Raw genomic sequence first — 72,089 nt, 5'->3', positions numbered from 1 at the left:
CCAAGCTTTCCTCCAGCGATAGCATTTAATAAAGACTATCCGCATTCGATGAACGTGGCTTCTTAAGTTTTTCCAAATTCTTAATGACAATATCATGTAATGAAGAATAACGATTTCTCACTTCGCACACTACCAACCATAAACTCAAGTATTCCTTTTCATCCAGTTCGACGACGGCACGCCGATAGTCATCGATGTGCGGATACTTTGCTACTTTTGATACAACTTTCGCACGCGACAAGAAATAACGGGATATCTGATCAAAGAATGCAGCAGCCTCCGATTCAACAGCTTGTATTTCAGCTAAAGTATCCTCTTGCACCGACACACCAAAATTATTTCCATCCTCAATTTTCGGTATCATAAATGAAATCCACATTTTCAGCAAATTGGCTATTAATAAATATATAGTTTAATTTTATGAATTAATTTAATAATAATAAATATATTTACTTACAATCTTCAACGAGTTTACGAATTATTGGTTTAACAATTCTAATCATATCGCAAAGTGGCTCGTTGCATGCAACTGATCCAGTTGCTAAGAACATTACCTTAACGCCGGTTGTAGAAATATCGTTGCGTGGTCTCTTTGCTGAAGGTTGTTGATCCACACCATCAAGATGCGTATCGTCATGATTATTCACAGTTATAGGATCAGGTATTGGAATGTTTAAGTCCTGATGCACTTCATTGAAATTCCGCTCGCTGAACATGGGAGTAGACAGTAATTCATTTAATTCTACGATTTTTTCTGGGAAACCCTGTATGATTAAGTGTTCCGCTTTTTGTATGAGAGAATCTTTATATTCTTGTACCTGTTGTGAAATTAAAAATTAGTAATACTGAAGAAATTCGGCTTTATATTTATAAATGATATTTACCTTAGCTACCGTATCGTTTGACATGATGAATCTTTTTTCAACTGACAGAGTGCTTCGTGTGACAAATAATCAAAGATAGTCGCGTGTTTGTTGCTCTTAGTATTATTAAAATGTTTTTGCAATCGAAGAAATTATATTCAATTTATATAACTTTAAATAAAGAACTTGTCTACAAACATAAATACTTTAACAAACGCGAGCCAATATTTCTACAATATTATACTACCAAACCACACTACGCTTGGTTTTGTTCTTATTCCATTCGCAATGTGTGCGGCACACAATGGTGCCAAATCATACAAAATAATTGTTTGACATTTTAAAGTTCATTCATTGCAAAATGTCAGGGTTGTTATTTATAAAAATTATTCTCTTACACCTGTTATATCGTTTTTATTATATATAATATGAATCGATATTAATTAAAACGAATACCATATTTATTTAATCTTTGATTACAGAAATTAATAGCGTTCGATATAGTTTTAAAATAGTAAAACATATTTTTGACTTTTGTTTTAGTTTTGCTCAAACTTCATAAATTTTTTTAATATATGTTCTTATTAGGTCTTTTCCACGAGCTGCTCGTAGTAACTTCAAGTAACACTGTGTAAACACAAGTGCGTTCCACCATCAAATTTACGAATAAATGAGAGCATCTGAGAGCGTTACGTCCCTGTCAAAATTTGAAAATGCTACATAGACTTTATTTTATTTCAAGTAAAATTTGTGTTGATGTGTGAATCAGCTGTTTTGGTTTAAATTAAAATTTTTGTATTGTTTATTGGCGCGACACTGGTGTTCTCACCAGACTTTACACAAAGCTGTTCCATGAAAATCTGTGTAAAGAGCGTAATTTGGCACTTTATTTGTGTTACGCTCTTAGTTTGCACTTAACTTGAGTTTTACAACGAGTAGCTCGAGGAACAGATTTATTTATTCATATATATATACTTATATATATTACAATATATTTATAATTAAATATATTTAATATACGCTATTTAAAAAATCATCGAATGCAAATTTATTCCCATAGCCAAGGTTTCCCAGAGTTTCAATCATTTTAAAGACGAGAGTGAGATATACTCAACAAATAATAAATATTATTTAATTGTTTAATGCATTAACTACATTTCGTAAAATAGTTCAAAGTTAAAAAAATTGTTTTTAAATCATAAAAACAAATAAAGTAGGTGAAAACGTATAAAGTCAAATCGATTTATTTTATAAATCGGAATTTCCGTTTCAGAACACATTACATATAGAAAATGTTTTTATTAACCTAAAATGTCTCATTTAGAAAAACTATTGCAAATAATTTGCTGCATCTTTAGTTCTGCAGAACATTAATAAACTTAGAAATTCAAATTATTTTTTTTTTATAAAATTTTGAAAATAAAATAAAATGTGCGACCTTAAGCAATAATAATAGTGCTGCCAAGTTCGTTAGTAAAGATTATGTTAAATAAGATCAAAATTGAAGAAAGTAAAGTTTTAAAGTTATTGAAATCAATACCGTAATATTATAAACAAAGACCGTAAGATAGGGTTTATGTCAATGATTATTTAAAACATAAACCGTACATTTTAATATGAACAATAATATAAAACAGGGTTGTTCAAAATTCACTTACAGAAAACAAAAAATTTTTACTATACTTTTATAATGCAATAGCTAATGATTTAGTTCGTATTAATTATATGATAAAATTATATTATTAAAAAAATATAAAATTATCACCTACGAAAAAAAGTAATATAATAATATTAATTAGATTCTATAATCTTGTAAAAAAAGTTTTAATTTCATCTTTTTAGGTAAATAATATCTAAAAAGATATAAAAAAAAAGATATAAAAGTTTTTGTGACACATTTAAAAAGAAATAACACTAAATTATTCACATTCCATTATTTTGTATAATCGAATATAAAATAAAGTTCAACTTCGTTAAAACTAATAAGTGTATATTTGATTCTGAAGTCACAAGGGGAAAATAATTAACTTGACGAAGACCAAGGAAAAACTTGCTTATTCTCAAGCAAAACCCTGAATGGAAGAAAGTTTAAATTAATTTGCTTTTTGAAAAGATTTACTTTTTTACTCTAAATTAAATTTTATGTTTTCTCCACTAAATAAGGAAGTTATTATTGAGTTTGTTTTCATCAAAGTTAATGCCCTAACATTTATATATATTCAAAAAATTATTCAAAATGATTTAGAAAATATATAATTGCACTGGAATATTAATTATAGGTTATTTTCTGAATTGTAATTAATTAATTAGTGAAATAAAATAAGAAGAGATTTTCATTAATTTAGAGAATAAGGGTTTTTGCATTACAATCACAAAAACGAACAAAGACTTTCTGCTAAGAAAATTCGACATTCGTTCCTCAGTCTACTCAAGGATGTGTTCCCACAGATGGAAAATTAAAAACGGTAGCATATTTCTGTTATAAATAAATTGATGCGGTAAGAACTAATATAAGACTATTTGGGGTCATGTTTGGGAACTGATTGTGAAAAATCATGAAGAAACTTTTTAACCATTGAAACTTTCATTGCGCTTTTAAGATCCAGTTGGGAAAAAGTAATAATGCATTTCTGGTACAGATGGATTGATGTGGAGAGAACTATTTGACATTCATAATTGAAAAACAATTATGAAAAATCTTGAGGAGTGGGGAAGTGATGTAAGCATATGTTGATATAATAAATTCTAGGATCGCACATCGTGGTTTAAAAAACCAGATGAAAAAATAAACTTGAAGCATACCTGATGCGGATGGATTGATGAGGTGAGAACTAATTTGAAACGAATTGGCATCTATGATTGGTAAAGAGTTTATTGGTACCGGTTGAAAAATGTTTTAAGAAGCTGTTGACATAACAAAATCTAGAATCAAATGAGAAGAAGAAGCTGCAGTTAATTTCTAATAAAGATAAGGAATTTAATAATCTTTTTTTAAGCCCTTAAAGCATTTTGTTCAATTTTTATAGAATTTCTTATGAACCAATTTTTTTGTGTACATATGTACCATATATATTACGTTTCCATGGTTTTATATAAAATTTCCTTATATTCAGAAGTTCTTTAAAGATACAAAAACCATTTAAGATTTCCTCTTTCGTATTACAAAGTATTTTGCATTTTAAATGCGCCTAATTTTCCGGTGCTTTCAACTCCATAATCCTTCTAATTTCTTGCCTTACTCACTTGGAGTTCGTTTTGAAGGATTTTTCGCAACATTTTCAATTAAATTAAATTAAATTATTCTGAACTCAGCTGTCAAGTTTTATATACACGTGTATATTTTGCATTATCCTGCCGGTTCGAAAGGCATTAACACAAATTCACTAAAGTTCCTGCTGCCGTAGTAAATTTGCCTCCGTCAAAGGAATTACACATTCGCATGTGAGGCTTAACAAATATCAGTGCTTGTATCTTTTTAATTCCTTAATGCACAGCCATTAATTCAAAATGGATTTAATGCAGCAAAATTTTAAGATTTATAACTTAGCATTTCAAGGAAGTTCAGCGGCATTATTTGCCGTCGCTTTTAGTTTCCTTTCGAAAGTGCAAATGACATTTTCATATTTGCTTAAATCGTGCAATTTCATTTTCCACATTTTTATTGTTGTTTTAAAATTTAAATTGAAAAGGGAAATTAAAACTTAAAAGCTCAAGGGTTATCCTTTGTAAGTTACTTTTACGTGTCTTAGGTTATGTCCTGTGATTTATCGCTTTCCGTTTGTGTGTACTTGGCATGCGTGTGCTAACATGTCTATTCCTTCCGAATCATTTAATTAAATTCGTTAATTATTTATGTTTGTCATTCCTTTGAACTCTCACAAGTGTTAAGATATTTTCCTTACATTGTCAGCCTTACTGAAGTCAACAATCATCGTTCAATACTTTTTCACCAATCAAATATAACTGCTGGCAAATATTATTGACTTTCTTCAATGATTTTGTGGTCTATGTGGCAGGAATCGATTTTTTGGTTTTCCAATTGAATTATTTTTATATTTAATTATCTTCGCAGTAAACTCTATTTTATTATCCTTGCAAACACAATTGTGAAATATTCTTGCTTTGTCCTTCGTAGACACTCGCTTTGGAATTGGTTTAGGTTTGTGCTCAGTTGAAATTTTTATTGTGGTTCCAAACTATTTTCATTTGTAGTTTGTGCCATTGTTATTTCCCACAATCCAAATTCTCCATAGAACTTTATTTACGTAGCGTTTCGTTGACAAAATAAATATATAAAAAATAACTTAAAGTTCATGTTGTTTGTTTCAAAAAAATCAAAAAAAAAAAAAAACTCCCAGTACTAAAATTCCAGAAAGAACATAGGTGCCTTTGAGAATATTTCTTAAAATTTCACTTTAGTTACTAAAAAACTGCTATAAATAGTAACGAATGCAGGAAATGCAAGGGAGTAATTGTTGAACAATTCTGTTCGGTTTCCTCAAAACTTGGACTAAAATCTGTCAGTTTTAAAAGACGAGACTTTATCCCTGATATCACTTCTCTTAAATTTCGATAATGACATCTACATCTTACATTGCACTATCAACACTGATGATTGCAGGATGTGCAAGGGACCTGATGTTAAACAGATAATGAAACATTTGCTCTATTTCTGTTTGGCTTCTTTAAAATTTTGACTAAACCTCTATGAGTTTTAAAGGCCTAAAATTCATCCCTGATATTGAAATTTCACTTCTCACTTCAACACTGATGATTGCAGGATGTGCAAGGGACCTGATGTTAAACAGATAATGAAACATTTGCTCTATTTCTGTTCGGTTTCCTTAAAATCTAGACTAAAACTATCCGTTTTAAAAGACTACACTTTGTCCCTGATATTGAAATTTCATTTTCCTTGAATTGCGATAATGGCATATACATCTTATACTGCGCTTACAATAGCTAGATTTTGGCAAGATTTTTTATATATACATGAACGACCTGAAAATGCTGTATAAAGCAGAGAGAAACGTGTTCGCTCATTTCATCTGTATACAGTCCTAACTTGCGGTTGTTTGAATGGAAGACAGTACTTTCATCTGGCTTTCATTCAATCAATTCTGTGACACATCAGATTAAAATATTTATTCACATTATCTGCTCATGTTCTATAAAATTTAGTAAAACGAATCTAGTATATCCTAATGACTTTCATTAAATTAAATAAGGAATAAGGTTTGAAGTCAAACAAAGAAATACTGTAAGATTTTGCCTCACTTATGTTTCTTGCTGAAATATGAAATATTTATTTTATATTGCAATTAATGACAAAAACAAAAATTATTTATTATTTTTAATTAATTGATTTAATTTTGGCTGACCATACAGCTGTTTCGCGATACCTGTCAAATACCTGTCAACAGTGATTTGGGAATTATTTCTTATATTTAAGTATTCGTAAATTATTTTTATTAATAATAATTAATCGTATTCATTCTAATTATGTACAATTTTTATTATAAAAATGTTGTTTTTTTCTAACTAACTTAACTGTCCTTTAAGCACCAATTTAGGGGTTTATTAAATGTATACAAATGTCCTTTATTTAAAATAAATCTTCCACATAATTTGTTGGTACAATGCAAGATTCCAAAAAACTGAAAAAGCTATTAATATACCTTACCCTCTTCAAAACCCTAATAAAAACAGAGCTAGCATTATAATATTTTAGTTAAATCTATTTTGTGTGCATTAATATTTAAAAGAATATTATCCTTAAATTTACTTTGTTACAAAATAAGAGTATCTGTGAAATGAAGACAATTAGGTTAAGGGTATTTTTTTCATGGTTTTCTCTGTGCTGTCACTTAAAGTTACCATTTGTTATTGGAAACTAAAATTCTTGCTTTTTCCGAGATAAGTGCAACATTTCCAACCAAAACATTAGAATTAAGGGATTCATTGATAAATGGCAGCAAGCATTATTTTTACTATTTTTATTATTTTTACTATTTTTACTATTTGATAAAAACAATCCTCATTTCTGTTCTAATTCTGTTCTGTTCAAAGAATTTCTACTTAACTTATATCTTTAATTTTACTTAGCAATGCCAAGTTGTGAAAATGTTTCACTTTTTTTTCTTAAGTCATAAGATAAAAGCATTCTACGTCCTTCAGCACATGTAAGCTTTCGTTACATTTTGGGTATCCTTCTTCCTTCCTTAGACCATAATGCTTTCCAGCAGAACAAACATCTGCGCAATTTTCGTGAATTCGTTTCAATTCGTCGTCATTATGTGCAACCATAAACATTGATGACAGTTGCTGATGAGAAAATTGCAAAAAATCATATCTTACCAAAAATAAATTTATAGAAAAAATGACACCAAAAGGACAACTCAACCCTAAGCACTGTTGTCCTTACATTATCCTTACACCCCCTGTCAACCAAACACATCAATGACAACAACAAGCCGCAGCAAATCAAGCAAAAACCAAAGTGACAATGAAGAAAAAATGTCTAAATTTATGCTACCAGCTTATTATCTTAATATGGACTATCTCAGCTAACATTCTCTGCTACACTATGGTAAGAATTATCTGACAAACAATATGCTTTTGGATATCATTTCATGTAATGTGCACAGTTTGCACAGTTTCCACTGTGCACATCCATTTTAACCACAATGTGACCACCATTAATCAAATCAACTGCAAAAGGATCAAAATCATAAAAATAATATGCTTGCGATTTAAAGTTAGCTTCACTGTTTCGGTGTTGTTAGCTGTTATCCTTCCTATGGGAGTATTCGTCTGTTTGCCACACCCACTGAGGTCACATCGAATATGCATGAAGTTGTCACTGATTTGCACAAGGTCAATTACCAAGGCTTTCTTGACCAAAGATAAATTATTTGCAAATATTTTAGCTAAGATACGTCAGGCAGAAAAAAGGACAATTACAAGCGACACAGAGGCAGACGATTTTTTATTGTTGAAAAGTGCAAAGTGTGTGTTTCGTACGACACGTTAAAGAATGTCTATGTCTCTTGGAGAAATATATTGTATCTGCAGAATATGTCAATTGTGCGTTAAGTAGCACAATTGGCACTTAACACAGACAATGTCCTGCGCAAAGTCTCGTTTCGTCCTCAATTTTCACATTATTTTCCTTTTCTTAGACAATTGCGCATTTGACATTCACTGAAGGCTGACGACTGTCACCGTTTGTTTCTCTCAATGATGAGGTATGTTGATTTAAGGATGATTTATGCGTTTGACAATGATTGACTTGTGAAATAATAAATCGATTAAGGATTGAAATTTGTTTGTTAATGAATACACAAGAGAGTACATTTCATTTACATTTCAGTTTTCATCATAATTAAATGGATTAATCTCTATTAAAAATGTTGACAGAGTTTTCACAAATGGATTGTAAACTTTGAAATTATGATTTCGTTATATATAACAAAAAAGTTTTTGATTTATTTCACATTTATTAAAATAACATTTTCTTACTACATTTACTAAAAAGTTTCCATAACATAAACATGTTAGATTAAATTAGATTATACCGACGATCCAAAGAGAATCCACTTAGGCATATGTGTTATCATTGTGTTACCGTATAATGGAAAAACTCACGGTTTAGAACCACCTGGAAGCTTGGATGAAGCTTAAAATGCTATATAGTGAAGGATCCTGTACTTGATCAAGATCTTTAAAGAAGGGAGCCCTAAAGTAGTAGATCGCCACCTTGCATAAGCTGGTCAAAGACCAGCTTAAACATGCTACAAATTAACTTTTAAATCCGAAAACATCATCCTTGTAGAAAATATTGTACAAGTTTTAGGTTTGAAGAAGCTCTGCACATGTTGGTTGCCAAATTTATTAACCTTTAAACAAAAATATAATCACGAAGCCTTTAAAGTCACCAGGAATGTATGAACTAGATTAGACAGGAGCTTTTTGCGTTTCAGTAAATATGCACTTCATGTACTTACTGGAATACTAAGGATGCACTGTACCATTGCACGGTGGCGTAGTCCAACAAGTGGTTTGTAACCTTAGCGAATCTTCCTAATTATTATCCTTTTATCTAAATTTTTATAAAAATGGTTAAAAAAAAACAAAATGGACTTTTAGCAAAGATTTGAAACTCTTGATGAAATCTGTGTACATCACTCCATTCCCTAACACAAAGACCGATTAAAATACTGAATTCCAAAAGTTTAAAGATCATCAAAGAAAGCTAAGGTAAAATCTATGATGAAATAAATCGAGGCCAGCATCTTAGGATGCTAAGTACATATTTACGATTGATTACGTACAAAATTGTCACGGAATATCTGTAGTATACTACTATACAACGTAATTGAATAAATTAAATATCGCAACGAATAAGAAAATTGTTTCTATATTCAAAGGAAAATGTTTCGTCTTACCAAAGAAAACCTTTGGAGTCTCTTTAGCATATGCCATGGCTTGTAAGATGTGATATTTTACCACAATTCTCTATTTCATCGTTCTGGATTCGTATACTTTTACTGTAAAGATAATAATTTCAAAGAAGGGTTTGCAATAACTTATATTAGTCTAGCAACTTTATCAATTGCGTTTATTCCGGTCTAAAAGATACTGCAAGTACAAAAAAAAATTGGTATTTTTCTACGTTTCTCTTGAATAGATACCAACTACTCTTCTACTCTAAATGTCAAGAATTTAAGTTTTGTCTGACTAAAGCTGGACAGACAAGGAGAAAAAGTGTTTAACTATTTCTATTTTGAGCCAGTGCACTTGAGCACTTTCTGTCTTTTTTCTTCTCATCATCTTCATCATCTATCTTTTATGTTGAAGCTATTTGAGTCAGTGCACTTGAGCACTTTTACTCTTTCTTAACTCGAGGTATTTTCAAAACCCCTCTTTACGCCTTGAGTGGATTATTGTTTATCACTTCATCAGACTAAGCAATAATTGACCTCAGATCTGTATACCTCCTCGAGGAGACTGTAACCATTCTGAGATTTGATAACACGGTGTTGATAAATCTATCAGTTTTCGCAAATAACTTCAGGGTTCTATCCTTTATGTATTTTTTGATGGGATCAATCTTGAGGTCCCTGAGGATGTCATTCGTCCTAATGTACCATGGTACTTTGAAAAGTTTTCTCAGAGTCTGGCTTTATGCAATTTCTAGCTGGCGAATAGTAGTATTTGAACCTTTGCTAAACGCTACTCATCCATATAGAAGTGACAGACCAATTATTTGGTTATATATCAGTTTCCTGTTCTTAGCATTGAGATTTTCATTTCTGAATAGCGGTTGGAGGTGATAAAGAATTTTGACACAGCTAAGTCTTTTCAGTTGAACATGTTTAAGCCATGTGAATCCTTTGTCCAACGTGATGCCGAGATACCATATCACCCACTCTTACTCTCGACGGGTTCTGTCTTCTGTTACGAGTAATAAACAGAGTCTTAGTTTAAGTTTTACAATATTCATAAGAGATAACACCCAGCCTTAGAGTGTGTCTACTAAATTACCATTGACCGGTTATATGGCCTCTCGAGGTAGACTGAGTGGATTCGTTGACCTTTTATTGTTATTGACTTTTTAGCTGTAATGACTTCATTATATATACACAAAATAACAAATCCTTTGCATAATTAAAAGTCTAAGCGCCACATATGTATATTAAACAAAAAGATAAATACATCCACAATTAATTTTATGCATCTTTAACAAAGTCCTTCAATTTGTGTTATAAAAACAGTTCAACATCACAATTATCAACTATAAAAACGAAATTATTCTACTAGTTTTATTAGTAAAATCCTTTGTTTTTCTTTGCAGTTCACAACAAAATTGCAGATAAAACTTAGGCAAAGCACAATGAATCTGCATACCAGTCCACAATCCTTGGCGTCATCAAGATTTCCAATTACAATTAAATGCTTTGTATGCGTAAAGCAATTCATTTCCTCGGTTACTTAAAACATTATCCTTTACAGTAAAAACATGCAAACTATTTCCTATTCACATCCCGCTTCTAATTGGGTTTGAGGTTTTTAATCTTGGCGCTGAAGCACTGCGCCGTTCCATACCCAGTTTTACTATTGCAAATTAATGTCACTTTGGCTCTTTGTTAGTCATTTATAATCATTTATGCCGCCATTTGATAAATTTCTTTTCTTTGTAAGTTGATTTTAATTCAATTTGTACTAAGGAAAGCCACTAAGTTCGTCCTTAAAAGACACTTCCAATTACTGTAATGAGAAGAAGACGCACTTAAGCTGAAGTTTATTACAGTGATTCTGCACAGAATTATTTGCCTTGTTTGCTTAATTTGAGATATTTAATCAAAAACGTAAGAACATAGCATTGGCAACAATTATTGACAATAATTTTTCATCATTTCTCTTCAAAGATAAATATCTAATCCATCAAAGTAATGGAGTTTCGTTAATGGTTATGGTATTGAGATATATTGGTTTTAGTAGATGATTCCCATTTATTAGGCTTCTGGTGTTTTTATAAATTATTGTACATTAATTTATTGAAGATATGTATTATTTATTTGTATAATAAATAATATTTGCGTGTAGTTTGAAATTAAGTGAGTAAGTAGGTATTTTATATCAGATTTAAAAAAATTAATGCTTACCCTTATTACATTAAATATATAAAGTAATATTAGTCAGTAATTTTAAAAAGAAATGTATTTACTTTAAAAAATCAGTACATACTTCAAATAATAGAAAAGGCAATAATGGATATCGATTCGCACAGTATCAGAAATCATCACAAAAATAGAGAGCACGTCTGTGAAAGATTACCCAACAGAATTTGTAAAAAGTCTAGGTACTTCATTAAATAACAAAGACCGAGAATAATAATTATGTAAATAATTTTTAAGAAGAAAACAGTAACAAAAAGTTGTCTAAATTCTTATTTAAGGATATAGTTATCATTCTAACAACTAACATCCTTAATATAACAAAAACTTCATAAATATAAGCGTTTTAAAATAAAACTCAAAAAATAATAATTAAATTTGCTTTTTATTATATTTTTCAGAAATAATTATTATTATGTGCCTTTAAATTTTCCACACACAAATAACTCATATAGGAACAGGAATACATGAGATAATAGCTCCCAACGGAGCGAAGCACTGCGACCATGATTAATATTTTATGCTGCAACAGACTCTAACCGAACAGTAGACACTCCGCCTTTCGAACAAAAGCCAAAATGTTGGCCGTTGAGAACCTTCTAATTTCAAAAAGGGAGTGTAGTTATCGACCAAGTGACTTTCTCCTGACCCAGATCAAGGGTGGGGATTCACAAAGAATGTGACTGGAAGTCTCGTCTGCAGAGTGGACAATCTATTTCTTCGAACAGACCCATTTTGTTAAGATGATAAGGCAGTCCCACCAGCAACCTCAACTCTGCTGAAGAAGTATACCTCACCATAACTATAGGGATGAACCAACTGTTTAGCCTGACGGTTATCTGTTATTTTGTGCCAGTAGCGACTTCTCTCGGCTGAAAACCATTTATTAATCAGACACCTAGTTGTAGTCTAACTTAATCCACAATATGGCTACGCTCCACAGATTTGAATGGCAGTTCCAGATCTCGCAAAACTATCAGTAGACTCATTACCATTAATTGACCAGGCATCCAGAAAAGCATCATATTGTTTTAGCTTGGCAGCTGCTGCAGCATATCATAGCAATCTAACAGAAACTTTGAGAAAAACTTCCAGAAGGATAATGCTTTGATTGCTGCTTGACTATTTGAGTAAATACAGATACGGGCGCCTTTCAACCCATTAATCATATACTTTGCTTTTTATTTTGAAACGCACAAATAATTATTATTTTTAGAAGGTGTCGAATAGAAAAGAATAGACAATAACAAAAATTATAATTAATTTATTGAAGTTTATTCATATTACTCATATTTCCTAACAGCATGAGTGGTGTTAGGAAATATATGAATTTTTTAATTAGTTTATAGTTCGTATATAATTTATTTGAACTGCAAGTGCCAGGCTCTTAGAATAACAAACATTAATGAAAATACTATTGCCTTAGTAAACGGATGGGCCTTTTAAGCAAATTGTATACGGTCTATAAACAAATTAAAAAGAATTGACTGTAAATTTTTACCAAATTTAATTGAATTCCGATATTTACTAGAGCAGAGAAATTGAAATATACTTTTAAAGCTTTTTCATTTATATAATGAATAAAATAATATAGATCTTGTCGACATAATTTAATTTTATGTTTTCAATTTTTATGTAAATTTGAAAATTATTTATTTTAATTATTAAAGTTTATCCTTTTGTTTGTCCATCCTTCTGACAGAAAATCGCTGGAAGCCTTAGTTTCATGACAAATAAAATTTGAACTTTTTTTCTACATACAAACGTATTTTGTATTTCATTATTTGTTAACAGCCCCGCAAGGACGAATTTCAAAAATTTCTACTTTTAATTTTTTCTCATTCTACATTTCAAACTAGAAACCATTCAAACCATTATAAAGATAAAAGCATTTATTTCCGGGTGTTGGAGTGGCAACATATAACAAAAGGGAAGGGAAGTTTATTAAAAATCAGCAAAACTGTGAAATGACATGTGAACTGAAATATTTGTTTAAAAATTTCTATTATATTGCTATGCTTTCTCCTCACATATTCTACTATACTTCAGTTCCTTTGTTGAAATATGCCCCTCAGGAGAAATCAATGTTAAAACTAAACATTTTGTACTTATTTTTCACTCGTCGTATGAGACATTTTTTTTTGTGACTATTTTTCACAGTTTTTCATTATAGTTCGCTTGATATGAGATACAATTGTATGTCTTTACACATACAATATTCACATATAGTGAATATCTATATATACGAGTATATCTTTACATGCATAAATATACTATTTAAAACCGTACGTAAATAAATTTCTACACTGATGTCCTTTAATTTCTGTTTACTAAGAAGAAATTTGTTTAAGGTTCTTTTACTTTCCTAATAGTGAAAAGTAATATTTATGTGCTCAAAAACTATAAATCAAAGTTTTAATATATGTATATGTAATTAATTTTAGATAAATTAAAATTTGCAAAAGCTAAAATTTAAACATCACAATTTGCTTCCTAAAATATACAAAAGTTTTGTAAAATGCATTCGGAATACATTGGGGTTCTAATGGTTGCTTTTTGCTTAAAATGTTTGCAGAGTGCAAAAATTAATTACTTTAGAAAATAATACATAAATATACACATTATTATATACATGTATTTATGTAGTAATATTTACGAGTGTAAAATTTATTTCAAAATCTTTATGAAAACACTAATTGCTTCAGTGTTCAGTGCTCAGTGTTAATATTAATTGTTACTCATACGCACTGTGTAACTTTTACGAGAGCAATTATCCTTAATTGTTTATTTTAAGAATTTATAATAACTTACTGTGCAGGTTAAATTTAAATAATCGTACCTTTGGTATTTGACATTTGTATCAAAGGACAATTTTAGTATGTTATTCCTTAAAACAAAATAAAATAACATGCTCTTAATACATAATTTCTCAAATTTAATTAATATTTACTAGTTAAAGAAGATACTTTTTGGTTAAAGATATAAAAAACCATGTGGAAACGTAGACGTTATCGATATTAATTGAAATTTAGAACATTATATTACTAAGAATGAAGTACAAAACTAAATTAACAATTTTTGTTCAAATGATTGACTTCTGTTTCGGGTGTAATATTGAATACCCATTATTTCTCCTATTAGTCTCGAATATAAACATGTTACTTGTAAGAATATCAGGCTTAAGGTAAAAAGCTGTTCAGTAAAACAAACTTACGACGTAATTGAATTCGTGAATCAGTTCCAAATTATGTGTACAGGATTTCATCAAACTATCTAATCCCATATTTGTGCTTTCAAAACGTACTTTTTGATAACATTCCTATCAAAAAATTATGTCCCAAAAAAAAGTATGGCTCAAAAATCGGTTGCTGTGTAAGTACAGTAATATTTTTCCCATTTGAAGATATGAATTACTCTCAGTGGCAGACTATGGAAGCTACAATTTTACAGGTTGAAGTCTTAGTGATAATGACAAATTATATCAAGAATAAATGTAAAGTTGCCATTTTCATGACAGACAAGCGGCAATTAAAACACTTTAATCTATCACCAATCAAATCAAAATTGGTAAGGAAATGTAGGGAACTCGCAAACATCTCTCCCATATGAGTTTCCGGTCACAGGAAGAGAATAAAAAAGCAAGCAGTTTAACTCACCTTGGCGTTTTTATAAGCGTTTTCCTAACAGTACCATTATATGTTTCTCTAGAGACAGTTAAAAGAAACGCCTATTATCACTTTCTGCAGCTAGGTACTAGTACATGAAAATTTCTCACAACTTGTAAAACACTCTAATAATCCCGCTTCATATAATAAGATCTCGTTCAAGAAATTAATTAACAAGGGCCTAATTTATATTACTAGCCTAATAGCAGTTCCTTCAAGTTATTGATGTATAGAACCTTTGCGGAAGACTGCACCTTCCAGTCAACAGTTATTGTAGCTAATTTGATTATTTTAGTTTAAATGCAAAATATAAATTTTTCTGTATTATTCTCAAATGTCTATAACTTTCTATAATTTCGAAGTATAATTCCATTGAATATTAAAAAATTAAATTAAGTCATTTTAATTTAAATTTAAAATTAAATTTTCTCGAATTCGAAAAAAAAATGTCATAACATATTTTCCCTCATGTTCTCTCACAGTAAATTCATTCTAAATACCCTCATTAATTTTAAGTATTCCTTTAGAAAAAGCCCGCCAAATTTATTTTCCATCCATTAAAAGAAAATCCGCTGTAATAACTGGCATTTAAAAAATCATTTTCCTTACGCATTTCTAAAGGAAAAAAGAATAAAAGAAAAAACTTAATTATTTGCGGCAATTTGGATTTCCAGACACGTCTTGCCTTGCCCGCCTAATAATCTTACTCGACAATCTTAGTATGTCTCTCGCGATGTGCCCTTTAAAATAAATGACGTCTCCTACTTTTAAATCACTTTATTAAAAAATTAAAACGATTTCATGCCCTAATTTAAGACAATGCGCCCGTCCGACCAGTGCTTACATTTAAGCAAGTAATATGATGGAAATTATTGGGAGAGTATGTACGAGTGACATATTCATGGAAACTGCATGGGGCAATAAAAATTCCAAAATAAATATGCTAGGGACAATTAGGAATCCAATGAAGTACACACAAGGAAAAAGTTTCTATGGATGTAACTTTTTATTTACTTTTATGAGCAAATTTACGATTCTATGGGTTTGTGGGCTGTGGAAAAATATTTTCGGAAGACAAATGTTTGGCGGATTTAATGAAGCCTATTAGGGCAAGAAATTGCTATAATAATTTTATTACCTAAAAAAATTTGCATATTTAAAAGTTGTCATCGTAAAATTAATTTCATGAAGTTTACAGAAAAAAAAGAAGAAATTTTTAAAAAAATTTAAGGGAGAATGATTTATTACATTTTTATTGAGTATAGATAAAACGATAGCTTACTAGCTACCAAATCGAATGATGAGAGGTTAAGTATATCTTGACGTGAGAAAATTTATTGATTTAATGCTTTTTAATCAAGAAATAGATTAACTTTAATCGTAGATTGGAAATTAATAAATTTTGGTAATATAAATTCATGAACTTCCAGATCTGAGAAATTTTGTAATAACTTCCACACTCAAGAGCATAAAGTAATTTGTTATTTTAATGATTTATTTTTAGTGCTTATATAAAATAATCATCTAAAAGTGTTTAAGAGTCACTTGTGTAATATATATATAGAACAATAATTATTGAAATCAATTGGATTTAATAATAAAAGAAGATTTATTAGATACACTATACCCAGTGTGTCAATTCTTCAAAATAGAAGTCTCCCATAAAAAATCTTTGTCCAGAGATAGTTGGAAATTAACATGATAAATATAAAACAGTTTTCTATATACTTTTATCATGTCAAAAACAACAGTAGCCTCTATATGATATAATTGCGAATATATTCCCATTCAATCTACAAAGCGTATTAAACTTGATAGAACTTCTCTTCTGTTGTTTTGTTACGTACTGGTATCTAAAATTGTTATGATGTTATGGTAATGCGCATATCTTATTATAAATGTATATGCTATATTAGCTTTATACTATAGCTATAATAATCTGATATATATATATAACAAAATTCACGTCTGAAAGAAATTTTGAGAAATAGTACTATATGGGGTCGAATCATCAGCGACTCATAAATTCTGCTAAACTAAAAGAACTCGGAATCGATCTTACAACCACGTTGGTTATTTCCCAAATTTCTTCAAGGCTTTTTTTTCCTATTTAAATAAATAGAACCTGAATAATGTATTTGCACGTGTCAAATAAATACTTAAGTAACACTTAAAATATTGAATAAAATTTTACTTTCGTATTTACAGTAATATTTTATTATCAGAGCTGTTAAATATTCGCAAATGTGAGTACGTTTATTGCTCCAACCAACTGTGAAAGTGTATACGACTTATAAAATATTGACACAGAATATTTTCACTGAACCGTGAGCCTATAAAGTATGGGAAAGTCTTTCGTTTTTTTTCATAAAATTGCAGGAAAACACATCACAATAAAAAATATCAAAAGAGCAAGTCACTTTAATGCGTCGAAAACTATTTGAGCAAAAGTATTAAAGCCATTTACAGCACAAAAAAAAAGGTTATGGAAAGTTAAAAGGACATGAAGGATAACTTATGGAAAAAATTCGAAATTAAATGGACCGTTCTACCAAATAGAACACCACCAACAAATGCGCCTTTATGCATTTGTGCGAATATATTTCAATATGCATGTGAACATGCCGGATGTGGTCCGATGACCTTCTGTACTCTTTTATACTTACAAATAAAATTGGAAAAATAAACTTATTATAAAAGTTTAGTTATTTTGTACTGATTTTCTGCTTTATAGTGGATATTGTTTTTTTATTGCTTTAAACACACTTTTAAAGTTTTTTTTTTATTTTTTCTTAATAAAAACTCTGGCAACATTCATAAAAGCAGATATGAGACTATGTGTTCACACCAGTTAACGTTTCTGTGCTATAGTATAAGTATCGAGTTTGAATTTGTTAGTACTGCATTACATATTTCATATCCTTTTAATACACCACAAAACTTTATAATGCAATGCTCAGCAAGTTTCATTCGCGCAATATTACAACATAAAAATATTTAATAAATTTAGTTTGCAAAGCTATTTAGTTATCAACTGAAATATGAGTTGAAAAATATAGTTAGGTGGTTTAAAATAATTTTCACAATATATTATAATGCATATCCTCGGAACTCATCAAATGAGACCGTGTGAACACTGCAAGGCATACTGCAGTTCTTACTAGTCATTGCTGTGTAGGAACTCACGCAGAAAAACTGTGCATTCTCCATAACCCTCACTTCAAAAGTTGTGAAAACCCGCAGGAGAAAGAAATCATAATACATTTACCCTCTGTAAATGCCCGACTTTAACTTCCAGATGATATAGGTTCTTAGGAAATCACATCTTTGATAGTTTATCAGACTATTCATTGGTGAAGTTGAAAGACCTATTCAATTACTTGAATTCGGCGGGATGGGTTTAGTCTCTACTCTTCTATACTAGGGTTCTTGCGAGGAATGTGGTAGCAAAACGTTGAAAAATCGCTAATTGAGGTACATGGAAGTTATCTAATGGCCTGCCACTGCAACCAACCAACCAACTCCATCGCTTTTCGAGGTGAGCCTTTTTTACATATGGTGCAGGTAATCACCAATTTATTCTACCGGTATATAGAAGAATATTTTTTCTTAAGTATCAATTTCAAATATTATCAATGAAATTAAAATAATAAGTACTATTAAATGTTGAAATTGCATTAATAATAATAAAAGCATATGAATTTATTGCATTTTTAGAAAAGCGACATTAACACAAGTAATATATTTATATTATTGAAATTCAATATATAGCTTCAAGGCCCATTTAATCCAATATACGTGTCGTTCCATAACTGAACAAGCAATTGAACAGCAAAATATCAAGAATATTATGCATCATTGAACAAAATTATCGGAGTATGGGAAAAGTCTGCAAATGACACAAATGCTGCAAATATTCCAAACAATTTAAGTGGTCAATTTTGCTTCAGTAATTTACACAATTCGAAGTGCCGTGAAAAGCAAGAGCTTAAGTTACCAAATACAAAAAATAATATCAAAAAAAAAAAAATAGAAGAAACTTAAAGTTAATATTTGCCCAAGAAAAAACAAACACTTAAGTTTTAAAGTTGGTAACATTGTTACAAGTCTTCTGTTTAACCACACATCCCGTAGATACATTAGATGGCAGATATATAAAAAATAAATGCGAAGCAATGTGAAAATTTAAGCTTAATAAAAAATTCATTAAAATTAAATAATAAAAATATCAGAAAAAATTACTTTCAAGAAGAATATGGAATAATTTTTAAAATTAAATATTCCATCAAGTTATATTAAATTAGAAACATTTTTAAAGTAAAAAATTAAATAATCTAAAATTCAAATGGCATGTGAAAACCATAAATTTTTAATTTGAATATATGGGAAAGTATTAGAAAAATATTAAAAAAAATTTTATTGTCATACCATTGGGAAAATCTGTTACTTAAAACTACAACAAAAAAAGGAAAAAATTAAATGTTTGAAAGCAGAAAATCGGAAAAATCGGAAATGTATCATATCTACAGTCACGTGCGTATCTGCTATACTGACAAAGGATACAGAATACAAAAAACACATGAACCTTTTAATCACCCTACATAAAAAACAAATAATATTAGTTTAAGATATATGACACATATAAACAAAATTTTTTATGTATTAAAGTAAGTAAAATATATAAGCAACTTAAAAATATATATAATCAAAAAGAATTATTATATTCTTAAAAACACAAAATAATATTAATAATTACAAGATATGTTTAGTTAAACTCTGAGGTTCAGACGACCGACTACTTCCACATATGTTATTGATGTATAGAAAGTTTATATAAAAAACTAATATGCAATGCAAAGTGAGTGCAAAGTTCTAGTAACTTCTTTGACTGAACGTACCTGAGGGATGATATAGATTTATGATTTCAATCATAAAGTTCCTTTTTTCTTCAAAACAATAAAAAAAACGTTTGTCTTTGAAAAGTTTTTTTTTTGGATATTGCGACTGAAGTTAAAAATTGTGGTTTAAATTTTAAACTTTTTTAAGTTTTAATTCTTTGAATTATTCAACGTCATTTAGGCTTGATTTTTTAAAGAATATATTTTCAAAATCTACTTAAATTGTTAAGGAATAAAAAAAAATATCAATACAATAAAACAATTTATGTAAATTTTGAATTTCATTAAAATATTATTAAGTAATGATATGTAAGTAAGTGTTTTTACTGATTTTTTTTTGTTAATTTTACACTCAGAAAAATATACTCTAACCACTTACAAGTTAAATTGAAGTGATCATTTTGTTAGATAAATTTTAGTTCATGTGATAAAGAAGATATGAGAAACGAGTAAGAAAATTTTGACCTGAGATTTAATTAAAATCTGGTTTAAATCAACCAAATTATTTTTCTAAGTATGGTATAGTCATATTGATTACTAATTTATTACTATCTATTTATTACTAATATGACTTTACTAGCTTTATTTCTGTTTTCATTTTAAGTATCTATCCAAGAAGTAGTAGAGTGAACTCTAGTAGTATAAATTCGTTTACTCTAACTTCTCCATTTGTCAATAAATTTTGTTAACTTTTAATATTCGGAATAACTTCTTTCACTAAGTTATGAGCGAATATATCTCAGTTTTTAAAATAACGAACTTGAAAATTACAAAGCTAGTATTTCAATGAAAAATACTTACCATAATTAGTGTTTCTGTAATCAAAAATTACATTTACTAATTGGCTCTAGATGGCGTATGTAGTTTTTTGTTAATCCTAATATCTCAAAAATGAAACTGTATCGGCATATAGTGCAGTGGAAGAAAAATTGCTTAGAATATTGAAATGCAGCAAAATTCGTTGTCATATCAATTTAAATCAAAATCTTCCTTTTTAGTCTTCCACATTTCGCAAATGCTGCTTAACCATAACATAATTTGCTATTATTAGGAGTAACAAAACATGAAAGAATGTAATTAAATGAATATTTAGATAAAAAAATAATTGAACAATGAATTCTATTGTCACAAAAAATTTATATAATTATATAAATCCTGATTATAATTTTAATCTTTAAAGTAACACATAATCTTAAACAACTATGGTCTCAGTGCTCTGCTCTCGTGGGAGCACTGTTAATATCTATTCCATTTCATAGTTCCTAATTAACAATTGACCATTGACCTTTCATACGTTATATTATTTATATGTTTATATTTTTTTTTTCACTTTGACTTTACTATTTACTGACTTTATATTTACTATACAATTATTGTCAATTATCCTTGTTTGATACCAGAGTAGCACGCAATGAACCCACAACAATGAGAAAAATATCTTTGACCGTTCATATTTTTACAATATTTTACAATATTTCGTCAGTTATTAGGACAATAAACAATGCTAAAAGGAAATTTCAAGCAGTTGCACTGCTAAAAATATTTGTTCTACATTTTATGGATATTTTTCTGTCTTTGCTCATTGCCATTCACAAAAACAAAAAAACAGGATTGTTTTCCTCACACAAACACATTTCGCACAACTCATAATAAAAATGGAGATTTATGATCAAATGCATGCTATATTGAAAATAAATATTGAATATAAAGAGCGATAAAAATGAAATACATAAATAAATAATAAGCGATAATAAAGGAGGACATAAAATCCTGCAAGTTATATACAACATTTGTTTTGAAATTGCATGACTTAAAAATATATGAAATAAATTGAAATGAAGATATTTTGAATGTTATTAGCAGATGTTGAAGAAATAAGATTTGTAAAATTTTCTTTTCATTATCTTGTGATATCACAAGGATTTTAAAGGAATAAAATTTATATGATAAAAAAAGTTAAAATAAGGTTAAATAAAAAATTATGACAATAATAAAAATATATGTAAATAAAATTTAAAATAAACGACAAAATCAAGTTAAATTCTATTTGAGTGGAATATGTGATAAACTATCCTATCAGATAACCTTAATTCATACTGTACACTTATTAGTGTATAGTACATTTTACTGATATTATCGCACGTAGAGTATTTGTACTCTATACATCTAATAGAGTACAAATACTCTTATAATAATTATTTAATCTACTTGTATTAAATTCTAAATTTATAATTTCATTAAGTATCTACTTATCGTATTTATTTCTAATTTGCTAGTATTCCGGTCTCTCCTAAGCTGAATAACTCATTAAATATTATTATATCAAGAGTGGCTGTTAATTTATTATGAAAAATTAACATAATTTTATCTAATGATATTTTAAGAGTTTAAGTACTATTACATGTTGAGTGCTATTAAATGATAACACTTGTAAAAAATTTTAAAAATATATTTTACTACACAACACAATTTTATAAACAGTAAAAAAGAGATGAAGTTGTAAGACCCTACACACAAGTTTAGTGCTCGTAAAAGCTTAAGTAGGACTTTGAAAAAGTAAATATAAATAATTTTACCCTCAAGTTTATAAACACGATACACTTACATATATAATAAGTTTCAATAAAAATGCTTTTATAAATTCCTATGTCATCCTGCGGAAAAAGGATACATTTTATTGTGGGTCTGCATTTTTGAAAATTTGTTGGGTTACAAATTTATTTTTATCAAATTATGTTATAAGCCCCAATGGCAAACCAATGAACCCACGTTAAAAATTTATCTATCGACAAATGAAAAGTTCAAATGTGCACAACTACAAGTATTTCACTATTGGCTTGGCATTAAAGAGTACAAGTATTCCTAATGACACTCAATAAAAACATAAATTTGAATTTGAATTATGTGCACAAGTCAACAGTCTTGTTACTTGGCAATAATTTTCAATATTTTTAAGGCGCTTATAAAGCAATAAAGCGCACAAAATTAAACAAAAACGCAAAAGAGGTCACTTGCCTGTGGAACTGCTTGAAAATAATAAAAATAATAAAAATGAAAATAAATATAAAATATAATTGCTAAGCTATTTATTACACACAAAGACAAAGAAAACCTCCACAAATATTTAAAATGGCGGTTTAGAGCTTTGACAACAGACTGTAACTTTAGCTCAGATAATTTTAAGATAATGTCAAACTGAGCACGAAAGTTGAACGAGCGTTTTCATGCTTTAAGAATTTAACAGAAAACGAAAAGTGCTTTGAAGGATATTGGCATTCGAAAGATAAAATGTTGGGTTGCGTTAAAAAACAATGGCAATTAAAAAAGAAAATAAAAGCTATAAATCGGGCAAATAAATTCACTCTACTTTGCTATTGCGTGGCGGTGTCCTTTGTGCGCTTTTATTTTGTTGCAGTTCGTATGGATACGAAAGGAAAATGGCGAGTTGCCATTATCTTCATATAATTTTATTTTTGGCACCCAAATTGAAATAGCAGCGCATCATTTTCGTTTATTACTGCTTGGGGCTGAAGTGTTGGAACTCCCTACATAGTCATAAACTGTTACATGCATATAAAAAATAAATTATTTCCCGTTTTAATGTTGTGAATGTTTTAAAAATGTAGCTTAATTTAAATAAATCATTTTTTTTAAAGAAACAATTGTTTATGTTTACAAATTTAAAAAAAAAATGTTTTTAGAAATCTTCATACTCTGTGTACACAATAATTTTTTTATCTAACTTAATTATTTTGCTTAATATTATATCTGCTTATTTATTTTACATTTAAAGATCATTTAAAATTTATGTAATAATTATTTGAGTATATTTTTAAATTATGTAAAATATATAATATATAAATAATATATATGATATAAAAATATATAAATTTCATTATAAAATATGTAAAAGTAGGACTTATCCTTGCGTTGCCAACTCTTTTTTTTAATATCACTTCAATGAATTTTTTATGGTCTTAATAATTATATCGTTGATACTCACAAAAATATTCAATAAAATAAACTTTTACTCACTTTATGCTGATCGGTAAGAAACTGTACTTGTTGTTGTTGAAGTCCACGTCATTAAGCATATTAATGAATTCCTTTCTTACATTACAATAAACTCAACTAGTGGGTATGCACTTTTAACATTGATAACACAAACAACTGATAACAGCAAGTAGGTGTAACAAATTGTGAGAAATCTTACCGAAATTATTAATGAATATATGTAGAAGTGCTATAAGTCACAATAAATACGCTTCGGACAAGCATTGATTTTGAAATATGATTACATTTAGAATATAAATTTTAAAATTTCAATTATGTATGTTGTCTTATAGTTTCATATAAAATATGTACGTATTATACCAGTTGAACATTTACCACTTGTTATATCGAATTTTCTATGTGTAAAATGATCGTTATTAAGAAAAAAAGTAAGCTTTTTAAAAGTTTATTGTGAGTGAAATTTATTTTGGTTGGAAGCAAGAATTGAAACTGAAAATCAATTGTTTCGCCAAGTGAAACTGAACCAAAAAAAATATATCGTTTTTTTTTCGTTTCAGCATCGTACAGCTGAGTATCTATTTATTTATGAGCTGTCCTAATGGGCCTATATCACTATCATGATCGTGAGATGAACTTGACTCGTCTGCCCTACAATTGCCTAAGATATCACTATGACCAGGAACCCAAAAGAGTTGAACTTTAACTCACCAAGCTAGGTTATTGAGGGAATGACGGTAGTTTTGAGTTCTGATTGAAATGGCTGCTTAGCTATCCGAAAAAATGTTACTGTGAAAACTGCTTTCCACTTCGTATGCCAGTGTACATCATGGTATCACAGTAAATCACAAACCTTTTTGATACAACAATGGATAAGATAAGATTTTTCTATTGTTTAATCGATAGTTTTTATTTCAATTCGAGCTTTCAGTCTACTTTTACTTTACTTTTAAAATTTATATATAATGTAATTAAAATATAATGGTTTTTATATATTTTTTTTAATTGGCTAAAGGTCACTTTTTGTTAAAACTATATCTACGTCATTCTCTTTATTTTATTGTCTATTTATTTTATTGCACTCACAATGGAATAAAGAGGATGACGTAGATATAGTTTTATTAATTTATGTTAGATCGTGATCCTGATGATGATTCTCAAGGAGAGTCGAAATATAGAATAAATTAAAAAATATATTGCACTCACAATAGAATAAATAGGATGACGTAGATATAGTTTTATTAATATTAATTTATGTTAGATCGTGATCCTGATGATGATTCTCAAGGAGAGTCGAAATATAGAATGTATTAAAAAATATATTGCAGAATATATTGCACTCACAATAGAATAAATAGAATGACGTAGAAATAGTTTTATTAATATTAATTTATGTTAGAACGTGATCCTGATGATGATTCTCAAGGAGAGTCAAAATATAGAATATATTAAAAAATATATTGCAGAATATATTGCACTCACAATAGAATAAATAGGATGACGTAGAAATAGTTTTATTAATATTAATTTATGTTATATCGTGATCCCGATGATGATACTCAAAGAGAGTCGAAATATAGAATATATTAAAAAATATTAACCAAACATTGAAAAGTGACCTATGGCCGGATAAAAAAATATATAACAACCATTATAAAAAAACAGGTCGATAAATAAATTCAAAATTTTATAATTTATAAAATATTTTTAACGTTTTGTCCTTATATTTGGACTACACAGTGATACCTTAAATGAAATAACAGTGATATTATTCGCAATGCTCAGCATTTTTCACGGTTTGCTGCTTTCAACCGAAAAAAAGTTCAATGTCAGGATGATGCGACTTAACGTTAGCAAAGCGATTAAGTTAAATACCCTCATTTGTAGTCTGTGTGCCGTATAAGATTGAAGTAGGAAAATTAAGTAACTGAAATAACTTTTGAGCATTCTTGTTTTATGCACAGCAAAATTTTATTAAAGTGTCATAAACAAAATTAAAGAAAAAGGCAAATATTTCGCGTCAGACACACACAATATTCTCGTATAAAGAGATAGTAAGTAGTACATTTTATAAGTACATCCTTAAGAGGAGAATAGGAATCCTGCTTCACTGCACTAGCACTGAAGCATGCGGCGGCACTAATTCGGCAACATTTTGCGACCACAAAATTCGCAGGCAACTTGAGTGCTATCATGAAGCACAACAGCGTAAGGATGCAGAGTTGGCTTTCCTCGGTGGCAAGTCAATGACAAATCGCTTCCAGGTGTTTACGAACTTTCACTTTGGAGCAGACCATCAAATGATTTACACTTTTTTAGTGTAGCATAAATCGCTAGTTCCTTTTTTTATTTTATTCTGTTTTATTTATTTGTGCCTTGACTTTCATTACAAACGACATAAAAATAGTGACGTTAAATATTCACAAAATGTCGTAAAATGGTTAAGGAAATCATAAAAAAACAGTAAAAACAGTAAAAACGTAAATAATTTATACTTAAAATGTTTGTAAACGTTAATTTAGTATAGTTACTTTATTGCTGAGACAGTAACCTTTTTAGTTAACATAAGTAGCAGCCAAATTCATGATTTAATACTACATAAGTCCTTCTGGACTCCTCCTATTTTTTTACTAAAATGGCTACTATTTTGTACCTCATTTTGCTGTTTGATTTATTTATTTGCTAATTTATCATTTTTTATATGAGCGCAAAATTGTTTATTGACCATCAAAATAATCCTGATTTTATATTTTTGATACCTTCAGGGCGTGATGGAATTTTCATTTGATTTTTGAGTCCTTTTATATATTGTTTTTTTGCTTCTTATTACTTGTTTCGTGTGCTAGAATAAAGTTTTAAAGCATTTATTTGGCAGAGTTTTGAGTTATGATACCATTCACTTTTTTAAAGGACTAAGTGGGATTTTGTCATCATGAGTTTTTGCCAAAAATGTCATTTTGATATGCTCTAGTCAGCAATTTTTTTCATTTATTCATAAAAACACAATAAATCCATTTTAAGTTTATTGCTTTGGCCGTGATGTTTTTATTGCTTGCGGCAGCCTGGTATTAAAGTCCATCAGGTGCGTCCCTTGTTTAGACTGATAATAAGTGTGTTCATTCTTTAATAAAATATTTTGATAAAAATGAAACAGTGAACTTGAGACTATCATTTCTATTGCTATATATCCTTTGTGTTGCTGTGTTTGTTCGTTTTTGGCTATACATTGTATTTTCTTGAGGACATGTTAAACATGATTCATAAATATTATTGTAATATTTTTATGACCCATAAAATTATTTTTGAATTTTATTATTCAATAAAAGGAGTTCAAAGACCAATTTTGTTCAAAAAACCGAAAAAAATAATTGTTGGTAAAGAATATTTTTAATTTTATGTAAAAGCTCAAGTTTAAATATTATTTAATTTAGACGTCTAAAAATTTCAATGAGTTTTATAATATATTCTTAACATTCGTAAATGAAATTTTTAAACATCTGTAAATATATAAAAACACCGTAAATAACCTAGAACTGATAACCTACTCCGAATATCTTAAAACAGATCCAGTCTTTCTCAAGAGAAAAGAAGCACATCAGTATCAAAATATATTAAATTTGTTAACAAAATTATTAAAAAAATATGTGGAACTGATAACATAACGTCGAATATCTCAAAGCATATCCAAAAGCTGTTGTCAACATCCTGCTTCTGATTTTCTAGGAGGTATGGGTGGAAGGGAGAAGAACGAAGAGCAGTGGAATGAATGTATTTTCGTGAAGGTTTCCAAACACATCGTACAAGGACACCATAAACTATAACAATTGCAATGTTTTACTACCCATTCCAAACAGAGTCTTCGCTATGATTATGTTATCTAAAATCTCGGCGGCTAAAGAGAAACCATGCGCGGAAATGAGTTAGACTTCAGATCGTGTATGAACTTAATTCATGTAGGTTGATTAATAAAAGGTGAGTAATGTTGTGAAGACAATACATCTGTCTATTTATTTTTCATCAATTTTAAACAAACATTTCAAAGTCTAGACAGAAATTGGCTATAAAAAATACTACAAAGACGTGGTCTGCCCTCTAACTACTCAATGTTATAAAGGCTATATACGCTACATTCATAAAATATGGTAATCGAGAAAATTTTCAATGAGGACTTGCAGAAGCAAACCAACCAACTGTAAACGATTAGAAGATATGTGTACAACACAGCTAGACAACATTGAGGTAAGAAACGCAGAACAACAGTTGATCGATAGTAGAGGTCCTATGCTGCAGCAAGAGTTAAGGAGATATTAAGTAAATAAAATAAATGTAGTATTAAAGTAAGTATCGAAGTATCAAATTTTTACATTATCTTTCTATTTTCGATTAAAACTTAAATAATTAATGCAATAGCATATTTTGTGAAGTAAAACTAAAAATACTTTTGTTTAATAGCTTATTTTATATGATAATTATTAGCAATTATTATGATAGATATATTAACTGTCTTGGTGGTCACGCGAATACCCCTTGGTGGATTTAAATTGCCTCAGGCAATTTTGAATTCATTTAAGATAAGCTCACAAATAATGTTTTCGATAAATACTATGAAATTATAGGACTTATCAATGCTTTATATATATAGAGATATAGTGCTTACTGCTTTCACTCCGGTAAATAAATACTAATTTAATGAAATATATTATCCAAATAAAGGAAAATTTTTAAAAATATTACAATTTATTCTCTTAATAGTAGCATTCCATTATCATTTTATTTTTAAATTAATTGGCATAAGAATTGCTTTTTAATTATTCAATTTAAATGAAGTTCCAATAATTGCACACATTCACGCTTTTAATTTATTCTCAATGTAAATACCATCCTTATCAATCAGTATCTCAGATTAATTAAAAATTGGTTTATTGAATTACCACTTTCACTCTTTCATTAATTTCATTTATATTTGATCAATCGTGCCATATTATTGAAGTTTGGAATGTGATTTAATGTGATCAAAAAATAAATGGTATTTCCGCTGAGTTAATAAAAAAAACATGAAGATTGATGAAAGTTGAGATTCTATTTTATTATATTCATATACAAACCTTTTATGCATCATTTAATTAAAAATTATATATATTTAAGTGAATAATTATTAAAATTTTTATTAATTTTCATTTATCCTATGCTTTTTTCATTATATGAGAACTGTCATCAAAAAAATACTTACTATTAAAACTGCCTCTTGATATAAGGCATTACTATATCATTATAACGTTAATCAACTAATTACGAGATAATTTCTAATATTTGAGGTTTAATATACACAGTTTGACTAAAAGTTTTATTTGCGCATATAATAAATCAATTATACTTATAATTGGGTATTGAGACTATATTCCTATGGAGTATACTATTAATGTAGAATTATTTCAGGGCACAATCGAACAACTTTCTTCCAAAATTCAAGCTGTAGTTTCTTATGCTGACATCCATTAAAGCATTATTTTGTTATGAGTTATTGGTTGAGTATTAAAGTTTCTGATATCTAATCGATACTTATTCTGTAAACTAAAATATGTATCTTAATAAGTTAAGAACTCACAAAAAAAAGAAATAAAAAAACAATATTAAATTCAATTAAGTTTTACTTTATTAATAAATAAATACAATTACAATGAATGTAAAATATTTAACAGGTTTTGTCAAATAACTATGACTAGAATAGTATTTAGTTTTTCAATAGCTTAAAAAACAGTTAAAACAGATTATATATATATATATATTGTATATATATTTATTGTATAAATATTAAAACCACTTTTCAATCTACGCACACGCTTATCGAAGTTTTATATTATTTAATATTATTATTAATTAATAATACACAGTAATTATAACTCAACTCATCACTCTCAACTCATTTCTATTCTTCATTCATATAAAGCTTTTATGCCATCGCTCCTGCCTTGATGTAAATATCAAAACAGTTTATTTAATTTATGAAAATTAATTTGAAAGGTACATAAATTATATAAATGTATATACATATATACTTCAAATAACTTCTAATATTAATTACATACTACATATGTAAATATAAATATTTTTCTTCTATATGGAGTAAAAAATATAAGAGTAAAGAGGATATTTTTCAATTGTTCCACAAATGTTACTTTTGTTCATCTTTCATTAAAAAGGTTTTTATATTGGTTTTTTCTTAAAATCTTAAGAATTAGTTTATACAAAATTATTAATTTCTTTCAATAAGCATATATAAAAACTGATATTTATTTAGTATATTTTTATGAAAATATTTTTAGAAATAGTTAAATATTATATGTTTATATTTTAAATATTTACTCATTTTATAGATAATAGAAGATAAAATTACTATTTATTTTATTTTTTTTTGATATAAAGCTTATACATTATATATATAAAAAATAATACATGTAATTAAGTAGACATTGTTAACTTTAAGTACATAATTTATTTAATTTTTTTTTTTTTGTTTTTTTGCTTTATTAAATAATTTTAGAAATTTTATTCTATAAGTTTTAAAAGCTTGAATCGTTGCAAATAATAACTGTTTAAAATAAAAGTTGTTCTAACATATTTTTTGCTTTTAAAACTTTTAGAACTGGCCTCAAGTAAGTTCAATTTTTTTTATAAAGTTATTTTGTATTGTAAATTCTTGATTTTCATTAATTTGATTTATATTTCAATTAGACTTTTAATAACAAAGTCAGTCAATATTAAGAACATGAACGCAATTACAATAAACAACATATTTCTACTTGTACATATAATTTAGAGATAGTTTAGAGTTAGCCTAACATATGAGGAGAATTTGATATATTTATATAGTTATTAACTTTTAGAGAATGTTAAATTCGAAAAAAAGATAAACTTTTACATAGAGAATAGTTAATTAAACAAGTCATATATAGTAAAATACTTAGATTAAGAATTAAGTGAGCAAAGAGTTTATGTAAATAGTTAACAAGATACAAACATTTTTGACACCTTCTAGTTCCACTTCTTAAACATTCGTTATCTGCTCCGCGGATTCATCCAGTGCACACATTGAATGTAAGTCAATGGCAGAACGTGTTTTTCTTGGTTTACTCGTCATTACGAATTGACTTGGACTTGGTCCAACAAATACAGAATTTTGTCGAGGTCTGCTATGCGGTGCTAAGCCTACGAAAAAATAGAGTATTTAATAATATTTAATAAAATTTTATAAAGTAATTATAGAAATATGTATAAAAATAATTAAAATAGTATTAAAAGTTAATGAATTGGCCGTACATTTCTTGAACATCTAAATGAGATCGCCTAATTGGCATCGGTATATAATCCTCCAGGTATCAGAAGAAGTCGCCACAATAAATGTCAAAATTATCAGAAATTTAATATATGAGAATGAAACTACCAACTGCTAAAATCGGTAACAGTATTTGAGTATCAGGTTATCAGATAATCAGGAAAAATTATATTGATGAAGTCGCTTACGTAGCTTTACAGTACAATTATCAAGGTACAAGAAAAAGAAGTCATCGTAATACAATATGAAAATGACATACGTTGAACGATATAACTTAAACGAAAAAGTACCAACAGAGAGAAACAGTATCAGAAGTATTAAAGAGCTATAGGGACGCTACAAAGTAGATTATTGTGCAAAGATATTTTTACAACATTTAATTAACGATATTTGATTAGATCGGAAATAGAGAAAGAAAACAAAACCATTCAGCTTGAGGGTAAGATATATAGGAAACAAGTTTTTTTTGGCATTTTCTATTTAAATTTGATACGAATCCGTTACGTTACCAATGTGAAAAAGACCTTTAGGAAACCATTTGGTTTCCATTAATAGCCTTATATAATTGTTAATAGGTCGAGTATATACAGAGTTGTCAACACTTGAAAATTCCATTTCGAAAGAAGTTGTGAAAGAATTATCTCTTTTTCTAGAGAGATTCGGAAAGTGACATAACAAGTACTCAATCATTTCTTATCTGGGCTGTTTCTACTGAAATCTAACCTACTATGTTCACGAGCGCGTCTATAAACAGTAACTAGTAAGAATGAACGAGAGCAGAGTGAGCAGATTCTCAAACTAAGGATAGTGTTTGTGATCTAATATCATAGGTTTTCCGTGAATATGGAAGAATTTCTGTGCTTTCATTATATATTTTCGACCCATGTTGCCTTTGTTTGTGGCATATTAATTTCATCTGTCAAACATTTCTGCTTTTACAGTTTTTTTTTGTCTAACAAAATTCTTAATTTAATTTTGTTAGACATTAATTAACTAATTAACTAAAATTAGTTAATTAACTAATTTAAAAAATTTATTTAAATGACCAATTATTTAATTTGTTTATTTTATTTCAATTAATTAAAAATTTTAAACTTTTAAACTTTTTATTATTTTGTAAGTCATTTTAATACTTTAAAGAAATTTTAATTTTGGATTTAAGATTTAATTTTGTTGAATTTTGTGATCCACCATAAACCATATACTTACTAAATTTGTTAATCATATAAAAACAGTTTTGTTTTCGTTTTAATTTGCAAAGTTCAAAAAAATGAAATTATTTAATTAAAATCACATAAAAACCAAATTTCACAACATGAAGCTATTATATTTTCACAGAGTTATAAAATATGTTATAAAAACGTTAAGGCACTGGCAGGGATAAAAATGAATTATGTTTGGGTCTCATAAGAACAATAAGGATTAAGTAAACAATTTTTGTTAAAGAAAGTAAAAATATCAAAAAAAAAATGCTTTTAAATTATATTTTGAATGCCATTTCATTAACACTAAATGTAAACAATTTTAATTCCACAGCGCCACATGTGCTTGCATTTTTGCAAATTATTAACCATGGAACTGAGGTCCGTGAGAAAGGCGAACGCAGGACTCTACTAGTTGCAGTCGCAGTCGCTGTTTTCACATTAGCATTAAAGTTCAAAGCGTGTAAGTCAACATCATTTTCCTGTGCTAATATCAAAATAATTCTAAATATGCAAACTCATTAGGAAAGAATACGGCAAAAGAACTTTGTGGGTCTGCGAAGGGATGTAGCAGTACAAATGAAAAGTTTAGTGTAATTAGAATTTTATGTTCTAGAAGCTAAAGACAAGCCAGCTGTGCGTGAGTTGTAGTGTTGCTGCCATAGGAATAAAGCAAATGGTAATGACGAAGAATAAAATTAAAATATTATATTTCATTTTTATTATATCTTTCCTGTTGTTAATTGAAGGCTGCAGTAAAACCTGCAAACAAGAGCTAAAAATTGCATTGGTTAAACTTGAAGCGATGAATAGGATTACTAATGCAAAAGTTTTAATTAAATATTTTCATTGTAAGGTAGAAATAAATAAAAACACTTTATTTGAAAGTGTATATTTTACTAATCACAGAATTCAAAAGAAAAAATAAAATTGACGTGTGAGTAATATTTGCTCCTCGGAAACTATATTCTTACGGAAAAGGTAATAAAACTGTGTAAAATAAGCTCTATACTACTTTCTATTGGCGCAATAAGGCTTGGAGACCTACTCTAAAGCCAGATGGGGGCTTAAAAGTCCCGACGGTCGCAGAGCCACATCCCCTAAGAATAATAATAATAATAATAATGAGTAATATTTCTTCTCTTTTGTATAGATAAAATTTTTTCTTCAGGTTAGTGACGTAGGCTCTAACAGATAGTCAAAAAAACTGGAAAAGATATGTTAAATCTTTTCCGAAAAAGTAGGAAAATCATATTCTCACATAAGCAAAATTAAAACAATATTGACCTTTTTTTCCACAGAACATATATAAATTATAGTGGTTTCATCGTTGAAAATCTGCGGTGAAAATAGTATATTACCCAGGACTTTCACAAAGATTATGAACTAAAATGAAATAGATTCGTTGAGAAAATGGAAAACTAGATAGTTGGTTTATGTTGCACAATAATACACAATCGCATAGGGCAATTATAGTACTTGCATTTTTAAAACAAGAGACGTCATTCTAATTGATCAGATACTATTGCTATATCCGAAAATGAAATTGCCGTTTCAATGTTATACCGGTTATCTGAAAAGTTTCGACCGACTTACTAAAACTAATGAGTACAAAAACTGCTTAAAAATATTGGTTAAAAATTTTGGCGCCTATGTTTACTTTTTTTGAGATAATTTTAAATAAACAAAAATAGAAAGTCACAGTAATGAAATAAAAGGACAGACTACATATTTGTGGTGTTATATTCTTTTATTCTTTTTATTATAATTAGACTTTAGTTTCAAAAAATAATATTAAAATAATTGTTGTAATTAAAATTAAAACTAAAATAAATTTGGAATTAAAATTAAAATTAAATTATAATTAAAATTAAAAGTGAACTAAAAATTAAAATTAAAATTACATTAATACACAATTAAAAATAAGCTAGAAAGTAATTAATAATAAAATTAAATTATAATTAAAATTAAACTAAAAATTAAAATTAAAATTAAAATTGAAATTATAATTATAATTACATTAAAAAAATATGTAATTAAAATTAAAATTAAAACTAAAATTATATTAAGATACAATTAAAAGTATGCTAGAAAGTTGTACAGAATATATTTGAATGTAAATGATTTAGAATATGTTTCTCTTAAAGAATGCTTTAATTTCAAATATATGTGTATATTTATTCGTATATAAAGAAACTATTTTTAATATCACATTTATTTTAAGGAAAATAATTGATTAGATACTAATACTGTGTGTATATTTATTCGTATATAAAGAAACTATGTTTAATATCAAATTTATTTTAACGAAAATAATTGATTAGATACTAATACTGAATCTAGAAACTAATCTGAATACCAATTTACTTGTGTAACTATATCGAAAAAGATAAAATAATATTTTTCTCAGATTGACTTAACAGCAAGAAAATGTTTTTAAATGATTTTGTATGCATTAAAAAGCGATATTTCTCCAAATATTTTTTTTCGTGAATTTATTGCTCAGTGCCCTCCAAAAAAGACAGTGCAGAATAAGTCCGAACTTTACATATTGAACCGAAGTATTATGGCAACGACATGAAATTTTAATTTTACTATTTAAATGTGCATTTTTTTCATTAATTAAAAAACATTTATTATTCGAAGTTGCGTGCAGAAAACAGATATATTATGTCCTTCTGTCTGTTTGGCACAATAAGTGCATGTATTCAAATTAATTACAATCTAATGTGACAGCCAACTGGCATAAAACAAAATGCATACAAATATAAATGATTCTACAAAATATCATAAATAATACTTCATTATGTGTTTACATATTATTCAATTTCAATTTCAATTTTATTAAAAAATATTAGTAGGAATGAAATAAATTTTAAAATTTATATACAAATGACCAAAATACTAATAATCTTCCATCTGTCTTAATCAAGAAAAATTGCATTTAAACTTTTTTCAAATATTGACAGCAAATTTTTATAAATAAATTTTTTTGTTTATTAATTAAAACATATATATTAAATTACAATTAAATTACATATTATCAATGTATCTTCACTACTCTGCAAAGCATTTTCACTTGCATTCAGAACAAAGTCATTGACATATCACTTAACATGTTTCGCATAGCTTAAGCAGTGATGATGTATTACATGACCAAATCATTTGAACGTGATGAAGTGGTCCAGCACTTGAGGATTTTCTGTGTTTTGACAAACGCTTCCAAATGTAATGAAAAATAATGTTTTAGATTAATGTGTACTCTCAATATATTCTTGGAAGTAAAATGACTAAAAGTGCAGTAAAATAAATTTTTATAATACATAAAACTAACGTTTATTGTCTAACGTTAAACGATGTCTTTTAAAACCAATGCATTTGTTGCGAATGATGTATTTACTAAAAGAATACCATATACTTGCGCCAAGTTAACTTGAATAGGAAGTTTATTTAGTGATACATCATTAAGTTTAACGGTAAACTTATTAAACGATTTATTTTATCACATAAGTTCAATTGAGTTGAGCATTAAATTCAATATCAAAAAAGGTTGAGGATATATAATTATTATTGACTAGATGACAATGATAATAGATAACTAAATAGAATTAAAATTCCTCTTAAGTCTAAAAAATATTCAAGTTAGGTTTTTACGTATTTTGAAGAAATAAGTTTATATCCCACCCATTTAGTGATGTGTAATTAGTACTGAGTATTGAAATCAGTTGTATAAAGTAGTTAAGATGCTTACTGAAAAGGTTGAAAAAGGATGTAGCAACAACTTATATTAAAAAAGTTGATCATTTTTTATTTATAAAACTATTGAAATTATACAATAATGAAGATGAAGTTATAATGAATTTATATATTTATTGATTATTTTCAGTTACGAGTTTGTATTATCTTATTTATTTAATAAAAAAAAATGAATTTTCTTATCTTTGTTAGAGAACAGCGTGAATACATTTATTAATCATACATAATTCAGATTTTCTGATATAACTTTTTTCAATTTTTACCAATACATAATTTTTGTCTAATTATGTTGAGGCTACTTGAGTCAGTGCACTTTTACTCTCTATTAACTGCGAGGTTTGTTTATAACCCCTCTCCACGCCTTGACTGGATTGTTGTTTATCACTTCATCAGACTAAGCAATAATTGACTTCAGACCTGCATATCCCGAGAAGCCTGTAACCATTCTGAGATTTGATAACGCGATGTTGGAAAGCGTGTCAGTTTTTGTAAATAATTTCAGGTCTCTATATTGTATGTATTTTTTGATCGGATCAATCTTGAGCTCCCTGAGGATGTCATTCATCCTCGATTCAAACGAGATACTTTTTTAGTGCAATTTTATTTTCAGTTGGTCAATCTAGGGCAAAATGTATAACGCTCGAAAGTAGTTTATAACACTCTAGATATTTTGCCAGAGTCGCAAGATTACGTTAAAAATAACAGCTGTTTTTTACGATTTGACAGATACATTGTGACCGAAAGGTTTTCGGAAATTCTCATTTAAAATTCGCGCGCTGTATATTTTTCGATATTTTAAGTTTATGTAGTTTGGCAGCACTGTCCTTAATTACTATGCCAAAAATGAGCGCGATCTGTCAGACAGTTCGTTTACGGCAGCTGTTGAAACCAGTTCACCTCAGTAGTGCGTTGCGAAAAAAACAATGGAAAAAAATATTGAACAAAGAGTTTGCATCAAATTTTGTTTTTCGAACGAAATTTCGTGTGCAGAATCGTTGCGAATGCTACAAAAGGCTTATGGGGAATCAGTTTTATCGAAAACTCAAGTTTATGAGTGGTACAAAGCCTTTCAGGACTGTCGTACGACCGTCGAAGACATGCCGCGTTCTGGACGACCTTCGACCTCTACCACCGACGAAAACATTGAAAAGGCAAAGGAAATCGTGTTCAAAAATCCTCATGTGAGTGTTAGAGAGATAGCACGAGAGCTAGGCATCGGTCGTGAGATGGCTCGTTTGATTTTGGTGGACAATTTGTGTATGCGACGTGTCAACGCCCGGCTTGTTCCGATTCACCTCAATTTGTTCAACATTATCAACGATTTTAAGGCCAAACATTCAATAAATACCATCGAACAGCCACCGTATTCACCTGATCTTGCACCGTGTGACTTTTTCCTGTTTCCCAACCTCAAATTACCACTCAGAGGAACGCGTTTTGAATCCATAGAAGACGTAAAACAGAATTCGCAGAGGGAACTCAAAGCCATACCGGAAAGCGCCTATAAAAAATGTTTTGATGATTGGAAGAAACGTTGGCATTGTGTATCGCTTCTAATGGAGCATATTTTGAAGGAGATAAAATAAATATTGATGAAGGTTAAGAATTTTGCGTTTTATTTAAAATTTCCCGAAAACTTTTCGGTCACAATGTAAACTGTGTTTTGATTCGATATATGTATTTGTAAAAAGTGTATATGTCTACCAACATTACTATAAAAATGTTAGATTGCTTTAATAATCTTCGATTGGCCAACAGAATTTAACAGATCGAGAGTAAATCTAGATTGAATCCAGATTTACCAATCGAAAACGCCAAAACGCCAAGAAGTGAGTATTAAAATTTTATCTAATTAATTTTATATTATATTAACTTATTTTATTTGAACTGTTTGTTTACTTATTCCACATTTTTAACTTTAATATTAATAAATCTATACATTACATTTTTATCTGTAATAGAATCTAAAGTAAGCTTTCCCGCAACAATTTTTGTAAAATTTATTTAGTACTCATTTCATTAAGACTTAAAAAGATTTGCATATATTTTATAAAAAAATTCCTATTTAAATTTAAATACTTAGCTTAGAATTCAAAAGAAACGATTACCTTTATAGTATTTTTAGATTAAATTTTTCATTTTTTCCATTTAAATACGTTAATAGTGCATAAAATAAACGGAATGCATTTGCATACGTCTTCTCCTATACAAACCCGGAGCGTAACGCTAAACACCCAAGCAAACGAGCTTAAAATATTGAAACGTGTTTGCTGCCACAGCTGCGAATTGCAGAAGTACCTATGTGCCACATACGACATCACGAAAACCCAGACCATTTTTTGTATGCTGCATTTATAGTAAATGTACCTTAATTTATTACCACGCATTTGCGGTATGCAACCTTTCAACCACGCCAGTCACCACGAACTGGCAAAAATGCGCTTTTCACGCTCCAATGTTGACGTTTATAAACTGTTTTGCTAGTTACTGATAAACGAATTTGGTAGGGGGAAACGTGCGAAGCATACACAAGCGTCAAGTTGTCATTGGAACAAAAGAAGTTTCCGGAGGACAACCATTTTGCTTTGAAGTGGGTAATGCTCTCGGAGCCATGTTTGGATTCTGATCACTTTTTCTTTTTTTTTTGAATAAATTTTTGTATTTTTCTATTTACTTACCTTTCGAACGGGGATTATACATTGCAAAGTGACAAGTTGGTATGTTGATATTATTTATCATACCCATTGACATGCGTGAAACTGAGGACCTCTGTAAAATTAAATTTAATAGAATTATAATTAAACAAACGAAACTATTATATATATAAATATGTAAAAAACAGAAAATATTATTAAATTTTATATAAATATATTATTTTTTTATTTAAAGACAATTACCTGATGAGACTGCATTGAATCAATTTCAATCATTGGACAGGAAGACCGTGGTTGTTGTTGGAATTTAGGTTGATATGGTTCCAACATACGAATTTTACCCCAACGGTTAAAGAATAAGACTATAGCGCCAGCCCATAGCATTAAAACCAATCCAACAATTAATACTTCCTCGGTACGAACAATTATTTTTGGACCTATAAATAGTATAAATAAAATATAAAAGTATGGAATTTGTAATTATTAAATAACTATTAAATAATATAACAATATAAATGAAAAAGAAACTATAATAAAACTCCTAATAAAACTCCTGCGAAACTCCTAGAATGATAAAATGTTTAAGAATCATTTGTTTTATAATAACTGTCAGAATCGAAAATGGATGAATACACTCAGAAAAATAATTTGGTTGATTTAACCAGATTTTAATTTAATCTCAGGTGAATATATTCTTATTCGACGCACCATGTTGGTTCAACCACACCACATGTTGATTTTCAAATAAAAATGACTAGTCTCGCTAATATTATATGAATATAAGTAACTGAATATATTCTCTCATTATCCTAGGTTCGAATGGTTGCTGATTTCCAAATTAAGTAATCGACACTCTGAGGTCAAACCGGTGCAATGTATATCCCAGATCTCTAAAAATATAATGCCTTGTTGAATCATAATAAGAAATTCTATCAGGCTTATTAAACATTGGCAATATATGTAATATCTTCTAATTCATAATAACCTAATGTTGTCATTCTTTATTTGCTGTGCACTAAACAATAACAGAGAAGATGTTTGATAGTTTCATCTTTCTGCTTTATCACAGTAGCTTCTGCAGAATTCATATGATACAGTAGCCATACTTGAGGAGTGTCGTTCTATTAATGTCCGGTGATAAAACCGAATTCAGATTTCATTTCTTTTTAAATATAATATAAATGCACTAAGAAATATATATTACCGTAAATTTTATAATATTATGTATAAATAGTAATACAAAATAAATAAAATAATATTATGTATGACGCTTTCAGGAAACAAAGGAGCGAAATATTTAGACCTCTGAAACAAATGCATAAACTTATGGACGAGCACATTAGAGCAAAGAAAAGGTCGCAAAACTTAACCACCTGTAGAATAGCTAGAATCAGACACATATACGAGAATAGGTATAACAAGGATGTTATATCGTCTAGTCGAAGGAACTGTAGAACATTAATTGGTGTAGGAAATGTAACGAGCCAGATGTAAAGGAAACTATGGAGCATCTGCTGTGTAACTGCCCGGTACTCTCGAGAACTCCACAAAAATACTTGGGGGCTGTCAGTTTTTCCGGCCTGGAACACATGCCTGCTGAGGTTTCTGTTGAAATCTTAATAAAATTCGCTAATAAAACGCGCATCTTAAATGATACACACAATTGCTATAAATAAGACTCTGATCTGTTATCGCAAAGATCTACGCGTGGCCTTTTTTGGTCTGCCAGCATAACCTAATATCTAATGTATGACGGTACACAACTGTAAATACTGTTGTTATCCTTTGAGTACTTTTTTCAATGAAACATATCTTACTCAAACATTTAACTGATGAACCTTTTCTACTTACACATCTATTTACTGTTATGAATAGCTAAATAATTTATCAATTCAATACATTATCATTTTAACATTTGAAAAGGCTTAACCTTAGTTTGCTTTTGTTATTTTATCCTCAGAAACTTTTATGTTTTTTGATCCTTTTTAATAATTTTTTGTTCATCACAGAAAATCGCAAAACTTATAATGCAGAAATTGGTTTTTACTTCTTTAAGAATTGAAGAAAAATATAATTCAATTTATACTCTTAAAAATTTTTTTCTGCAATAAAAAATAACATACATGGAAAGGATCCACAAAAAAAAAATGTAAAAGCTAAAAATCACTACGCATCACATATGCTTATTCTCTACTTAACATTGGAGCTACTGAAGGATACAATAACAACTTTTATTTGAGTAAATGTTCTTTGCGAAATTGGCAAATATACACAATTTAATATACAAACAAACCGAAGTGCTTGTGTACTTCTGCCTGTGTGCTTGTGTGTATGTGTGCCGGAGTGTTTATATTTATTTAGGATTATTGTGCTTATTATGTTGAAGCAAAAAATGGCGAATTTGAATTTTATTTATACGAGCATAAGTATTTCCCGCAATTCCTTTGCTGAACCGCAGCTAACGTTGAATGGTAATTTGTTGTTATTGTTCCTGTTGCTATTGCTGTTGCTGTTGCTGAGCTCCTTGTTACGTTTACATTTCGTTACACGTTTATTTTTTGCGAAAGAAATCACGTTGGATAAATTTTTTCTGGTTTCTTCGGTATTAAAAAATATTAAAATAATCAAAAAGCATACAAATAACGGAAAAAATCATGTGTGTTTTACATGGCAAAGATTTTAATAATGCAGCTGCAGACAAATTGAAATCGAAATTGAATTAAAAAACGAATAAACAATGACATTGTCGTTGCCGCTGCCGTTGCCGTTGGGATAAGTTGTGATTATTTGAATTAAATCAGAATTTAATTGAATCATCGAACTGAAAATAATCGTCAGGCATTCATTAATATAAAAATAATAAAGTTAATTATAACATTTATTTTTTATCTTCATTTAATCCTGTTTACTGGATAGTCATATGAACAGATAATTTATACTTCAGTAGAACAAAAGCTGTTAATTTTTTTTTTGTAATTTACAGTATTGAAATAATTATACCAAAAACTATAGAGTTACATATTTTTCAACTCAAAAAGGTAAATATAAACGAAATAATGTATTCAATTTAATAATTTAAAAATTTATGTCAGTTAAATAATATGTTTTAATGTTAATTTTTTTTTGCCGAGATTGACGCGTCTTTATGACGAAATGAAACTTTTTAAAAGTTAGACGGATTCGAATAGCAAAGAAGAGACAAGAACAAATTATTTTAATTTATTGAAATTTGGTTAACCATACAACGTTTTTCTAAGAAAAACATATTCCAAAATCATGTGGTTATCACTTGTATCTAAATCTATTCTAATCAATCCCATTTCTATTACACAAATTGTATTCTCAAATTAGGCCCGAGTTCTATACATATTTAAATTAAAAAATGTTAAAAAATATGTATATCTAATACGGCGTTTACATTGGCCGAAAATGGCTCATTTTGAATGACTCATTTGAAAGTGTTTACATTCGTTGTATTTCATTCGTTCTCATGGTAACAATTCAAACTGAAATAAAACTACTAAACATTTGTTATCTTTTTTTGTAAATATGTCAAAACAGCTTTTACAAACTGTCAAAATGCCATGAAGAGCTTTCATTTAGGGTATGTTCAATAGATTCCTTTGCATTTGGAACATATGTGGAATGCATTCGAACGTCATTCATACAGAATGTGAGAAAATTGCTCATTTTGTGCTTGAAATTTTATATGCAAGAATGAGCCATTCGATACTCATTTTCGATTTTTGACCAAAATGAGCCATTTTCGGCCAATGTAAACGCCGTATAAGTCTAAACGATTCGAAAAAAATTAAATACATTCTGTTATTTAGTTTTTGTGATATCTATCGATATAGTGGTTAGATTTTCTCCAATTCTACCAATGATCTGAGTCATAATCTTGAAAAATAATTGTACCTAATTTCATTCGAATAGCTCAACAAATAAGAGAGTTGCTAGGAATGAAACAGATAGACGGGACTAAATGTGTTAAACTCGTTGAGCGGATCAAATATATATATATATATATACTCCATAAGGTCTACTCCATAAGGTAAGACATTCTTCAATGTCTTACAAAAATCTCTACAAAACCTAATATTTATATGTACAACTTTTTGCATTGTTTTGTGTAATGTTTATAAAAACAAATAGCATTTTGTACTATCGTGATAAATAAATTTTTCAGTTATAGATACCAATAATAAAATAATAATTAAACACAAAAAATATCAATTTCAACAAACTCTTAATAACTACAATAAGTTCTCTTGTATGACTAAAATGCAATAAAAGCATAAACTTATCTTTATTATCACAACTGTATTAATACTTCTATCTGGCATTTAATATACTAAATGGAATCTGAAGTAATATTAAAAATCTGAAGTAGTCTAATAATCTTAATTTGTCTAAGCTAATTTTGTGAAATTTTAGATAACACAATAAATCTTATGGATCTCTATCAACTATTCGTCCTGCAAATAATACTTACAACAACAACATAAAACCTTTAATGGTACTCTAAACTGCCGGAACATGCATTACCGAGATTTACAAGTAGTTTAGTTAAGTGAAATTACATTAAAACAACATATAAAATAGTAGTTTAAATGCTTTTATATATAAGACATGATATGAAAATTTTAATAGTTAATAATTTTAATACATAATTTTTCTACACACAACATTCAAGTGCACTAATACTTGTACTTCTGTATCCAATACTAAATTATTTGCATTGAATATGTGCTGACGTTTATATGAAGTAATAGATATGTAATAACCACGCTTGATATAATGATGGTCTATCTTAGCTCATGTTTGTCGTTTTAGTAGAACATATAAAGCGCATATATCATTTTGTAGGACATTATCTAAACAACTTCAAATCTGTATAAAATAGATGGATATTTTGCTGTCAAGACAAAAACAAACTCAAACATAAGTTTTGATGGGTGACAAGGAAGAAATAGAAGCATTTTCTCTTTGGTCCACTTTTTAAAACTTTTTTTAATTAATTTTTAGTTGCCAATAAAGTAGTTGTGCACGACCTCCATGATCTGTATCAATTATATAATATTATATTTATTATAATCTTTGTCAGGTAATACGGTATTGATTTATAAAAAATTTGTAGATTTATGGTATGGTACTTAAAGAAATAATACTCAACTTAAAAATTTATAACTATCAAGAATTTAACTTATCTTTATTACGGAAGCCTTGATAAATAATATTTTATCACATCAAATGAGGAATCGCAACTTAGCAGCCTATGATGAAAGCTACTATTAACAAGCAACAAATACCATGGATATATAGTACAACAGTAAACTGGGTAGAGTTTAAGCAAATTTAACAATTTAAAAATGTAATATCAGGTTTTTGTATTTCTGGAAGTAATATCAATCAACTAAGTATAGGGTTCACTTATACACTTTCTCTTACTTATTTTTGGAAATATGGTAACTTGTTATTATGGGAAGAGTCCAAGAGTTATTGGATTCATTTAAATTTAGTATATATCTTAAATAATACAAACCTTGTGGCACATTTGTAATATTTAACGTTGTTGTGCTGGTGACATCTTCTTGGCTGTTGAGATAATCTGAATTTACGGGTGATGCAGAGGCAGTCTCTTCGATTTCTACGATAAAATTTGTGCCAGTCCAACCGGAGCCCCATTCTATATGTCAACAAAAGCAACACATACAAGAAGTTAAGAACTGAAAATATGCAAATAAATTATATTGACTGACCTTCCGAAACTCCTGGCGTTGATTCCACTTGTGCTAATAGTTGCTCCAGTTTGACTACTGCTAAAATGAAAGTAAAATAAAAATGTAAACATTTAAAAAACTTTAACTTGAACGATTTTGTATCTAAATCTAAAAAACTATTTATGTTATTTTGTTTGCTCTTGGCAACGAATGAAATATTGCCTAAACGCAACAAATAACTTGTCGAAATCACTAGGCATAGACATAAGCATATAAAATAAAAAATAAAAAAAATTTTAGAAGAAGGTTTTTCAAAGTTGCTTGGAAAACTGTGTTTGTTGCACTTGGCCATTTGCCAATTTTTAAAATTCAATTTATACTACCTAAAAATATGTCGATGGTCAAATAAAACGTGTACCAACAACTACCCATAGTTCTGTGTAAGCAAAATACCAAATGACTTAAACAATACAGAAAGAATAAACACCATATATAGAGACATATTTTTTTTAAATTGCTCTCAGTTGTAGCAACAATTGCTGCTGTATTGCGAATTGTATCTTTTGTAGTTTGCTTGTTGCATGTCAATTTACAACATTTGCCAGATGTTACAATAAGGAAGCTATGATACTGACATTGTGGTTTTTTCTTTGCACTATCATAGTTTCATATTGGAATTCTCTGCATGAAAATTGCAATACCGCAGTTGCCACGATGCAGTTGCTGAGTTATAAAAAATATTTAAAATATACATGCTGTTTATATGCTCTATCCACTCTATCCCGCAGTAAAATATTTCTTTAATATTAAAATTGTTGAAATGTAAGAAAAAAAATTGCAACTAAATGCAATATATAACTTACTTTCGGGATGATGAAGCAATTTCATAGTAAGAAAGTTTTATTTCTCTTTTCACTTTACATCGAGTTAATTCTTTATGAATTATTTATCTTTGAGATAACTTTTATGCATCAAATAGAAGAGACTGCAAATATAGTTCATAATACGACAGAAAATTTTCTTAGACGTAATGCATTATGCGCACTTAAGATGCCAGCGAAGTGCTAACTTTGTTTAATTTTACTCTGGAATCATGAACTTATTTAGGTCCTTTCACAAAATGAAAAAGAAAAAGTTAAACTTTTGAAAAAGTTATTCTTGTAATATATTAAGAAAGCAGAAAATACAGGAAAAATATTTCCAAGGAGTTCATACAACAAATTTTTTTTCATATTTAATTGAAACAACTAATAGATAATAGACTATTATATAATCCAAATAACTCAACATTGATTTATAGCTAACTTAAATGTTTGTCATTAAACATAACACTTGAACAAAGACATTGATTTAAGATCCAAATAATAAAAAAAAATAACCAACCAAATCATGACTCTAGAACCAATTATAAAGCCATATTTCAATGAATAAGAGAATAATATACAATCTACACAAACTTGGAATAGAATATCTCAGTCAAAAAATGTTCAAGATCTATTTAAAAACTAATCTGTTAAGGAATTACTTAGAAGTTCATATAGATATATCAGTGGAAGGCTATAATGCTACAACTAGAACAGAATTATAAAGTATTCCAAAAAAGCATGCGAAGACAACGTCCTTACTTCAAATATCTGCCACTGAAGTTAAGCCCCGTGTCTCAAACACACACTGAGAAAGTTACTCAGTGATAACTTTCAAAGACGCTAAAGAATATGAGCCACTTATTGTATATCGAACGTGTAGAGAATTTTCCTAATGAGAACACTATCAGTTTCAGTGTTAGTTGTCCAAATTATTCTCTTCTGGTATCGTAACAAAAATAAACAGCGGAAGTTGTAATCTATTTTTGAGGTTTTTTCTGCCTCCTGCATTTTGCAAATATTCCAGAAGGAGATATGAGATATTATTTGTCATCAGTAATCTTTTAAATGGTGAGCACATAGACAACTGTGCATACTGTACCCAGTCAATAATTATCCAATAAAAATACACAAACTTCACAATTAGACTGCTTTTCTTTTCAAATAAAATTATTAGCAAAAACAAGTATCTAAAATATGTAACGCTTATAAAACTTGCTATTCCCTAGATCTTTTACGCTAGTGAAATTGCCCATACTACTCTCAGAAATGGGTTTGTAAATTTGTTTTTTAAAATTTAATTACATAAATGATTTACTCTTTAGTCGACTAACAGTCTAACAGTCGATAAAATTACTTTTGAGGATTAATAACAGTTTAGACTCTAGAGTGAAAGAACTCAAGATCAAGCACAAAACAATTATACTGTATTTTTATAAAGATGGTAACGATAAATGTTTGGGTGATATAAAAAAAAATTTAAGAAGAAAGTTTTAGAAATATATAAACAATCTTGAACTAAATTTCAATGACTTTCAAATAATTTTTTTATAATAAAATATATATTTTTGTTACAAATTTTGTATGATTCATGGTATTTAAATGCAAAAATCATTTACTGATAAATATATAAAGTTTCTGTATTAGTCTTGATCATTATTAAATGAAACTTTTTTACTTGCAATATCACACACAGACAATGGTCATCTTTTAATAATAACTCTGTCAGTAATAAGAGAATATGTGTCACTTTATAACACCATTTAACTGTTTTATTTAATAAATATCTTAACTATATTGTAATATATATTTCTATTTACGAAACTTGTGGTATAACAAATAAAATGAATCACACAACCTTAAGTGAATATAAAGATACTTATATAAATCCAATTAAATAACACAAAACCTACTGATTTAAGTGACAAATATATATTTTAGATAAAAAAAGAAACAAAAAAATGAAATTGCTTAAAATATGATTATTCTTAGTGAACTCGAAACATCATAATATACATAAAACTTAAATAAACTAACAAACTTGGCATTGCAATAAAACCAAATAAAATAGCATGCCATAGGTTTCGGATGTTCTTAAAATAAACTAAGAACATCATATACGTATATAAGTATATATATGAAAATATGTACATAAAATAGGAAACAATAAAAAAAACGGAAGAAAAAGAAAAACTTTTGTTTACTTTCAGAAGAGTAATTTCCTGGAAGTTACTAAGAAATACAAAGAAAACAGTTTTCAACTACTTCAAAATATTATGAAGCACAAAGAAAATCTTGAGTGTTCAGTCAAAAAAAAAACAAAATTGTTTAACAAAAGGTAAAACAAATATAAACAAAAATATGAAAACAAAATCTACTAAAATTCTAAAATCAAATATGCATACGACTCATAATTCAATTGCATAAAATTGAAATGCTAGATACATAACCAACAGATTATGCAAAATATAAACTAACGAGCATTTAATAGCTGCCGTCGTAACTTCGCTGATGTGAGATACTTTTCAGTTTGTAAAACTAACTGCTTACACATGTAGTAATAAGTATATTGATGTTCTCTAATATCCGTCTTAATGGTAGTTTTCTATTTGCGTGTACACATCAACAACTTTTCGACCTGTAATCCTTAAATATTATTTATCAATCTTTGCTGCTTTGTTAAAATAACTAATCCTTTCAACCAGAAATCATATTTAATAGTTTACTTTACAAGTTGTTTTTGTATATTAAATATATTTTAACGTCATTATTAGTATCATTATGAAGGTTGCATGCACACTATCTTCTTCATGTATCTTAACTAAATAAGTGTACGTGTTTGGAAGAAAATCCGCTTCATAATAATGTTTGGTTATAAATAAATAATTAAATATGTGTTTCTGGAGAGGTTCTGGAGAGAGAGAGAGTGAGAGAGAGACAGAGAGGCCGTCCCATTAGATCGAAAAGAAATTAAAGGTTTGTATATAGAAGCACTGGGACACCCAAGATGCTGATGAAAATCAAGAAGAAACATTATGATAGTTACGATAGTTGCAATAATAATGTCTCCATCATACATATTAATCTGAGCTCAGAGGTAGTTTAATAACATATTCTGGTTCAGTTAAGATAACTGAAAAATATATCGATAAAGTTTGGTTGTAATAGCATTGGTCCACCAAAGAAGTTGCAATAGTAATATCTTCTTCATACATATTAGTTTGATCCCGGAAATAGTCAATCTTAACTAAGATTATGTTATTAAAATATTGATTGAAAAACGTATCAAGAAACTTTGGTTATAGAAGCACTAGTCCACCAAGGATTATAATACAAAGAATAAAGAAAATAAAGAAAATCATAAAAACCAAATTTCGATAAATTAATGTAATTTTTATAATTGTTGTTTCTTCATTACAGTTTGAACCCTTTTAGTTTTCTTTTCATCATTCCACAAAAAAATCTACCCTAAATCTAATATAATTAAAAAATTATATTTTAATTTTTTATGTCCCTGATTTTTCATTTTAGCATTAAAAATAAACTAAAAAGATTAAAATATTTATTTACTTATAATTCTAAACCTAATGAGGCTACAGGAGTTTAAATTAATGGCTTTTCAACCATAAATTTTACCAAAACGGTTTATTTTATTTAATTTTATACATTCTACACGCATAATTTGCAGTTTATACAATAAAACCAAATCAATAATAATAAATTAATAATATAATTATATAGCAGACATCAATATATGCAAATGTAAACTGATATATCTATACAGTACTAATATTTGTACTTATAATAACAGAGCATGTAAAGGTTACAAACGAAAATATTGACTTAGAATCAAACACCCAGCAGAAAATAAAATAATAATTTGCACTACTACAATTTTTCATTAAAAATAATAGAACTCTGTTTAGAAATAGAGTACCAGCTCCCAACGGAGCGGAGCACTGCGACCATAGCTGATTTTTTATGCTGCAACAGACCCTAACCGAACAGAAGACATTCCGCCTTTCGAATGAAAGCCAGAATGTCAGCCATTAAGGACTTCCTAATGCGGGTAGGGAGAGTAGTTCTCGACCCAGTGACCTTTTTAAAAGTTTTAATAAAATTGAAATTTATTTTAAATTTTTTAAAAGAGACCAGTATAAAGTATAACTTCGCAGAGACGGTCAAGCACTAACATATATCAAGTACTAAAGCGATCAGTAAGTTTAGTTTAATTTGGATGAATGTAAACCACACATATATCTATAGGTTTCTAGCTACATTGGAGAAGCAAAATCTAAGCGTAGGCATTATATAGTATGTAATATGTACACTTTCAGATTGAAAATTTAACATGAACCACTATTCCTTGCATTTTTTTAAATATTAAAGCGTATTTTTAGACCGAACATAGTGGCATTTAAACACAGATCTTGCGATTTACCATGCTATCCAATCCATCAAAACAATAATTGACCAAATAAATGAAAATATAACATACGTTTAAAACTTCTTGCAGAATTTACTGTAACATATTATTTTGTCTATTATATGTAGACAAAAAAAAATTTAATCAAATTTAAGCAACTTATTAACAATTTTTATTAAGTAGAATATAAACTAGACATAACAAATAATTTAATATTATTCTATTGTGAATGAGCAACGAAATCCAATGTCAATATGCTCAAATACATACTTCAGTTTAAATCCCATAAATCTTGAACTCATTTCTTTGTATTTTCTGTACAAAACGTAGTAATCATCTTCTTGTAACACAATTTTACAAATTTGAGGTTGTCCCGAAACAATGAGTTTAACAACGTCAATCACTTCTTCGTTAAGTTCATTCCATCTGTCCGTATGCGTTTCAGTTTTGCCAAATGCCAATAACATTGCCATCAAATTTTCATTCAAAATATTATCATATGATCTGATATCAGTTTTTGTTCCAAATGATGTGTTTATTTTAAAGTGGTATTGATGTTCCCCTATATAATTTATAACTGATTTAGGACAATGATCAAAAAGCTGTTTTATAATTTTGAACAAAAAAGCTGTACACATAAATAGCAAATCACGCGAGTCGTCAAACTGACGGCAACCGTTCAAGCGTTGACTCAAACAATAGTGGATATAAACCACAATGCGTAACAAGTCTTTAAATTGTAAATTTTTACCCTTACATTCCAAACGACCAAATGCTCTAATCAAAAATGGAGTCAATACACTCTCTTCAATAAAGTACGCGATAACCTTCCATGTTTCTTCTGCAGCTAAAGTAATTTTTTGATCTGTGGTTTCCTTCATAATAGCATATTTATACATGACATACCCATCTACTGCGTCCTTCAAAACCGATGATGTACACCGCAATTGCAACATAGGCGATACTTCCATTTTCTCAAATATAAGAAAATGTAGTTCTAAGGGTAATTCATTTAAATTATTCATGTTACTTCAAAAAGTGAGTTCACGGTTTCCTTAGATGAACCGGGAGAATTTAGAAGATAATTGTATAATAATTATGCAGATGTAGTAAGTCCGAGCGTATGTATTGAGTTTGAGTTTTTTTCTTATGGAGAAAAATGAAAAAAAATATATTCTATTTTTAATGTTAATTTCAGTTAAAGCAATGCTAATGTTTTCAATAGTTTTTAAATTTTTTATTATTTAGAGGGTTTCAAATAGCATCCTCCCAGAGTTAGAGTTTGTGATACGGAGATACGGTGGGAGGATAGCATAAAATATCTGGGAGTCACTTTTGACAAACGGTTCAATTTGCTTAAAGATTTGAAATACAAGCGGAATAGCTGCTCTAATAGCTGCTCTACATTTGTTAAAGCCGCTATTTAATAATTATCACTTCAACTTTAAAAGCAGAAAGTTACTTTATACAAAGCCTCAAATACTACCTTAATGCAATTATAGATAGCTCAAAACCTGGCTTTAAGAAGACTGTTTAAGATTCCATGGTATATTAGATCAACAGACATACATAGAGATCTTAGGATTGACTCAGTGAAAAAATATATCAGAGACACAGCTCTAAAATTATTCACAGTGAAAAAATATATCAGAGGTAGAGCTCTAAAATTATTCACTAAAGTTGATACGCTATTTAACCCCGCCCTAACAATCCTCAAGTCCACTTCTGAACTCTCAGGAAGATATGCTGATTTAAGGTCCGTCAGCAATTAAAAGACAAATAAATTATATGATTTCTTAGCCTAGTTAAAACCTAGTGTGGGGTAGAGATAAGCCCCCCAGCTATTAAAGAGTAAAAGTGCGTAATAGTACTAACTCAAGAAGACTCAAGATCAAGATCAAATAGCAAAGAGAGAAAGAATGAAGAAAAAATTTAGTTAATTTATTGAAAAGCGGCTGACCATACAACGCTGTTTCCAGTATAGCCAAGTACTCATTATCAGTTGTCCTAGGAAATATACGAATGACTTATTTAGTTTATAGTCCGTATGTAATTTGTTTGGACTGCAAGTGCCAGGCTTAGAACTCGTGCCTGTACATACATTAAGGGTACTCATCTACTCATTTTTTTTTTATTTTTTTTTATTGAAATGAGGTTAAAGCATCGAAAGTCCAGTCAGTGCGAGATTTTAACCCACTAAAGTCACCCCGATGTCCGACGGTTAGTCCACCGAGTTGGTATTTCTAAGGGTACTCATCTAAGCACATAAATTTATCAAATACATATTTTTATATATTTATATATACGGTTATATGAACGCACTTAGAAATCTGCTCTTTTTAATATTATTTTTTATACAAATCATTGTATATTTACTACTGGGTAGCTAGACAGCAAGAAACACAAAATATCGTGAGGTAAGGTTATAAATCAAAATAAATAAAACAATTTGTGTATATGTAATCTCTTAAGCAAAAAACAAATAAAACCGCATGTTTACATTAGTGTATTGATGCACTTAACCACATCCATTTTTATTCTGTCTGACCACTTAACTGCGTCAAAGACATAAACGTTTCTGTCAGGATAATTTATATAAGCTCCTTCATATATATAACCTAATAATAAAGAATATCGATTGCCTTACCATAACCAAGTTTGCAACAAGGCCAAAAGTAATTACAAATATATTGCATTTGGTGGTTTGTCTCATATGAGATGTCAACAGTCGCTTATTGTAATTCGTAGCAATTGCACCGAATGCACATATGAGCGGCAATACCGACAACTTTGATTGAATTTCTGACACAAAAGGAAGCCACAACATTTCCGCTTTCTTTCAAACTCAGTCAAGAACAAAACTGCAAAAACAAAATGGCTAGTTTGAGGTGCAATCTATTTGTTACTTTCACTTTGTGTTTTCTTAATTTTTCCCTTTTTTTAAATTTCTCTCTATTTTTTTGCTAGTAAAAGTTTTTACCAGCAAAACAAGCCAACTTTTTACATTAAAGGTTCGTTTTCTGTTAACTTGAGCTCGTACTACTGCATTAAAAAAATGTTTTTCTTCTCAACAAATAATGTCGCAAAAGTTATAATTCCAAGGTGCGATAATAGAAAAAGTTTAGCTTTGACTCATGCAATGCAGTAACAAAATTTTCTTAATTAAAATAACAGAAGCCCTAGATTTTTTTATAAACTATTTATAAGGACTTACTTCCAAGTCCTTATTTCAAACAGGAAAAAAATATATTTATAATTATTTTTTATAAAGAGGTTTTTCGAACAGTAGTAAACTATAACAACAAAAATTCATTTCATATTATTTTAATTAATTGAATTTTTGGCTGACCATAAAGCTGTTTCGAATATTGCCAAATACCCATCATCAATGGTCTTGGATATAATTCTTGTATTTAATTATTCGTAAACAATTTTTTGAGACTGCAAGTATCAGTAATCGAACTCGGGCCCTGACAAATTTGAAGCTCAGAGCCAGTGTTCTTTAGCGAATTGACCCAAAGCCGCACTTGACGTTTATGTTCGCACATTTTCTTGGAGTTTTGTTACTTAGCTTAAAAAATTCGCTTGCTGTGTTTATATTAGAATGAAATCATAAACCAGATGTAGAATAATTGAATTAATTAATTAATTATATTTTTATTTTTAAATTTCAATACTATTTCGTTTTGGAAAGGCATTATTTAATGCATGATTCATATATTCTTTCTTATGTATAGAACCTAATCTAAAAACGTAATACTAAGAAAGTCATGCTAATGTTTCTCTACGAGTCGCACGGGCGATATTGTATTTAATAGAAACTAGTATATTTCATAAAGATATATTTTATTTTTTATATGTTATATATATATATATATAATTTCTCAAATGTAGTACTCGTACATCTCTTTTAACTATGTCTAGATATAAATAATATTATTCATCTATGTATTTAGAAAGAGAAGCTTTATAATCAAACTAAACAAAGAGTTCAAAAATTTCATTACAAATTATATTAAAGCTCCTGAACAACTCTATTTCTATATGAATAATGTAAGGATATAAGTTACAGGTACTTTAATAGTAAATATCCGTAATAAGTTTTCAAAGTTACAGGAAACTAAATGTCAACTATTGATATGCCAACGGCGTTAACTTCATGTTAACTGCAATTTATTTCAGTCTTTTTAACGCTCAAAAATTGTAACTTCATGAACTTTGCCTTTAATTTGTACTAACTTTACTGGGACATGTACGAATTAAAGTGTGAATATACTTTAAGTATATATAATTTTCACAGTGAAATTGTTTTAGTGAAATTTCTAGAATTTTACTCATTCACATTCACTTATGAATGTAAGGCTAACTACGACGTTCGAAATGCTACGAATGAAAGTACTAATTAGGACATCCAATGTTAACGATAACGACAACGACAACGATAACATTTAATGATAACGATGACATTGCAATTAATTTTACCCAATATCAGCACAAATCCCTTCAGACTCTATTCCGTAGTTATTAAATTGTCTGTGATTTGCTTGGAAAATGCTCAAATTAGAACTTGAAAAGAGTGTGATTAACATCCAACAGTGATTGGCAGTAAGTGTAGTAGATACATTTCTGACTTGATTCGCTTTTCAGTGATGTGACAACATGATAAGTATTTAAGTTTAAGACTCATATGAGTCGCTATTAGTGATGAATTGAATATAAGAATACATATTCGGTAGTTATATTGATTTGAAATTAGTTGTTGATTTATCACGCAGTGGTATATCATAGGTTAGCTTAGAAATAAAGGTCAAAGATTCCTCGTACACCATCAAGATATATATGGGTAATTGTGTTCAATGGCAAAGATTCATTTAAGAGGGTATAAAATCCATTTTATATAGTGTGAAATGTTCGCAAAACCCCATTTGAATACGACAGTGATTGGGTTTCCTCTTCTAATGATTTTGTACTATAAGAGTATATATAGTATGGGTTTGTATTGTAAGGGCATTTATGAGATGTATATTTCTGATTAAATTAATTTTCGCATCACTTGAAGGATTTCTTTTGTTCTAGAATTTTATGTGGTTACCGATATTAGTATTTAATAACCAAACTATTAAAGACGCAAAAAAATAAATGACCAAAAGTGATAACCCAAAGATATAAGTGATATAAGTATAGTCACATTCTACATAGACCTGTCAGAGACATCAATAAAAAAATATTTATTTATAACACTCAAGGCATCAAGAGATCCAGAGAGAAAGAGACAAATCGAAATATGATTGTGAAAACAGTTGGAATAAAGCTAAGAGATTGTCATCTGACAGAGTTGACAATTATTAATTACTTCCATGCGTGTCCTATAGGAAATTAAGGGTTTAAATACAAACAAGATAGCTAGATATATTTAATCTTAGCTCGATCGGTCAATATCGATTTTGTTACTTAATTTGTAATTTTGCATATGGTTGATTAACACATACATACCTAGAGAACAACTAGTACGATATATGACCAAGCCATTACATGCCAGTTTGTATGCTTAGCAATGACAGTGTCCTAGTATCGCGACTGTACAACTTTGAAGAATAGAGAATATAAGTGAAGTAAAACATCGATAAGTATGGAATTGTTCACCAAAATTTTTGGTCCTTGTTATGCCAAAGACACTGCTGATGAGAATGAGAGTTCCTTTTACTGCAGACTATAGAATAAGAATTTTATATCACTTTCTAATATGTGTAATTACTTTTACCTTACTGCCTATCATTTCTATTTGTAATATATATACTTTCAAAGTCTGATATTTTTTGTAGTGCCTTAAGTATATCGCTGTATTATGTTAAACAGTTATTTATAACGAATCCAAAACTTCATTCCATTGCGTTCCCAGGAGAACATATGGTCATAACGAATCGAAGTTGTAACAGTAAAAACTATATACCTAATCATGCTGCCAAAATTGTGTATTAATTGTTGTAAATGTTTTTAATAAATATCTTTAATCATGTACATATATATTATTCTTTCTTTTATAGTAAAGTAAAGTTAAAATAATTTATATATAATTTTATTGACTAAGTAATCGGTATTCACATTCCCGTTTATCTAAGCAACAACAGTTTGTAGCACAATTTCTTTTTGAATGTACACACATGTAGCCAATGTAAAAACTTGGACTTTGATGAAACTATCTACTCTGGTAGTCTATGTCAGAGTACACTTAATGCAGCGATTTATTAATCAACTCACTTAGGCTTTACGCCTTGACAAGTAACAAGTGTAGAGGTCAATAAATCTTGCCACAGAAAAGAAAAATCGAAATTAGAAGTTGATAAATGTGAAAGCACTTAGAAGAATATTAAGGAAACCAACATACAAAATAATTTATATGAAAGAGAAATATAATAATAAATAGAATTCTTATAACACAATGTGTATGGTTCTGTACTAATTAAAGCTCAACAAAAACAAAACAAAAATATCTGAAATGAATAGCAAACACAAAATAAAGTAATTATGAAATAAAAAAAGGAATATGAAAATAATAATGAAACTTAATTCAATTTTGTCATAAAAATTAAAAACACCATATTAGATTTTCTTTTACAAAAATGAAAATTAATTTTATTATTCTTATTTTCATAATGAAATGAGTTCATTTTTGTATATAAATCTCATAAATTTAACAAAAACGAATAATGTACCAGATGTGCAGAAGCAATACCAACAATATATTCTGCTGAATATGCAGGATATATAGTATTACCAATTAATATAAAACAGCAAGGACATTAGTAAACTAAAAATGGTGGTTTCACTAAAAAGGTGTTAATACAAACTTCAATGCCCAAATATCAAATTTTCAAGGCCTTAAGTGGCTAACAATTTAATAGTTTCATTTTCAACTCTTGACCTCTTGACAATTATAATTAAATAGGTAAATATAGAAATAAATTAATACAACAATTTGGGTAAATTTATTGCTAATTTGGTCTTCAGTATAGCAGCCCAGTGAACTTATATCAAATTCACAATTTGCGTACAACAAGTGTGCCCAGCAGGAAGCAAATTGCTTATTCCCAGATGTCAACTTAACAGGTTCTTAAATGTACTCTAACGAACTAACAATGGAGCACTTGTTTTTATGCCCTTAATCAAGTAACAAATAAGTCACACAGTTGAACAGAAACAATTACAATTCCATTAGTATATGCATATCTTTTGCCAAATTATAGAGTTGTGCCATTTGATCCTACTTTGGTATAAACAATGACTAATTCCAATGGATGTATAAGCATTACATTAGGTGTAAGTGATGTTTTCCTTATAATATGTTAGTGTTATTGTGCACTTATTATGATGTTAAATTTCTTTTGGAATGCTTTTCATTATTTTGACAACATATGGAACGAATTTCCAATGGCATTTCCCACTGCAACAAAACGACTATTGTCAGTATTAACATCCAAGTACCGGAAATTCCTGCGGGCTTTTCCCGTTTACTAACAAATTAACATGTGTGGCAATGCAGGATAAACAAAAAATTCTCAGTCAATTGAACAAGTGCGAAAAATCAAAAGTGGCTAAAATAAGTGGTGTTAAAACAAGGTTTAGGGTGACCAGACGCTGTAAACATTTCATTTACACTCACTATGCAAATATTTGAAATAGAAGGCAGTCATTGTGTGCGAATATTTAAATGAGTAATTACGCCTATTTTCTTATTTAATTGTTAAATTGCTATACAATGTTATATATAAGTGTGATTTTTAATTAAATTCTTATATCACTATACCCACAAATTTTACAAGCACACCGTGACGAGTGACCTCTCACGCCTGACCTCTATTTGTATAAAAACATGTTTACAAAAAAAAATATTTAAAAAGATTATTTTATTTTTGTATTCATATTACTTTGTTTTGTTATCTTTTTAAAAATTATCACAAAATTCTTCTCGTTTTTGTTGTTGAATTTTGTTAGCAGAAATCACTAAAAAACCATCATCAACAGATGTACCCTGAGTCGTTGGTAGTATTGTTAATGCATTCAAAATTTCGCGGCCTTCTCAGTGTAAAAATGTATATACAACACCAATAATAATATATTTAATAATTTTTCGTTTGTATATTTTTTTGCGAAATGCACTTGTCAGAATTAAACAACAAAAAACCCCTTATGCAAGTACAGGTTCATTAAATAGTACTTGAGATTTCACAAAAACGTTGACCTTTTCTTTATTTTGGTTTCAGAAAGATAATATTCATTGGTATGTAGTGAAATAAAATTATGAATCATAAAAATAAGAACTGAAACTGATCCTTTTGCTTTGCACAAGTGTTTAAGTCAATGCAGATCCTTCAACAATTTTAACCTTCAAATAAAATAATAAATGTCCTTGCTATATAATATTGTATTGTCTATAGAAAAAAACTATAAATTATGCTACTGAAAGTACACAAATAAAGTAATAATTAATCATCTTAAAAATAAAAAGTCTAATTTTAAATTTCATTTACAACCATTTTCATCATTTAATAGATCTATAGATCTATTTATCACAAAATAAAGTAAAATTTTTGTTAAAAGTAATATAATACTTTTTCGTGACATATTAAGTAATTATACATATAATCTAGATTTAGGTAACGAATAGTGCGTTTTAGTAAAATTATCTACTCAATTTAAATAGATAGTCTACAAATTCTTTTACATCATTTAACAAAACAAAATAAATATAGTCTCAAAATTAAAGCCTTATACTCATTTAACAAGACCACAAATTTTACAACTTTATAGTTTTAGTCCAGACAATTGATGAATGTTTAATATACCACATACATTCACTTAGTATAATGGACATAAAATATATTATGAATGAAAGTAATCCCTATGACTCCATACTGACCAAAAAAAAAACGAACTCAAATTAGAGACAGTAAATTATACCTTATCCTCAAGCATATATTTTATTTCGTTAGGAGACAAATTTTCCTTTTAACTAGATCCTTATGGCGTCAGTTGTAAGTTATATTATAATGATAATATGAACACAAAAGCAACATGAGATCAATTATGAAATTTTTAACTGGTTGTACGGAGAGACATATTTGTGGAACATTGTTATGGCATTTTAATTAATAACTATATTAGTCAATAATAGACTAATCAACTCAGTTGATCCTACGAGACATTTAAATATTACTTATTTACATATAGTTATGTACAAGAATTATAATTTAAGATATATTAAATTTATTCAAGATAATAGAAACTTCGATTTCATATTTAGGTCAAATATAATTAAGTTGGAAACTCTATGACTTAATGGTAAAAATGCCAACTCTAGTATATACAGCCAAACTGTTAGTACCGACAGCATAGCAATGAACAATCTGAAGTTATATATTATATAGTTTTTATCATGTTAAAAAAATTTGACAGAGACAGATAATCGTAATTTAACTCTCCACCAACTAGTATTTTTTTCGTACAACATGTCCCTCATTATCCAAACTCAAACAATATATGTATTTTATAATATGCTTCATGTTATCTTATAAAGGCATAATCATCTGCATTGTTGTTTCCCCTCTACAACAATGGCTTTCAGGACCTCGGAGAATGTGTAGTCCGGACCCTTAACTAACTTTCCGTTCCAGTTTAACTAAATTTAGTATTTAGACATTAAGACTATTTCTTCCTGTGTTTTATGGATTACAGTTTTGTTAAACTATAAAAATAATTTATATTTCTTGCATAGTAATATGTAGTATCAATACTTCTGCAAAAGCTTTAAGTGATAGTATCATCTAAAGGAAAAAAATGTAGAATATAACAGAACTAAAGCTAGCAGGTTTCCAATGTCGTGGATTAATGCGTCACTGGTGAATCTTTTGTGTTACAACTCGTTTAAACAGACGCCACTCAATTCTGCAAATGTTGACCAAAATATTATCTGTTAAGAAGTACCTTATGTCAGGTAATTCATAAGATCTTCAAATAAAGGAGAAATCAAAATCCAATAGTTACAAATAGTTTCACTGCTTTCAAGTAGACCCGACATTCTGTCTCTTCAGCCAAATGTATATATAGGTTTTATTGAGATTCTTAAATTGGCCATCAAATAACCAGCAATATATCAAAGGTGTATTCTGCTAAGTACCAGCACGTTTCTGTAATCATTTCTTTTACCTGTTTTTTATTAAAAGTGCCTTACATATACGGATGGAAAAAAAGATTTTAAAATTTGTTTTAAAAATTATTCGAAATTAAATTTCAATTAGCATAGAATTTTAAAAAATCAATTTAATTTAATATTTTATTGTGCAAATAAAATTTATTTTCAAAAAAACAAATTCGCTTGAACTCAACTATTCCATATCTGCCATTTTTGCCATTTTTGCTTATGCAGATTTTAACGCATCACCGGCTGACGGTCCCAAATTTCTGCCTAACAACTTAAACAATGCGAAAATCGTGCCTATAAGCCTGCTGCAGATTGCGGATATGCTAAAACAATAACTAAACATTTTCAGTTAGAAATTAGTTTTAAATTCAAAATTAAATATTTTTCAATTTACGATTTTTAGTGCAATTTTTTGAAAATAATTTTTAAATAAGACAAAAATGACTGACACGATTATTTTAGTCATAAAAACTTTATTTCAGCATTGGCTAAAATTTCTATTCCGTTTTTCTACTGTAGGGAGAAATTTCATTTCTACCAAAAGCAAAACTATAAGAATTTTAGATATTGGTCGTACTCAGCAAATTCCAACAAAATCATGGATTGTTTGACTATGCAATTTCGATTTCATCTGTGTGGCCTTGGAAATTTTACAATGGACTGAACTGTTCAACATTCATACTCACACATGCAGAAGAATTTATATGCGGAAATGCATAAATAACTTCGGGAAAGAGTTTGAGATACAAATGAAGTCCAAACTTTGGAAAATTTCACAACGAAAACTAGTTACCTAAAATTTTTAAATTTTTTTAGTTAGATTTTAATGCGTTGATGTTTCCATGGAAACTATTATGCTCAACATTAATTAACTTTTTATTTTTGGTTTCTTGGTTCATTAGTAAAAATTATATGCAGATTCATTTGCTTTCTAAAACTTCCTGGGGTTTGTAGAGGGAGTGGCCTTCGATTAGTGAAAATTTAAATACCTGCGATATGAAATACGTGAATATGTGCAAAAATTTTGAAATTTATGCTATTGAATGGTTTGATATTTTAGAAGATAAAACGGTGTCATATAGGGATAATTAATAATGCATGTAATTATCATTAGACTCACCTCAAATACTTAGTTTTTAAAAGTTCTATTCACTTTCAAATAACCTTTATTTACATTAGTTTACATCGTTTTTTTGTCTTAAATAAGATGTGGTTAACCCTTAATCAATGCTATTGAACGTAACCAAAAAATTTATAAAATATTTCAAAAATTTGATTGAATAGGAATTTCTTCTTAACTACAGGACATTGTAGTCTTAATTACCACATGAAGATTATAGGTGCGGTAGAAAGTGATTCCTGTCGACTCTGTCATGAGGAGAAGGAAACTGTAGAACATATCCTATGCAACTGCCCAACGGCGACAAGACATAGACTCGACTACCTTGGAAGCGGGACCTTAGTCACAAATCAAATAGGTTAAATTAAGCCCACAGCAATTATGAGATTTATTAATATTCTAGAATTATTTTAGTTGGGCCTTTAGGTGCACATTAGATCTTTTACGTCGGGATGCATTCATAGCCTATTATTTAATAATAATAGTATTAAAGAAAATCGTTTGCCAACGTTCATCACTTCTTTCATGTTATCCTTTACTTTATTAATGTTAACTTAAACAAATCAATAAAAGGTATTTCAAAAAATATTTTGATTAAAGTGTTTAATAACAAAAATTTAATTTTAATCGTATATTATTTAACTAAAAAACTTAAACTTCCGATAAAATTTATACTTAATACCCATAAGTATCCTTTAAATGCGGCAATATATAATAGAATTGTGCTTATCTTTCAATAAATCTATTTTTGGTTTCTTAATTACTTTAATAAAACTCAATTTTTTTATTCTTCCATCTTCTTATATCTCGTTACTAAATCATAAATATAACATAAACCCCATAACTTTAACCTATCTAGATATATATTTGATTTCTTTTTAAAGGGATGTACAACCAAGATATCCCAACTGTGATATCTGTGATAACAAACTTGTGATAACAAACTGCTAAAACAATCCAACCAAGAATAGTGACTACAATATAATAAAGCTACACCTACTCAAAGACATATTAAATAAAATTTAGATATAATTCTTAACATGAATATAAGCACAGAGCGGAGGACCTAGCAGTCGAGTTCCTTATTCTTAGTTAATTTTAAAATTAATTTTAATAAATAAAAGATATAAATATTTGACATTTGGAACCAATCAACAACCGAATTGAATTTCTGAAATATCTACGGAATGCATAATCATATATTTAAGCAAAGTGATTAACTGAGTATAATTTGATTCCATAATAGATAATAAAAAAATTTTGCTTAAATATTTATAACTATTAATGGATTTAATTAATATGGTATATAAATTAAATAAAATAAATATATTAAAACAAATATCCAACATAACATAACACCTAAATTTGAAATAAATTTTGTATAAATATCAATTTTAATTATTTATTTACATCTCCTGGCATTATATTAAAGATACATATTATAATTATTCAAATATACAATTATAAATATACATTATACGATTTATTATATCTTATTCAAATTATTTATTATATGTGTGTAATATAATACATATATACAATAAGACAATTGTATTTAAATAATTAAAATCATTAATCATTGTAATCACCTAAAAAATATATTTTCTTTTTGAAACTATTAAAATGCTATACCATCTAATTAGTAATTTTTAATGGCTTTAAAAATCAAAAACGATTATTTGATTAGTATTTATAATCACATAAACTGACAGGCATTCCAGAATTTCTACTAAAACTATCTATGATGCGCTATGAATAAAAATTTACACTTAAAAACAAATTAACAAGAAAATAATGATCAACATAATTTATGTATATTACTTTATTATGATGAAATAGGAAATGAGTGACCAAAATTGTATCTATGGCGGATAATAAAATTTGTTGTATCTATACAGTCCACAGCACTCACAATAACATTTGTCGCAAATAGCTATGGTACACAAAATTTTAATTACTATAAGCAAATGCTTGGCAAGGTTAAAACAATAACTCAGCGTGTCCTTTGATAAGCAGAAACGTATTGTAGCTTAATCCGCATACACATTTGGGCTCAAAAAGATCCTTTTTGCGTTCTGCAGCAATAAAATGTATATTTCTTGGTAAAATCGCGGATTACTTTTGGAATTTTATGGAAATACTCAAACGATTTGCATTTTGACCTGCACTTATTTAATAACGCCTATGTATGGGCAGGTAGTTGACATTCTGGCAGCGAATTCGGCGAACTAACTTAAGGACAGCTATTTGTTGCCCATGAGGGTTTGAGTATAAATACTTTTGTGAGGACAATATTTCTACATTATCAATTGAAACGTATCACAGACAACTACGTGTAGTTTGAATATAATAGTTAAACATAATTTTAAATTTCAATAAAAATCTTAATAAAATCGTAACAAAATGGGTTGCTGTTCAAGTTCTGCTTTGGAAAAAGTAAACATTTCCTTGGATGAAGGCATTTACGTTAAAACTCCCGAACGTACTGCATCAAGACGCAGTTTAGCTAGCCGCATAAGTTCTGGTTCCAGTGGTGTATTTTCCAATTATACATCTCCTAGCAGAAAAAGCATTTCTTCCAGTCGCTCTAATGGATCAAAATTAAATATTTCACCAAGTCTTAAACCTAAAGGGATTAATTTCAATGAAGAACCAAAAGTGGAAAGTCCAAAATTGTCTGCATGCGATGATTTTGTTGATGTTCGTGTATTGGATTTAGATAAATCATTTGGTTATTTTTCGGATACAAATAATACTGATAGCAGCTTGAGGCATCTACCAAATTGTGAGCCATTCAATGATTTAGAAATGGAAATGTACATGGTGACACATGCGGACTTTATGATGCCTAAAACTTCTTCACCGATATTTAATAAGCGTGAAATAGGTTATGCCATGCCGTCATTAATTGAAGCTTCACCTGCATCACAATCATATCAAAAATGGAGAAACTATTTACAAAGAACACCAACATATCTATCGCAAAATATTACTAACATTCCAGAAGCTATTGCTGGACTATTCTGCCCACAAGATTTTCCTGCATTTACCGAATTGGATGATATGGAAAGACCAGCAAAACGTTATAAAGTTGATAACGGAGAAGAAATAATTTTTGAAAATTTTAAAGAAATCGTATCGACAGATCTGTAAAAATAGAAAGCTTGATACATCAAAAATATTTGATTTTGGACTAAAACCTTATCAGAGGTGCCTACCTTGAACGTTCCATTGAAAGCTTCACACAGCAATAATATTTGTGCTTGGACTTAAACCTGAACAAAGGTGGTTACATTGGATGACATTAGATGCTTGACCCAATTACAAAGATGCTAGATGAACAAAATGTCAAAGGACTGATGAGAATGAGAATTTGTTCTTATACGAAAGATTGTTCTTTTTGGAAAGAATACTTAATGTAAATGATTAATTTATTTGCAATTGTAGTAAATTTATAAGAGTTCGGTTCTACAATGAGTGGAAATTAAATAAAAGAAAATAAAAAAAATAAAAAATAAAATAAACATATATATATATTTTTATTATTTCTTGTAAACTGATCATAACTTACATCATTTAACAGTAATTGAATTATTTAATAGTGAGTGACCGGAGGTCGCTTTTCTTCTGAGTGGTCACTTTTCTTCTTTGCCAACGGGTCGGTTAAATTTAAAATAATTAAATTAAATTTTAAATTCAAAAAACCTTTCAAATAAAATTACCCGTGTATACATATATATTAAATGACTATTTGGATCTTAATAATTAAAAATAAATAAATTGAATGGAATATATATTTTAAACACATTAAGCAGATGTAATAATTCTAAAGAATAATTCATTCTATTTAATTAATTGGTTGCTGCTATTCATAAAATCTAACTAATATCCTCATATTGGCGTAATTAGTAGGTAATAATAATAATCGATTTTGGTTTTGATTAAAGCAAAAACTATTTATCTTCCACATAATTATTTGGCTCAGTTGGTAATTATACCAACTGTATTGCTTTTCATTAAATTAGGCTTCCATTTAGAAATTATGAAATATGCATTTATGATAATATGTTCATAATGTGCCTTAATCCTTTCAGTTAAGCAAAAATTTAGAAGGACACTAGTACAATTAAACGAAACGATTACATATTCAAACCAAACATATGTAATAACCGTTATTGTAGAGAAAAGCGATTTTATTTTGAATCTAATTAATTTTTGATATTCATTGATATATTAAAGCTATTAAATCCATTGCTAATTAATTTATATAAATAATTTGTTTTTATATGCATATAAAAATACTTTTTTTCTTATATTTGCATAATTTTCTACGTATATTAGAGTATAAATAGAAATTTATTACAAATATTAACAATATCATTGTGTCTATACATTTTTTTAAACCAAAAAGTACGCCAGATAGCAGAAATTATTTAATGTTCCTTGCCATGTACAAGAACCATTACTATAATTTTAAAAATACAATATTTTAGAGACCATTCATCAAACCAGATGAATGGTCTCTAATGCGTACCGCTCCAATTGAGCTTATTAAAAAAAATAACAAAACCAGCTAGCTCTTATAATACTAAAAAAATAATAATGTCTCAGTGAGAATTTCCTAACGACAAACAGAAATAGAAGTTCTCATCTTAATAAGTGGTTCTGACATTCTGTCTCCTCACACAAACCCTTTTTGATCTAATAATAGCAAACTTTAGCTCATGAATACTTATTTCCAGAAAATTCGTGCTTCCCGCGAAATACTCTGCTCCGATCTTAGGAAAATTATAGCATACAATGGGAAATAAATTTTTAAAAATGGTGAATAAACATCAAAAATTTATAAAACTCTAAATTGAGTAAAATTACATGAATTTTGGGTGTTAAACTCTAGTACAAAAAATATATATAGACTGATGATGATAATATCCGAAACTTCTATATAGTGTACCTGAAAATTAATTTAAATAATTTACTAAATTCAATTGCATATCAATAGAGGTCGCAAATGATTTTTAAATTTTAAATAATTAAATTTTCGAATTTAAAATTTTTCTTTTGGTTACTCGCTTTTCTATTTACCTGTCAGAGGAAATAAAAATTAATTAATTATTAAATTAATACTTTTTTAAAGCAATTAATTTTTTTTTTATTGGTTCATCAATAAATTTTCCCACAAAGAACACAGTAGGAACATTTAAACATATTTAAATTACATTAAAATGTACTATAAATTGTATTTCAACTTTAGAAAAGTTTATTACTTCTACATTTTTTACAAATATTTTCGAAGTAATATATTATGACATGAATTTATTGTTTATGTGTAAAAGAGTTTAGAAATGTTACATGTCCTTTGACTTATCAACATAATTATAAAGCCCCATAAAATATGCAACAGAAAATTAGCTTTAAATATTTTCATATTAATTAAATATAAATATACTGCACTATTTTAAACATTATTATTATTAATATTTTATTAAATACCATATTGTAAAATACTTAAACTATAAAAACAATACTAATTATTGGCAATACATTCCGTTAACAATAAGAAAGGACAGCTTGTCAATATTATCGATTTTAGTAATAAGTCCTTAACAAACACAACTGCATTTTATTAAAAGAGAAGGAAATGTCTGAGAGTCTTACTGCAAGCACTCACAGTAATTACCAATAATAACTTAAGTCTATGTACTGACAATAACCAAGGAAAAAAATGTAAATGGCCACCAGCAATATCAAGCACAGTAATTTTATAAAATTTCCTTACTGCAATAAAAATTAGTTTTAGTTAGGTATTTATAAAATATTTTTCACATGGTATATATTTTTATATTAGAATAAAAATTTTCCGGAATATATTGAATTTATCAATTAATTGGATTTAACTACTGAATTTTGTTTTTCATTAAGTATGTAAAATATGACTTTTTTAATTTTACTTAAATCGCCTTAAGTAAATAAATGTTCAACATCGCATCTGCACGATTTTTCGCTTGTTTTAGTTTAAAAAAGTTTGTTTTTTCATTGAATTAAATTATTTTATTTTTGGAAAAAGTTTAAAAGAACTTTTGGTACTACTATACAATTGTAAATATAATCCCAGCACTTTTGTTTACTTCAGGTTTTTTGTTAAAAAAGTTGTATTTTAACTTGAAATTTAAGAGAGTATATATATAAAGTATATTTAAATTATAGTATGAAAAAAAGAGTATGCTTGGTAGCTTGGTAAAAGGTGCCATGATCATATGTATTAATTTAGAACTTTAAATTAACTACAAATATTATGTTGAGGCTAGTTGAGTCACTGCACTTGAGCACTTTTACTCTCTATTAACCGCGAAGTGTCTTCAAAAAAGATTATTGTTTATCACTTCTTCAGACTAAGCAATAATTGACCTCAGATTTCCGTACCTTCCCGAGGAGTCTGTAACCATTCTGAGATTTGATAACGCGGTGTTGGTAAGTCTGTCAGATTTCGCAAATAATTTCAGGGCTCTATCCTTTATGTATTTTTTGATGGGATCAATCTTGATGTCCCTGAGGATAACTACAAATATGTTTCAAATAATTTTTTATATATAATAGTATTTCTAATTTTCTTATTAAACGATTATTAACTCATTCTTTAAATATAAACCGAATGCAACCGATAATATCTATTGTGCCTTTTAGCCAGATAAGAGTGTTTTTCCCAAATCCGATTTCTTTAATGAAAGACAGTGTGCTCATCATAGCAGAATTTAGAAAATAATAATTGATATTATAGGAGCAGTCAGGACGTGTATCTTCTATACATTGATCTTAATATTAAAAATAATTGCAATATGAGCAATATTATAATAAACTGCTAAGTAGAACTCAGATACTGATATGACACAATTCTAATTCATCTATGGAATTATCTATATTAGACTACTTATACAATACATTTATTCGTACACTTTGAACGATAATTTATAGTATATTTTCCGTCAACATGTTATTTAAAAGGTTGTCATATTTTATTGACATATTTTAAAATTGTTAAAATTATTCAAATATTATTATTGAAAATAATAATTTAAGCCTACAACTAAAAAGCTAATTTAATCAAGCCAAAGAAGTACAAGTATCACTCCAAAATCCATTGCTGTGAAAATAAATTTAGATTTAACTATTATTTCATCCATCATCCCTTTAGAAGTAAATAAAAAATTTCTTATGATTATGTTATATATATAAAATAAATACTACACGAATTCTTACAATTTTGAGTGAAATATTTTCAAAATACAACAACTGAAGCGTATAAATTTAAATGTGCCTAAATCGATACCATTTGATCCTACAAATCCATTAGCAATCAGGAATTTGTGTTTGTTACATTTTAAATCGCCCTCTCTAATCTTAATATATTTACGAGTACATCCGTACACTCCAGTTGTAATGCGTTAAGAAGATTTATTATTGTGCTGTTTTAGTTGGAATACGAATTGGAAAATGTAGAGCAGTTTAAATACATAAGTATACTTAATAAAACACACTTTAATCTTTCAGCTTAAGCCATTGCCATAGGAATACAAAAAATTGGTACAAATAACATGGATTTGTAGTCGTTTTAATTTAGATGAAATAAAGAAATTATATTTAATGTTCTAATTTAGTGCAGCTACTTCAGTTGAAGTGCCACTCAAATTTGTCATTGTGGTTAATGCAAAAATTTACTTTAAAGATCATTTGGCCTTCTCTGATTTTACGGAAGAAATAAGATGCTATTTGAAAATGGAAATACTCTTGGCACGCTCATAAAAACCATTTCTTTATGAAATGACAATAAACTTCACAGTGAGTAACGCTTAATCAGTTTCGGACATAAAATGTGTAACCGTGTGAAACCTTGCGAGGATTATGGTTTTGAATGAAGCCGCAGGTCACACATTCATAAGATAGAGTACAATCGCAACAAATTCTTAATCCGTTGGTTTTTGTTAAGATTAATAATGTATCTTTTGTGATTTCTCTTGGATCTAAGAAAATATACTTTCTGCGGTTGAAAATATATTTTAGATAATTTTTGGTGTGGGTTTTTTCAATCCATAAACTTCTCGTTGTGTACCGTTTAAATAAAATTTGTCGTGTTCATCAAAAAGTGTGTTAAGCATTCAGTGTTACTGCTAAAGTACAAATAATATCTTGAATTCATTTAGAATTTGGAAAACTGAATATTAAAACAGTCTTGTATCTTGACGATGAAATTTAATTTGCAAATATTTAGTATGAAATATGTGGAGGTGAGACTAACGTTTTAATCTCTAACACAACCAATTTGGATATTATGTATGACATGTACCTAATGTAGCAAAAACACAAATTATTAAAATTTTATAGAATAGAATATTATTAATAGTTAATTATCTAGCTTTCGTTCCATTGAATGAAGTATGATAACTTTAAGCTAAAGATATTGTGTCGATTTATATTATTATTATTATTATTTCAATATAGCTTCAGTCTAGTATTATATGTGGAAAATACAGTCAAACTTCCATAACTCGATGTACCATTTTGTAAAGAAAAGGTTCTACTTATAGAGACTTCAAGGTAAAGAATTTTTTTTATAATTGTATGTAATTAGTTCTCTAAACCCTGTTGCCTACTATTTAGCTCCAGTTATAAAAAATTCGAGTTATAGCAATTCGAGTTATGGAAGTTGGACTGTATTAAATAATACTGCTATTATTTAAAATTTTTATACATTATCAAGAAAATAATAACAGTAATCTAAGCATTCAAAATTGTTTTTATTTAGTTTATTCAATTGTTCATTTCATTTAATGCATTAATATCCACCTTAACGATGTCATAAAAGACTATCGTTTAAAGTCATCTATCCTGCAAAGGCACATAACCTCTCTCTTCATCCTTCTCAACAAAATTATAATTTGGAAATTGGTTGTCACTGTTCATTAGAATCACATATTTGTTCAATTAATTAAATTTTCATTTAGGTTCAAACCCACGCTATATTTTATTTGAAGTTCTCTGATTGTTTTTTGCTGTTATTACTTCAATTCAGACTTATAAAATCATTTTTGGTAAATTTTTTAGTCTCGAATACATGAGCTTCAAGAACTGTCAATACATCAAAAACAAAAACTTAACAGCAATCAGAAATGTTAAGCCCTCAACTCAGTACATCATCAATCAAAATATTGAAACCATAAGAAATTCAAAATGATAGGAAAGGTTAAAGTAGAGGGGGAAATGCATTACTCAGTTAAGAAGAATGTATAGTGTTTCTAAAACAAATCCGTTACAGAAAACTGTAAACATTTCGTTATCATGATTGATAGGAATTAGTAAAGGCAATTTGCCCCTTAGCTCCAATTGTTTAGTTTGTGGTTGAAATGATGCAAGAGTAAGGCAAACGAAGCCTTCCAGGAAAACCATTTCATGGTAAACAATGAAATTCATTTAAGCTAACAAATAATTTAAATGGAAGTTATTTAACAATGGAAGTGGAACTAGAGCTAAATCAAGTTTATGTTTAAATAAATTAAAGTTAATAATGAACATATTAAACGACAAATATATTGCTAAGCAAGTATCATTTTAAGACTGAATTGGGTTCTTTAATCATATATTTTTAAAAGTGGATTTATTTGATTTAATTTTTTCATTGTCATCTATTATGTTCATATGCTCCTTTTTTCATTGCTCTAAAATTCTCATTTTAAAATTTCACATTGATTGATGCCTCCCTTCACTACATGGACCCAATATGCACTTAATTTATTTTCTCCATTTCCACTTACTGGACACATACTTATATCAACCAACAGAACTGGCGAATACTCTGATGTCTATTCAAGCCTCGGTTTCCAGTCATTTTTAGTGGCATTAACACAATGCCACTGGAGTTGAGGCAATTCGAAATTAAGTACCATTGGTTATGCCAGCAATGTGTGACGTAGCGATTAGAACCATTTTAACTGTCAACTTGTGACTATTCAACTCAGTTACAATGATTTTTATTGACTTACAATTTTATGCAGAACAAAATGGCAAACAACATGTGTAAATGAGAAAATGTACGTATTTTTTGCGTTTATTTTTTCCAAAAAATTGTCAGACGATGGAAGATAAGAGCCAAATATATTTTTGTGTAGACTCTGCAAAAATTTTATTCACAATCAATGTCAATATAATCGATCCGTATGTTTGTGTCCAGTGAAGTTGTAGATGGATGAACTTATGTGAGAACAGGATTGAACATCATTGATTAGTTTTTATTAGGCTTATGTACTTAACACAAAATTTTAGTTCTATTGATACTGCTGTAATATTTATAAATGCATCTTAACCGCCTTCAATTGCTCTTACATAAAATTTTTAGAGCATAATATATAATAATATAGTAAATATAGTAAAAATATATAATACATAAATAATACGTCTATTGGAAGGCTCATTCTCTCGCATAAAATGATGAAATCTATTCTACTAGCCATTCCAATAAAATCAAAAAACCTAGACGAACTAAAATTAAAGGACTAGTGGATTAAATATACATAAAATCAAATGCCAATATAAAACAATTTTGCAATGCATTAGTTCAAGAACTATCTAAAGTGGCAAGTTCTTACTGATTGGATGAACTTACTGAATGAAAGTGGCAATTATTACATGTCCAGTAACACTATATTT

General features: G+C 28.4%; 3 protein-coding genes across 3 annotated transcripts in view; 1 reads left to right on the top strand and 2 right to left on the bottom strand.

The window, feature by feature from the left end:
* LOC119671044 (proteasome activator complex subunit 3) overlaps positions 1–1,172 on the bottom strand; it is a 1,344-nt gene extending 172 nt beyond the window's left edge. The window contains exons 1-3 of the mRNA XM_038081536.1: positions 885–1,172; positions 458–818; positions 1–393 (exon numbers count right to left, since the gene is read on the bottom strand). The exon at positions 1–393 is cut by the window's left edge and continues 172 nt beyond it. Coding sequence (XP_037937464.1) covers positions 26–393; positions 458–818; positions 885–908 — 753 coding nt within the window. The 5' untranslated portion in view covers positions 909–1,172 and the 3' untranslated portion in view covers positions 1–25. The remainder of the gene's footprint in view (positions 394–457; positions 819–884) is intronic.
* Positions 1,173–30,968: 29,796 nt separating this feature from the next.
* On the bottom strand, positions 30,969–45,672 carry LOC119666995. Its single transcript, XM_038076272.1, has 6 exons — positions 45,648–45,672; positions 44,824–44,883; positions 44,607–44,750; positions 39,305–39,498; positions 39,086–39,176; positions 30,969–31,322 (listed from the first exon to the last, which is right to left on the bottom strand). The coding sequence occupies exons 1-6, from the start codon at positions 45,670–45,672 to the stop codon at positions 31,162–31,164; spliced, it is 675 nt and encodes a 224-aa protein (XP_037932200.1). The 3' UTR covers positions 30,969–31,161.
* An 18,122-nt stretch (positions 45,673–63,794) lies between these two features.
* LOC119666994 lies at positions 63,795–64,544 on the top strand. Its single transcript, XM_038076271.1, has one exon. It carries the CDS (start codon positions 63,795–63,797, stop codon positions 64,542–64,544), a length of 750 nt encoding a protein of 249 aa, XP_037932199.1.
* Positions 64,545–72,089: the final 7,545 nt, after the last annotated feature.

This window comes from Teleopsis dalmanni, chromosome 1 (assembly GCF_002237135.1).
Source record: "Teleopsis dalmanni isolate 2A chromosome 1, ASM223713v2, whole genome shotgun sequence".
Lineage (NCBI taxonomy): Eukaryota > Metazoa > Arthropoda > Insecta > Diptera > Diopsidae > Teleopsis > Teleopsis dalmanni.
Note: the sequence above shows the minus strand (reverse complement) of the source record. Positions and strands in the feature narration are given on the sequence as shown.

Bases quoted from the DNA above. Each gene is read 5' to 3' on its own strand.
- LOC119666995 (XM_038076272.1), bottom strand. From the start codon at position 45,672: ATGAAATTGCTTCATCATCCCGAAA. The intron at 39,499-44,606 runs GTTTGTATTATT...TACTATTTATAG, and splicing joins TATTACAAATGTGCCACAAG to GTCCAAAAATAATTGTTCGT. The intron at 31,323-39,085 runs GTAAGTAAATAG...ATTTTTTCGTAG, and splicing joins GTATAATCCCCGTTCGAAAG to GCTTAGCACCGCATAGCAGA.
- LOC119666994 (XM_038076271.1), top strand. From the start codon at position 63,795: ATGGGTTGCTGTTCAAGTTCTGCTTTGGAAAAAGTAAACATTTCCTTG.